Source organism: Danio rerio, chromosome 22 (assembly GCF_049306965.1).
Source record: "Danio rerio strain Tuebingen ecotype United States chromosome 22, GRCz12tu, whole genome shotgun sequence".
Taxonomy (NCBI): Eukaryota; Metazoa; Chordata; class Actinopteri; order Cypriniformes; family Danionidae; genus Danio; species Danio rerio.
In genome coordinates, this window is record NC_133197.1 from 33562186 (window position 1) to 33634274 (window position 72089).

Genomic DNA, 72089 nt, shown 5'->3' on the forward strand with positions numbered 1-72089 from the left:
GCGTTCCCTCTGGTTCAGTCCCAAAAACTGGCTATATTTGGTAACTTATTGCCCACCTCCAGAAAGCTATTTTAGGCTGTGGGAAAAGTTCGTCTTCATTGAGAACTCATGGGAAAGTGTTATTTTGGTGTCCATCTGTCTATTTACGGTTATATTTATACATGATTGGGGAGCAGAACAAATATTTTTGACCAAAATGACCGTTTGACGTGTAAGTGAAATGGGAATTTGTTGTCAGTTGTTGGGCAAGAGTAATAAGATTATTACACAAGACAGTATATTTCCATAATAACAGCCTTCGGTTTCCACAGAAAAAAAAAAAAAAAAAAACATGCAGCGCCTCCTTGTGGAACAAAAGACTGTGTGGTTTAACGTAACATTAGCTCCATCTGTTGATCACTCTTACAGTACACAGAAAAAAAAAAAGATTTCTGCATAATCGTTGTAAACAATTTATAAGAGCTGAATTAAAAAAAATAAAAATAAAAAACTTTTTAAAAACTTTAGTAATGTTTAACGTAATTAGTTTAAATTCAGCTCTAATAAATTGGTTACAACCACTTACCTTTAAAAATGAGTAAATCCAATGAATTATCTTTGCATTTTTTTCAGTCATATTGTACAATAATTAGGAAACTCTGGCATTTTGCTTCCCCAGTTTCCCCTTTCTCATGTATCTTTTATTTCATTACCTTAGAACTTATAAGGTTCCATTTAACATTTTTATCAAAATTGAGTTATTGTTAATTCTTATTAAATGACAACTTATTTACAATATGGTATGTTTTTATAAGTTGTTTACATCTAAGACTTTAAAAAAGAAAAACAAATTACACACATACTGTTTATTATGGAATACAAAAACTCTGAAGCTCAATTTCTCAAAATTATTCAGAACACAGAACTTTCTAACTCCAATGTGACAATTTGCTATATCAATTATTTAAATAGTTTTCTTATTTTGTTTCTTTTACTTTTATTTCTCATGTCGATCTCTCTGCTTTTGAATTATTATCTTCATTTTATTGAAGATACATTAACTGAAACTGTCGTCAACTCATTACTTTTTAATTTTTTCACTTTTTACCTTCTTTCCTTAATCCATCCTTTCTCAAAACACATTTTAAGATGCACATTTCATTCCCATAGGAAATCCCACACCAACAGCTCCCAAAATTACATGCACATTAAATCTCAGTTTGTGCTTTTGTGTTTTCTCCTATTATTTGTAATTTTTTTTCTTCATTATTTCCTTTCTTTCATTGCATGTCCCACATTGTCTTTGTTGAAAAGCAAATAAACTCTGTCTTATGAATTTAATAACCTAAATCTACAGTTCCCAAATATATATAAAACACATACTATGTTTATATTTTCATTCAATAAGGATATCATTTTATTGATTAAATCAACTATAAAAACAATATTTATATTTCAAAGAAATGCACAGCTTGTTTAACTTAAAAAGAGAAAAAAAAAGAGGTTACATTTAAAAAATATTAAAAAGTGTATATTAATATGAGTACCAGAAATATTTGGACATATTTGAACAAAAGAAATGTAATACTAGATTTAAGTTATTTAAATTACATTATATATATATATATATATATATATATATATATATATATATATATATATATATATATATATATATATATATATATAAATATATATAAATATATATAAATTATTTCTTGCATTGACAATTTATCCTGCAAGCATGCTATTCTTTCTAAAATATATATATATATATATATATATATATATATATATATATATATATATATATATATATATATATATATATATATATATATATATATATATATAATTTTAATTTAATTTAATTTTTTTAGAATAGCATGCTTGCAGGATAAATTATGTCAATGCATGCAATAATTAATGGCAACTCATTGATTTATTAGTTAGTGATGCAATTATACCCAAGGTGTGCATTTACTACAAATACAACAAACCGGAGTCAATTATTCTGCTTATACTACAGTTGTCTACATATTTTTAGACGTCTGTCAAGTTTTTGTCATTAAACTGCTCCTGTGTGCAGCACTAGTTTCTTACACACCTCATAAACCCTTCTTCTTCGATGCGAATTTTGACTGTTGTAGCTAGGAAATAACTGAAATCAATGAGCGTATGAAACTGTAATTCCCACAAAACCTGCCGGAACTACTACTAGCTGTGTTTACATGAAAATAACAGCACACCTTAGAAAGTTAAATCGGCCAATCAAAATCAAGCATTCAATCAATCAACAGTCTACAATTACCTTTTTTTCCAGAAGTATCGCAATCATAATTGTTGGTGTTGAGGCTCGCAGAACAGTGCTTTACAAAATAACCAAGAAAAAAATAAAAACAGTGAACTCATAAATTGTAGGTTATTGTCCAATTTTGATGTTCACTGGAGTGATGATTTCTGCAAATCAAAATATCTCTATACCGATTACTGATGTGCTTATATTATTAAGCAAAATTAGCAGATGTTTTGTATAAACATTTTCTGACTAACAAATCAAAATGATCACTATGAAATCTAAAAAAAACACAGATTCAAAATTATGCAATTCAAGAATTTTAATGTCAACATATGGTGCAACTTTCTGCCAAAACAGGTTGTCCAAAAATTTTAAACAAAAGGTCTTGTAAAACAAAGATTCACTCTGAGAATCCAAACGAAACAATCCACATAACGGTCCATGAAGAATTTAGAGTCCAAAGCATTATTGTGTTGTTTAGTTGTATACAGGCAACTGAGGTTATCCAACTCGGAGCGGCGGCGCCACCAACACCACTCCATCCCCTCGAACAAACAGCATGGGAATATTTCGCTTCGTCGACTGCAAATGTCAACAAAATTACATTTTATTCACTTTCATATTTTAAGGACAACAATGCACTATTTTTTTATTTTATACACATTAACTATATTTCAATTCACCCATTTTAAAGTGCATTTAGGAAAATGCACAAAAAAATGCTTGATGGAAATGCAACATGCATATAAATTTAAAAAATCCAGAGAGAAAATGTATGTTCGCAACTAAATAGGATCTAAATAGGATAAACTTATCAGATAAAAAGAATGTGTATTAACTAAAATGATAGCATGCAAACCAAATACATTCCAGCATGCACAAAGAAGTCATGCGTTTTTTTTTTGTTTTTTTTTACAGATCATGTGATAGAAAAAAAAAAATGGGTGTGACAGGATGGCATTTATAGACAAACTATTGCAGCCAGCACACTGTAAAACATCTAAAATGTTGTTTTGGTCTTTTTTAACCCCTTCAGACCCTGCGTCCATTACAATGGACATCACATGACATCCCATTTTTCTGAAATTTGGAACATAATTCAGGTCTGAAGGGGTTAAAATCTCTCAGCCAAAGTCTGTCATCAAAGTGGTTCAGTCTTATTATTTCCTGCGCTGTCTTGATTGCCTCCAAGGTTATAACAGTTTTGGATTTTTCATTACTTTTAGTTTCCATTTCGTTTTGACTTTTTGTTTTCAAATTCAGTTAGTTTTAATTAGTTTTAGAGGTAGATTTCTTAGTTTTTATTAGTTTCTATATTTTAAAAATGTCTTAGTTTTAGTTTAGCTTTTATTAGTTTTTAGTATTAGTTTCAGTTTTTTTTCTAAATAAGGATATTTGTTAGGTGCAAGATTCAAAATCAATAGAATATTGTTTAATAAAAACGCAGTCATACATTTTTTAAAACATGTATTCAGAGAACACATCATCTACCACTACCATCTACCCATCCTCAAACCAAACTCAAATACAACAGCCCACAAGATAGCAGTTTTAGATACAATATGTGTGCAAGGCTGCTTCTGAGGTTAGACACAGTAGTGATGGGCAGGGCCGGATTAATCAATGGGCATTATAGGCACAGGGGCCCGTCCGCACTTAGATTTTGCCTACTCTTCATCACAAGGAAGACAAGAGGGAATCATTAATAAGTGTGTGTATTAAGGGGGACTTTGTGTTATCCAAATCATGTGCATTATAAGTTTGTAGATGTTATACATTAAAAATACCCCTAAATATAAATTTTAGTACTACTTCAGTGAACTTGAACAAGTACATTAATATCCATTAACTTCCACTATAGTTGTATTAGTATTTTATTTTTATATAAAGTGTGCTTTAAATGCTGTAAAAAATAAGTTAAATATGTAGAAAAAAAATTGTAAAATTAAAATTTGTAGACTATAAATATATGTAATGTATATCATTTATTATAAAAATGTGGGCAATACATTATAAATTAATTTTATTTAACAAATATTATATTAATCTTATTTTTTAATTCAACTATGGGGTGCGGCTAGGGGGCCAACAAGACATTGTGCCCAGGGGCCTCTGGATTATTAATCCGGGTCTGGTGATGGGAAATTCAGATTTTGAATGCGGATGTTAGGACTAACATTAGTAGTAGTAGTCAGCAATAGTAATTTCAGTCAGTCAAAACATCACCATGATCTGAAAAATGTCTAACCAGTAAAGTTTTGCGACCCAAGTGAATCATGATTCACTTATTTAAATTCTATTACGATTGTCTGTTATGAAATAAACTTACGTTTCACAAGATCCTATCATTTAAGCCTCGGTTTACCCGCGCTGCAGTTGTTCCAGTTCAGTTTAGCCACACAGCAGGCTGTACTGCTTGTGTTTGGTTCACTGAATCACGCATGCGCAGTCTTATCGCTTCACCGATTCTCACTGTAACGTTACTGTTCTAATAACTGGATGAGAGTATACATTGAATTATTTAGAGTCAGAAGGGGGGGGGGGGGGGGGTATTAGGCTTGTTATAAAGTAGTTGGTGGATAAGTGCTTACTGGAGAAGCGAATTGTTTCAAATGATTCAGTTCGATTTGGTGAACTGGTTCAACCGGTTCACTTAGAACAGGGGGGTCACACTCAAATCCTGGAGGGCCGAAGCCCTGCACAGTTTAGTTCCAACCCTGCTCCAACACACTTACCTGTAGGTTTCAAACAAGCCTGAAGGACTCAATTAGTTTGATCAGGTGTGTTTAATTAGGGTTGGAACTAAACTGTGCAGAGCTGCAGCCCTTTTGGAACGGAGTTTGACACCTGTGACTCAGAAGATCCGGTTAAAAAGATTTGTTCGCGATCGCGATACAGAAATAAAACCCATTATTGGGCACAAATATGTTAAAGTAATAGTTTTATGTCTCTTATGCTGTCACCGTGCTGCGGTCATGTCCACTCGTTGTTTTTGTCGCGGGAGCAACAGCGAGGATGACTAGAGAAGAACCGGCTCGATCTGGCCAGTGGCAGCAGGAGACTCTGAGGTGCGAAAGGGTCAAACACAAACACCTGCAGCACGGATCATATTTACTTCTAAAAGGCTTACAGAAAGATTATGTTTTAAATACATTTACAAATACGAAAACGAAGGAGGTTTTTGCTGTAATTTTAGTTAGTTTCAGTTAGTTTTGTATGTAAACAATACAGTTTCAGTTAGTTCTAGTTTTTTAAAAAACTTGTTTTTATTTTTAATTTTAGTTAACAACAATTGTTTTACATTTTAGTTTTATCGTTCGTTTTTGTTAACTATAATAACCTTGATTGCCTCACACTTCCAAAAGACATTTAATTCCTTACGTTTCATCTTCTGAGGCGCAGGTTATTTATTATGTAAGAAAAAAGGCCCACTGTGGCTTCTACTGCAGCAAATGACTTTTTTTAATATAATTGGCACCAGTTTATCAGGAAGTGACTATTTTGTTTTCTTGGACTCATTGGATGAAAACAGTGCTGCATTCACAAATGATTTTATATGATATTCCTGTTTTTTTGCACATACATTTCTTACACACCTTTGGGTAGAAAACTAGGGGTGTAACGATTTATCTTTGTACGATTTATTGCGATGCAAAAATGTCACAATATGCATCGTGGCGTTATGCTGATTTGATTACGAGATGACGTCCGTTTTCCCTTATTAGTTGAGCTGTTTGCACATGAGCTACGTTCCACCTGCTGTCGCACGCGAGTTCAGATTGCAGCAGCAGTAATGTTAGCAGACCAAGATGAGTGGAGCTGAAATAGAGGATGGCTCATCCTCTCAAAATCAGACGTCTGGCAACATTTCGGTTGTACAGTCATTGCTTTAGACTCGTCCGCTTTTTGACACGCATACTGGGTCAAACATCCTAAGTTTTAAAGTCTTCACAGTGATTTACATACTTTGCACAGCTACATGGAAATCTCCTAATGGTGTTGAAAGAGTCACATACTGTATTTATAAGGTACAATTCACCCTAAAATATCATTCTGTCTTCATATAATGTTCCCGCCGCAAAATCACACATGACGTGAGCTGACCGTGAGCTGTTACTACAGAGGGCGGACTTTGATAGACGCGCGCGTATGGCAAGCCGTTTTAGCATTTAAACCTTTGTTCTGACTATCCATAAATATATTTAGAGATATCTCTAATTATATTTTGACTATTCATAATTATAATTCGACTAGTCAGAATGACAATTAGAGATTTCTGCAATTACAATTGTACTAGTACGAAATCAGATTGGAGATATCTGCAAATATATTATGACTAGTCATATTCCTCCATTGACTTCCATTGAAAAATATTTGCAGATATCTCTAAATGAGTTTTGACTAGTCACAATTGTAATTAGAGATATCTCTAAATAAATTTAATTAAATATGAATTAAATACCTGGAAATGTGGATTTTTTTTTTTTTTTTTGCACACAAAAAACGCAAGTGACCAAGCAAAGCCTTAAGCTCTTACTGTTAAATTCAATTAAATAGAAAGCTTTTTTTTTTTTTTGCACCTTTACTTAAATTGTTCCTTAATTTTGTCTTTGTCATTTCAATAATATTTTTAAGAAGTTTAATTGTTTAATTTATTTTCTTAAAGAAGGTTCAGTTTAACAAGTTGAAACAAAAGAAATACATAAAAAATAATTTACTTGGTAAAATTTGCATTTCAGTTGAATTTTCAATTTTTATTCCAAATATCGTGATACATATCGAATCGTGAACATTATATCGTGATACACATCGTATCGTGAGCTGAGTGTATCGTTACACCCCTAGTAGAAACATAGCTTATGCTGCCAAAAAACAACCGATCTAAAAAAACATGCATTTAGGAACACATTTTATGTTAAATTAACATCCAAACGCATAAAAGTTCAGTTTTATTTGAAAATGGTGTCATGTAAACAACTGCTCACTTGCTGCAGTTACAATGTGCTTTAATTAGAAACAGATTCATGATTGATGTTGAATATGTAACCCTAAAAAATTGCTAAAGCATAGGGCTGATTTATTCACTTCTGCAGTTTACAAACAGTTGAAGGCAAATTTTTTTCCAAGTTATGGCAAATATTGTTTTACTTTGAGAAATATGTTGTATAATACTTTTTTTTTAATTTCTTCCAACTCTATATTGATAATAACTGTTGAGCTTGGATAACTAATTGAGTTGACACTGAGTATTCAAATGAACTCCAAATGCACATGAAGTCACTTTGATTAAGTTTTGCCGAAACGTGTAGGTGCATTGAACAATAGTGCTGCTTTTAAAATTAATAGCCATACTAATAAAGTCTTTCTAATATTTTCATTTACTTTGAGTGTTTTGGACTTACGATTTTATTGTTTATCTTTTTAAATCTATTAACCTAAGACCACCAACATATTAATTACCCCTGAAATTTTTTGTTTAATTTTGGATTTCCCAAGTTATGTTTAGGAGAGCAAGGACATTTTACCAATATTTCCCATAATAATTTATTCTAGTAATGGGTCGTTCATGAACGATTCGTTCATTTTGAACGAATCTTCAATATGACTCGGGAACTACGAGTCCTCTCAGGGAGTGATTCGTTCATCCGCGCGTGCGCACATTTGTGCAGGTATCGTTAATTTCAAGTCTTCATCACATTGGCAGAAGCCAATCATACGAGTTTAGAGCCGGAAAAAGAATTGATCCATTCACCTCTCAAGTCCTCTATCGGGTCTGAGTCACTCGTTCATCACGAGCCAATCATACGCGTTTAGAGCAGGAAAAAGAATTGATCTGTTCATCTCTCGAGTCCTCGGGTTTGAGTCATTCTGTCACGTGATGAACGAACGATCATGGCTCCTATCGGCTTAGACTGTGCATTGATTAAGATTGTATGTGACTGTCAGTGTAACGTGAATGAACCCCTGACATTTGAAGACATGAAGAGGTGAGCTGAGCAAAGAGACAACATGCCTTCATAGACAAAAGAGCAGGTAAACATTGAATTATTATTTTCTCCTTCTTATATATATTTATGATTTATTTGTCGTGCAGTCAACCTTTTGGGCTAGTTGTAGATGTGTTTGGAAGCAATTCGTATCATTTTAATAATATTTTGGCAAATTGAACCAAATGAACGGAATGACTCGAAAAAAGATTCGTTCACCTTGATGAATGAGACTCAAAGATCCGAGTCAGTAAAATGATCCGAACTTCCCATCACTAATTTATTCAAGAGAAAGTCCTATTTATTTTAGTTTGGCTAAAATAAATAAATAAATAAGCATTTATTTTCTATTTAATAAAATATGTAAGGAAATCTTTTTTGAAAATAATTAAAATTTCACAGGGGGGCTCCAAATGTAGCCTTAAACTCTATTTGCTTAGTTTTTTTCATCCAAATAATCCATTTCTAATATGCATGCATAATTCTCAAGTGTGAAAAAGTGAGGTTACAGTTAAGGGGTTAAACTAAGAGGAGTCAACTACAGACAGAAACTTTGAGTTACCTTATAAATCTCCTCATATGTCTCCTCGTCGATTTCCACAGTCGTCACTGTCTCTTCAACATCTCCGAGGATCATGTTTAAGTGCTGGTCATAGGCCTAATGAAATAAATCACACTAAAGTTTGATCACACATAATGATCCTCAATTATTTAGAGCCTCTTTTTGCATAAAACAAAAAGGCACCATTTTTGTTTATAATATTATATTAATATTTACAAAAACACAATATCAGTGTTTTAACTATAGACGATGAGGTAAGAAAACGTCATTGATTTTTAAATGGCATCAGTTGCCATGATGAGCAATTCTGTGTAAATGTCAACCTTGCCAAAATAGCAAAACTCTTTCCAAGTTGTTTGTGTAGGCTTGTACTTTACAGTTCAGTATAAATTATCAAAAAATGTCTTCAACGTTTTCAAACAAAATTATTTAATTTACCAAAGTCACACAAGTATCAATCTCATATTGACATCTGTCACATGCTTAAAGCTTTTTCTACATAAATCAGGGCTCGAAATTAACCTTTTTGCTTGGTAGCACCAGTGCTCCAAACTTTAAAAATTTAGGCGCATCAGCCAAAATTTTGTCACACACACCAATTATAAGCACCGTTACTACAAGTTTTACACAAACATATTTATTCATTGTATTTGAAATCAACACTAATCAAACTAACAAGCAAAAAAAAAAAAATATATATATATATATATATATATATATATATATATATGCAAGCGTGAGAAAAACATCTCAACGAAATCCTGTTATCACAAGAAAATACATTTTTATAACATAACTGAGTGACCGAAGCATACACGGAGCGCTCAACGGCCCTGCACACACTGCTTGAATGAATCTGTTAACGGTTTAACTGTGCTGTTCTCACAAGTGCTGTCTTATATTGCACTGATGCTGTTGACATATACTGTACCTTATTATATGCATACATGTTAATAGCAATACCGTTTTTTTTAGGAGTAGCGATGAAGGTTTACTCAGTGTAAGCCCGTTTGCGATGGTGTACGTGGTGTTCAATTTGACATATAGCTGCCACTTTCACGGCGGACAGCATCTGGCGATTATATGAAGGATTAAACAGAAGCTCTCGTGCTAGATGTGGCAAACAGTTACCTGAAAATTACATCCCACAGACTTTTCATAGTGGACTTGAAGCCAATGGAAGTCTTCCACTCTTGGAAAAGTGTAGATGGTGGATTAACATTCAGCACATGATCACTAGTATGATGTGTCATTATTTATAACTTTAGATGCCATGGTTTCTAAAACAAAATCTGTCAGGGTTATCTTTCTCATCTTCAGCGCTTTACAATTTTCGCGGTAGTAGCCCTCTCTGTCGTCCGAAGCCAGAAGGCGACTGAGTGATTAACAGCTGATATTAACCAATCATTCGCATTCAGTGCTAGAGCAGTGGTGGGCCAATAAGAAGAGCGCAAAGGCAGGGCAAGCATTACGGACTTGGATTTGTTTACTGCAACAAGTTGACATGATAACTGTTTTAAACCATTCCCGAGCGCTGCATTTTTGCAGACAAAGAGCAGACAAACTGGTTGCACACAACAATTTTAAGCTCTCGCAGAAATGCTCCCAAATATATTTTAAGGTCGCATAGATAAAATTTCGGGCGCATATGCGACCAAAATAGTCGCAATTTCGAGCCCTGTTAATGCAAATATGGTAAATAAAAGAAAATAAATATTTAAAGAAATGAATATTAAAATAATAAAAGTATATTTATGTCAACATTTATCCTTTTTGGTTGTGCTGTTTAATTCACACAAAGGAAGTTGTATTCAGTACATTTTTGGTCATCCATAAGTTTATTTACCTCTGTAAAATACAAAACATTTACATTTTTCTGATCCCTTATCTCTGTGATTTGTTATTAAAATCAAACAGATTTTTCAATATACTGTTCATATATACATACGTACTGTTAAAATAACACATTAGAACTGCTGTAGACTATTAGTTTAGACTTGTATTTTAGATCTAAATACAATTACAATATAAATATTATTTTAATCCTCTGTATGTTTCCTTTCTTTTACTAAACACTTTACATACTACACTAATGCGTGTAGTCAATTATTAGGATAAAACATTTGATTATTACATTTTAATAGATTTTATCAATTCACTTTTACATGTTTTTATCCTTTATTTTCTCCAAAAAATCCACAGACCAAATTCATGTGACTTTAATAACAGAACATAATACATTTAGAGACATAATTGAACTTGAGTCTGTATAAAATGTAGTATTTTCCCTCAAGGGCAGAATAACTAGAGCAGTGGTTCTCAAACGTTTTTCATCAAGTACCACCTCAGAAAAAAATTGTCTCTCCAAGTACCACCAAAATGAGCAGTATTGAGATACAATAGCCTTGTAGGCCCAGTAAAGCAGCTACAACTCTGCACAGTTAAAAAAACGTGGCAGATTACATGAGAAATATAGGCTATATGTCATATGACATTATATACATCATTTTTATCAATTTTGAAATGTGTGTAGCATGTACATGACATATTTTATTCCTCCACGTACCACTAGAAGGAAGCCTGCGTACCACTAGTGGTACACGTACCACAGTTTGAGAACCACTGAACTAGAGTATATAATATGTACAATGTGGTAGTTTCTCTCATGTGCAGTATAAATAGAGTATATAATAACTACAATGTAGTATTTTCCCTCACATGCAGTATAACTAGAGTATATAATATTTATATAAGTATTTTCCCTCATGTGCAGTTGTAGTTTAATTAGTATATATATATATATATATATATATATATATATATATATATATATATATATATATATATATATATATATAAATAGTATTCCCAGAGATGGGTTGCGGCTGGAAATGCATCTGCTGTCTAAAAACTTGCTGGATAAGTTGGCGGTTCATTCCGCTGTGGCGACCCCGGATTAATAAAGGGACTAAGCCGACTAGAAAATGAATGAATGAACATAAATATAATAATGATAAATATAATATGCCTAATGTTTGCCTCAGGTGCAGGATAACTAGAGTATAATCTGTTTAATTTAGTTTTTTCTCTCAAGCGCAGTCTAACTAGAGCAGGGGTGGCCAATCCTGTTCCTGGAGATCTACCTTTGCTTTGTTTGAAACAATATTTTTTGTCATTATTAGTGCAAACTTATATGAGCGATTATATCATTAAATGTGGAGGGGGGCCTAACAATATTTTCCAGGGAAAAAGGGGGTCTCAGGCAAAAAAAGGTTGGGAACCAGTGAACTAGAGTATATACTAAAGTAGTATTTCTCCCGCACATGCAGTCTAACTATAATATTTAATGTTTAATTTAGAATTTTCCCTCACGTGAAGGCTAACAATATATCTATAAAAGTACTTTACCTCAAGTGCAATTTAATAATGTTTAATGCAGCATTTTCCCTCACATGCAGATTAACTAGAGTCTATAATATGTTTAATGTAGTATTTTCCCTCACGTGCAGTATAACTGTATAATGTTTAATGTAGTATGTTCCCTCACGTGCAGTATAATTAGTGTAACTTATATATACACAATGTAACTTAGTATTTTCTTGCACGTGCAATGTAACTAACTTTATGTAACATTATATAATGGTTAATGTAGTATTTTGAATCAGGTTTAGTATAACGTTATATAATATGCTTAAGGTTGTATTTTTTCCAATAACGTACAGTAGAAACGTGTATTTAATGTAGTATTTTCCCCTCGTATGCAGTATATTATGTGGCATTTCCCTCACGTGCAGTATAACTAACTTAGAGTATGTAATGTAGTATTCCCCTCACATGCAGTCTGCCACGCAGTTCTCTGTCATTCCTCATCTTTACATAGATCCTCTCATCCAGACTGAGCCGAATCAGATCCAGAGGCTCTTCTACGGTGTTGGTGGTCTGTTGCTGTAAAGTAAATTTCAGTGATGTATTTTATTTGAATGAAAATGTCCATGCAAACAATCGTCGTAGTTACAAGCTGCTTTAGCATAGGCTACCCGTGTGTTCAACTAGTTAAAAATAAACACAATTAATACGATTAACCTCCGCGATAATCAAACAGCTAACGAAATATTTATACAAAGCAAAAATTGCAAACCTGCTCAGCGTCGTCCGCCATCTTTCAAATCTACCCAGAATGCATTTTCCGTTTCTCTCGCGAACAAATCATTAGACGGAAAATGCATCTGCTTCCTGTTAGACATAGATATATACGTTAGATGTCGCCTACCCTGTTGTTGTCTATTGGAAGGAATGCGTCAATAGATCCACCATGTTAGTACAGGGAACCGCTCCTTTGAAATGAATGCAAGCTGTGACCATCCAAAGCCAAAGATATACACATAGGCTATGATCGGGAGTTTTCCCGGATGTCACTGTGCAATTATTTATTTATTTATTTTTTTTAAATTACGAAAATTATAATTTTTCATCCCTTTTCTACATTGATGGATCAGTGATCGCACAGACATTCCTGAAAAAAGCTTGTGTTTGTGAGTATGGAAGTACTATTCCCCCTCCCTGTTAGATTTGAAACACATCTCCTCCTGCTTCCTTTAAATTCCGCATTTTCATATCTGGGAAAGCCCATCTCACATTTCCTGCAAAGGAAAATTAGACAATTTAGTTGTATAGTGAAAGTTGTGAGGCTGATCATCTGGATTGCATTGTTATCAAGAGTAGGCTATTTGGTGTTTATTTATATGCAATTTTGCATATGAAATTGCAACTTTATCAATTAGGCAATGTTGGGGTCACATCAGTCCAACCTTTAACAAAACAGTCACAACTGGACTTGATTTGGTTGCTTTATATGTGTAAAAAAAAAAAAGAAAAAAAAAACTTATGGTGTTTGAGGTCAAACTGACCACACTGAAAAAAAATGAGAAAAGTGGAAAAAAAATTAAGATTATTTTTTTTAAATGAATTTTAAACCCATTATAAATTTTAAAAAGTTTAACATTTCTGCAAAGGCCTGGGTCTAGAGCACAAATAAAAATTGGAAACAAAAACTTTCTGAATATTAAAATTTTCTAAATATTTTCTTTTGCATGTCACACAACATGACAGTAAATTATTATAATATTTCTTTAAGAAATAAATAACAAGTTTAGCTTGCTGCACTTGAAATTCAACTAAAAGCAAATGCTGAGAATGTGTGACAGTCAGTTAAATATATATATATATATATATATATATATATATATATATATATATATATATATATATATATATATATATATATATATATATATATTAAAAAATAGATGCAGTAACCTGTGCCTGTGTTGCTATTCAGTTATGTAGATCGACTGTGTAAGCTGAGAAAATATTTTATAGCCTACCATTCCTTCTAACGCTGAAGGACTACTGAGACATTCAAGCATGGGATGGGTCCTAAAGCATCAAGAAGTAAAAGCTGAAATGAATAGATGCATAAGGACCCCTGCTGGATATATGTGGAAACTGCAGCTTTTTCCCTCGTAACCTCAGATGACATCATTTTATTTCTAAAGTATAAAACAATATGCAGAAACCTTTTATATTAAATTTAGGACAGACTTTTATTGATTTTTAAATGAAAAGTTGATTTTTCATAAATCTAACAATGGCTTAATTTAATGCTTGAAATAATTAAACCGCTTCAATATGGTGTATTTATAATACAGGTTTAAGTAACATACATTAAGATGCATGTTTAATTAATTAGCAATAATTCGAGCACACTTCAATACAATTCTCACAGTTAATAAACCTTTAATGACTTTTTCCTTCAATTAACTCTCAATTTGCTGCGTGTTTACCCAGAATAATCAGTTGTTTTTCTTTATTCAAATAGATGTATCCCAAAAAAAAAAACATTTATTGTGATTTGTTTTAATTATCAGGTAGTCTAAATGTTACATTCACCAATGCAAATGAGTAATCTAAAAACAAACAGCTCTGGACATTTTTAAACAGCTCTTAAAGTTTATTTTGAGCCTATAAAGATTTTTTTATATATATATATAAAAACAGAAGAGTATAGTATATTATCAATTATATAATATTTGTTTTCATTCTTTTATAAATTGTCAATATGTCACAGTAATCTGACACTGACAATTCTGTCAAAAACATACTGATTTGTAATTTTTGATATTTTGTACTCGAGTAATAATTTTGTATGTTTGGAAATTAATTTTTAATTATTCTCCGCGAACTGTAAAGCCCGCCTTCTTTGATTTGATTGGCTGACATTGAAGAGCTGTTATTTCTGATGCAGACTAGGACAGGGGCTGTTGTCTATTGATTACGGCCCGGTTTCAGATATAAAATCAGTCCTGGCTCGGTAATATTGAGTCATTTCTGTGTTGTGTTGAGCTTTGAACAAAAATCTGAACTTTTGAAAATAAACACGCCTAGAGACGCCATTCCCAATGTTCCATAAGTGACGCCACTCGGCAAACCGATCTTCAGTTCAGTGATTATCAAGCTAGTGAAAGGATTGTCATTTGAGCGCGTTTACAGAGTTTCGATGAATTTACCGATTTACCAATCATCTGTCGACTTAAAACACTCGATAAGTGAACTACAACACTTTATGAGTAAAAACACGATGCCTGTATTTGGCCACGCGATGGCAGCAACAGCATCTGTGTGTAGTGGAATGGAGAAAGCAGAGGCGGGTTTGTGGCAGGACACAAACGGCTTTTGCGACGACTTCTGTCCCTGGATTGACCAGGTGGACGGGACTGTGGTTTCAGAGGCCGCTACAGCACTTCACAAGCCCTCTACTGCTAATACAGTGGAGGGAAATGCAACCGGTGAGATTATCAGCAAACACTCAACATTTATTCAATTTAATTCAGCTTTATTCGTATAGCGCTTGACACAACAATGTAGATTGTGTCAAAGCAGCTTCACATAAATGGTAATAGTAATTGGAAGAGTAGTTCAGTTTTAAGTGTTTAAGTTCAGTTCAGTTTAGCTATTTATTATGTGTTAAAATCATTTAAAAACCAAGGGTAGAGAAATATGCAAACATTGAGGATTTAAATAATGGTATAAATGAAAAAAGACACATTACATATGAAACAATAATGAGAAATGATCAATAATGGGTTTTAAATAGACTTTGACATGAAAAAAGTTGTACTGTGAGGTAAATTGTGACACTGTTTTTCACTGGGCCTAGCCAAAACAATAAATACACGTCCAATACTATTTTAAAACCCTCAGCATGTGTCCTATTAGTTATTGCAGATAACACACACACACACACACATATATATACACACACATAGCCAGTTGAATTATTAGCCCCCGTTTATTTTTTCCCCCATTTTCTGTTTGACGGAAAGATTTCTTCAACACATATCTCAACATAATACTTTTAATAACTCATTTCTAATAACTGATTTATTTTTATCTTTGCCATGATGACAGTAAATAATAATATACTAGATATTTTTTTCAAGAAACTTCTATACAGTTTAAAGTGACACTCAAAGGCTTAACTAGGCTAATTAGGTTAACTAGGCAGGTCAGGGTAATCAGGCAAGCCAATGCATAACAGTGGTTTGTTCTGTAGACTATCGAAAAATAAATAGCTTAAAGGGGCAAATAACATTGACCTTAAAAAGGTGTTTGAAAAATTAAAAACTGCTTTTATTCTAGCAGAAATAAAACAAATATAAATATATAAAAATAAATGTTTAGAAAAAGCCAAAAATACATTATATGAGTCAAAATTAATGATTTTCCCTTCATGCCAGCAATCTTTAGTTTATTAAGTAATAGTTTATCATTTTTCAAGATATTTGGTTATGAATAGTTCAGAAAGTTTCTGAAAACTGACCCTCATGACTGATTTTGTTTTTCAGGGTCATCTTTGGAGACCATCAGCTTCTGCAGTAACTTCTGTCCCTGGCTGGACGAGGAGGACTGGACTGTGGTTTCGGATGCCGGTGAACCCGCTACGGATAATAATGTGGAGAAAAACACAACCGGTGAGTCTGTAAGCAGCCACTAGATTTAAGCTTGACAAAAACAATATTAAACAAAAATGAGAAATGATCAGTAATGGGTTTTACACAGACTTCGAGAGGAGAAAATGTTGTCTTGTGAAGTAAATTGTCCTAAATGCTCAGCTGGACGGCCATATAATAACTGTTTTACTGTATAAAATACATTACGCCTGTGTAAAGGCCTTATAAACCACCTATTTTAATGTGTGTGGGGTAAATGTTGCAAAAAACAGAAATGTGCGCACATCTAGAAAATCTTGAAGGCAGGTGCTCGATCAAAAAATAAACATTAGTAGAAAAAGATCCAAAGAAAACTGGCAAACTGCCGCTTTAGCTTTAAAAAAATCTTTAATGTCATTGTCACAACGTTATATATATATATATATATATATATATATATATATATATATATATATATATATATATATATATATATAGTCATCAGACTATTAAGTAAAGTTTATAATTTTCAATGAATATATTTTATTAATATATTTTACTTTCTGTAAACTGAGCATTATGAATAATTTTGTTGTCCAGGGCCATCTTTGGAGACCATCAGCTTCTGCAGTAACTTCTGTCCCTGGCTGGACGAGGAGGACTGGACTGTGGTTTCAGATGCCGGTACACTTGATGAACCATCTACTGATAATAACGAGGAGAAAAACACAACAGGTAAGCTTTCGTAAATTTAAACCATTTTTAAAACTGGGCGAAGAGATATATGAGTGTACTGGAGGACTAAAATAAATGTATAAATAAAATGAAACACATTATATATGAAACAAAAATGAGAAATAAAAAATAATGTGATTTTAAAGTAGTCATTTACCCAGTTGTGTCATTTTAAATGCAACAGTGACATGGTTTGAGTTGTCATGACAAATTGACTTTACCAAGACAACACAGCTTGTCATAAATCCGTCATAAACATGATTGCCATGAGGCTATTATAATTGTGTCATGCATATTTTTCTTTCTAATTAGAAGTGTTGTTGAATAATTTCATAACAGTGTCATTAATATTTAATGGCTTGTAATATTTAATCTGTCATGTTTATGACAGATTTATGACATGTTATTTTGTCTTGGTAATTTTAAGTAGTCATGACAACAACAGGTTATGATGTATTTGTTTATGTCACGTTACAGTTGATAAAAGTAACAAAGGCACACAAGTGATTGTTGTAACAATCCCATCTCAAACACTGTTATTTAAACTGAAATAACTGAGCGAATGGCACTTAACAACAGTCAAAAGCATGCATAAAATCTCATTCATATTTATGAAACAGTATCATGATGTGTCCAGCAGAATGTTTCTATGAATCTCAGTTTCTCAAAATTTACGATTATGACTGATTTTGTCATCCAGGCTCACTTTTGGAGATCATCAGCTTCTGCAGCCACTTTTGTCCGTGGCTGGAAGAGGACTGGACGATGCATTCTGATGACAGTACAGCACCTTATGAGTCCTCTCCTGATAACAATGTGGAGGAAAACACAACCGGTGAGACCGTCTGCAACCACAAAAAAAAGAAATGAAAGACATTAAGCTGCTCTTAGTACAAGTATTTTGAGAAAATCATCAGCTCAAAAGTCCCAGACAAAGGGCAAAATCTGTTTAAAGATGGATAACTGAAAATCATCAGATAAAGAATGTAATATTATAGTTTTAATGCACTTATTATAGACATGAAGCAACTATTCTCATAGGCCTATGACTCAATATATTTATACTCCTTAAAGGTCCTGTGAAATTAAAATAATGTATTTTACATGTTAGCATTAGTATGTTAGACTTAAGGATATCTATAAATGGTACAAAACAGTGGCAAAATTCACATTTAAAAGATAAAAACATGTAAAGCCTGCAGTTTGTCACTTCTGCCTAAATCATCAAATCTTCTGACCAATCAAATGCTTTCTAGTATTTGACATACCCCACCCCCTTCTTCTCATTGGCTTCTCATTTAAGGGCTTGAGCTCAACCACTCTCAGTGGCAGAGCTGTGATGAAAAACTAAACGCTATTGGCTGTTTTTAAAAAGGGGAGGGGCTATTCTACACCTCACTCTTTCTTCATGTTTTAGTTTAGATTGCGTCAAACATTAAATAGTAAATGCACATCTCGAAGCACTTCATATACTGTTTATCAAAACTCATAGAGGTTTTTCACAGAAGATGCTTTTTATTTTAGGATTGCTCCACTCATATATGAAGGGAGGTGTGATTTTGATCCCACAGCACCACAGCTTTGTATAACTCATATTTTCACTGGCATTGATGGGTTTATGAAGGAGTGACAAACACTAGACCATAGGTGTCCCACTTTAGGACAATTCAGCCTATATCAAAATTATTATTCATATTTTACTTGCATATATTCTTAATAGCCTATACAATAGCTGACTGTCATGTTTCTAATCTTTTCTTTGTTGTTTTCCCTCAATAAAGAAATCCAAACCCAAGGCAGCAGGAGGAATAAAATCCATGCTTTCTTCAGGAGGGTGTGGAAGCTCATGAAGAAGCCTTTCCTCCGCAGAAGACGAAACAAAGTGGACCCTGATTCTGATCCAGATCAAGAGCCAGATCCTGATTCAGAGCGCATTCCAGATCGGGAGCCTGAGCCAGATCAAGAGCCAGATCAAGAGCCAGATCCAGAGCCTGATCCTGATTCAGAGCACATACCAGATTATGAGCCGGGTCCAGATCGAGAGCCAGATCAAGAGCCTGATCAAGAGCCTGATCTGGTTTCAGAGCCTGATCCAGATCAAGAGCCAGGTCCAGATCAAGAGCCTGATGCAGATAAAGAGTATGATGAAGACCCAGAGCCAGATCCAGATCGAGAGCCAGATCCGGGTGAAGCGCCAGATCCGGGTGAAGATCCAGATCAAGAGCCAGATCCAGGTGAAGATCCAGATCGAGAGCCAGATCCGGGTGAAGATCCAGATCGAGAGCCAGACCCGGGTGAAGAGCCAGATCCAGATCGAGAGCCAGATCCGGGTGAAGCGCCAGATCCGGGTGAAGATCCAGATCAAGAGCCAGATCCAGGTGAAGATCCAGATCGAGAGCCAGATCCGGATAAAGAGCCAGATCCAGATAAAGAGCCAGATCCGGATAAAGAGTCAGATCCGGATGAAGAGCCTGATCCGGATGAAGAGCCTGATCCAGATGAAGAGCCTGATCCAGATGAAGAGCCTGATCCAGATGAAAAGCCTGATCCGGATGAAGAGCCTGATCTGGATAAAGAGCCTGATCCGGATGAAGAGCCTGTTCCTGGGCCATCTGGGATCCAGAAGACTGAACAATCTCATCCAGATCCAGAGCCTGTCCCTGGACCATCTGGGCACCAGGGCTTGCCTTCAGGAGCCTATGATGATCAGGGTCAGTACTATTATATATGCTAATGCAAGATATATTTGTTAATGTAAGATAATATCAGTTTGATAGACCTGAAAGCACTTAACCAACCTCTTTTTTTTTCAGGATCTTTGGAAAGATTCTACAAGCTGGGAGATATTTTGGGAAGCGGGGCCTTTGGCACAGTACGCAAAGCGATTCGTAAATCTGATTGCATGGAGGTAAAACTCTCTTACTACACATTTTCCTCCCTTTGTCAATTGTCTAATTGAACATCTATGTTGATTAAATGAATTAGAGTCTGAAAAATATGTGAGATAAAATAATAATTGTATTTTCTGTTTGCAGGTTGCCATCAAGCAGATTGAGAAGACAAGCGATGATATCTTTATAGTAAGTTGAAGAAAACTATCTCAATATTTAATTCTTTGATGGTTTGGACACATTTACTGTTGCGTAGTTTCACTGTTTCACTCATGGTCAAGTTGAAGAAAGTAATTTTGCTGTTCTTCATCCATCGCTAAACTACTGTAAAATTGACCTTTTTGCCCAAATATTTTGGTTAAATCTGATTAATGTAAACTGTCACTGTAGTTTGCCACTGCACTATAACAGAAATGAGCTGGAAAGCCCTGCACTATTATAGATTATATATACAAAAATACTCAAGCAAAGTAACAAGCATTTAAACATTGGTTCACCCAAAAATAGGAATTCGGTTTCGATCACTCATCCCCGAGACCTGCGTTTATCATCAGAACACAAATGAAGATGTTTTAGATGAAATCTGAGAGCTCCCTCATCCTTCATTGGCAACAAGGCTCCCGAAATGTTAGGAAAATACCAGAAACATTGTCAAAACAGTCCATGTGTCTCCAGTGGTTTACCTGAACAAACTAAGATCCGAAATCTGGCAACACAGACGAGTAAAGATGTAGTTAATTACTGTGCACATTCAGAAGAAAGATCTCTCATGTGCATTAAATATGTCACTAATGACACTTTGCTCTGCAATTTTTGCAAATGCAGTTTCCTCTAATTCATTAGCCGATTCCAAATATGGCAAATGAAGCCCCGCCTTCTTAGAACAGCGGCCAATCAGTGATCAATATAGATTTACTATAGTGAATTTTTGCAGATTTTGTGTGATTCAAACGTTTAGAAATAAATCTAAAGAGACAGTTGCTGTTTACTTTTATTCTTGATTCCTACTATGACATTTGTTGTAAGCTTGGAAAGCAATTTTGGAAAATTTGATGTTTCCCCATTCAAACAGAATGTTCGAAAGGCGTTTTAGAGAAGTTTTTTTATGAGCATAAACCTTTTCTAAAAAATATGAAAACATTTTTGCTTGAACTAATCCTTTAAATAAAGTCTTCCTTCAGATCTGCATCAACTAACCCTTGTTTTTTTCTCATTAGCCTGGCTGTTCCAAACCGATGATTAAAGAAGTGGAGATCATGCTCATGCTGAAGCGTCCGCCATTGTGCAAATATGTGATCGAAATGTACGAGTGGTTTAATGAACCTGGAAACACTTCAATGGTCATGGAGTACCCCAAGCCTTGTGAAGTCCTGGAGGACTACATAAGAAAGCAACCCAGGGTGGCCGAACCTGTGGCACGTAGCCTCTTGCGACAGATAGTCCTGGCAGTTCAGCATTGCTTTAAAAAAGGCATTGCGCACAACGACCTGCATTCCGGCAACATCCTGGTCAACACGAAGACTTTGCAGATCAAGCTGATCGACTTCGGCTGCGCTTACAAAGTGGAAAAACGAGACTACGATAACGCCATCTTGTCTAGCACAAGGGCTTTAGGCTACCTGCTGTGTCACATGGTGACCGGAAACTTGCCGATTTACTTCGCTCAAGCCAAGCGGAGTATTTCGCTTACGCCCAGCTTAACCAGTGGTGAGTGAACAGACACTAGCTGTGTTTCAATGAAAAAGATTTAAACTTTATTTTTTAAGTTAAACCTACATATTTTTATGCAAATTTTGATGATTTATACACATCTTGGCAAATACAGCACTATTAAAGCCTGGTTTATACTTCTGCGTCAGGTGACCGGCGCAACTCACGGCGCAGGCAACGCACGTGGCTGTGCATTTATACTTCTGCGCGCTGTCTCCGTTGGTCTGCATTAACACTTCCGAAACGCTAGTGGGCAGTGAGGTGTAAATGTTCCTCTGTGTTGAGTTTCTTCGCTTCTGTTTTGCTATTCTGAACACTTCCTGGATGTACAAGTGACTCAAACTCGCTCATTTTGAGGCAGGAACCGGCGGACGTGCAACAACTTTAACCATGAGGTAAACACAGAACAAAACTTTCCATCTGGAGCTCCTTCACGGGACTTGCAAACAATCGCTCGCGCCATTCGCGAGGCTCTCGGTCCCGCCCAGACACGTCGGCGCTAGCAAGCCGACCAATCACAAAGCTTGCGCTACGCGTTGTTGCAACGTGTAGTTACAATTTTTGAGAGGTGCACGTCAGTGACGGCGACGGCCACGGCGAAGGGCTATGCGTCAGCGCCGTTGCCTACGCCGGTGTTTGACGCAGAAGTATAAATCAGCCTTAAGGGTATAGGGGGTAGTTTAGGATACAACCATTGGTAGTTTTTTAATCACAACTTTCATCTTGATAAATGTCAGCTTTAGTGTATATTATACAGTAAGAGGTAGTCTCATAAGCAGTGTATTAACCATCTTTCCCTTTTTACAGACTGCAGTGATCTGATCAAAAAGTCTTTGAGCCAAAAAATGACACTTGATCAGTTCTTAAAGCATGACTGGATGAAGAGACGCAAGAATGAAGACAAGACATGATACAGATGAAGGTAAATACAACTCAGCCTGAAGGGAACTACATTTATCAGGTTTAGAATCTCACTTTGATGCCAAAACAACATAAGAAAACATGTCCAAATTCCTGATCAATTTAATGTCAGAACCTTGACGTCTATCTGACATCTACACATAGATGTGCTTTTTTTAAATATAATTTTGTTTAATGGATTTTCACCACCACAATAAAGACATAACAAAACATCTTCAAAAGATACACACAAAAAATAAATAACAACACAAAACAAAAAAAAAACTCAGATTACATATAAAACAGCACTATGCCACATTAACCAGATCAGAAAAAAGGATAATAACAAAGCTTGTTTTTCAGATAACGATACAGTTACAATATTCTTTTCAGCATGATAGGGCAAAGACTAGGTACTAAATAGTTTAAATATGGAGTCCAAACTTTGAAAAAATGTACTGTTTTTTTGTGTAAAACATGGGTAAGATATTCTAGAGGAATTACTCTAAAATAATCTTGTGCCAACCTTTAAGTGATGGAGATTTATCACTAACCCAATTAAGTGAAATATTTTTTCTGGCAGCAAAGGTTAATATATTATACAATTTCTTAGTAGTTGATGAAAAAATGCACCCATTAGGTATACCCAAAATCAATGAAACTGGGTCAAAATCCAATGGTATGTTAAAGATCTTTTCCATTTCCCCCAGCACCAAGGACCAGAACCTTTGCAGTTTGTTACATTACCACATACAATGCGTTAAAGTACCTTCGTCAGTTTTAAATTTTAAACATGTAGGTGAATTAGAAGGGTTAAATAAATGTCTGCGGTTAGGGGAGATATGGAGTCTGTATATTATTTTATATTGTATTTTCCTTTTTATGTGTACAAACAGATATTTTCTTAGCATTAGACCAAATATCATCCCATGTTTCCTCATCAATATCAGTAACCAACTCTTCCTCCTATTTGGTTTTACTTCTCTGTATATCAGGGGATGGAATTGAGCATACAGATGCATAAAATCGACCCACAGACATCTTTTCTGATGATAAAAATAATAACCTCTCAATAGAAGATATCTCCCAGTTTTTAACAAATGTTGTGCTGTTAGTAATATAATGTCTCAATTGAAGAAAAAAAAAAAAAAAAAGATTTTTGACTAACTGGTATTTCTGAGCTCATTCCGTGAATGACATTAGTTTGTTGTCTGAGAACATGTCCCCAAACCTTACAATTCCTGAATTCAGAATTCTGCAGAATTTAAGCTGCGTCCCAAATCGCATACTTATGCACTATTCTACGCCATTTTGTAGTATAAATAGTGTAAGTAGTGTGTTCACACTGAAAACTCTAAAAATAATAAGTGCACTTTAATTACCCGGATGATGCACTCATTCAGCCGCTAAAATGAAGTGTGTAATGATGGACAATTCACACACTCAACGACCGCAGGTTTGCTTACGTAGCGGAAGGGGCGGAGCTATTGGACGCACATGTTGAATAACTTTATTTATTTTGGATGGTGAAAGGAAAATTCTTCTACGAGAGTGATTATAGCGCCTCCCGATGGTGAATGCGGCAATACTCATGGCAGGTATTATTTGATAATTCTGTTGTTTATCTCACTGATTTGGCGACCGTCAAACGTCATCAGGGAAACCGTTTGAATTTCCGCTTAGTAAAAAAACATTAGTGGGGACACATTTGGGACACCACTACATACATATACTATCCTGTTGAGTGTGTAAGTGCATAAGTACATAGTGCATGAGCGCATAGTGTATAGTGTGCCATTTGGGACGCAGCTTTAGTCTCAACCCTGATTAAACACACCTGAACCAATTAATAGTACCAAAAGCAGCACTGGATAATTACAAACAGGTGTGTTTGGTCAGGGTTGCAACTGAAATGTGCAGGAAGGTAGCTCTCCAGAAACAGGGTTGGTGACCCCTGCGCTAGACAAACACCAGACATGTATTTAATATTTCTTCTTTTGTTTTTCCTCAGTGTGGACTTCACATAGAAAGCAGCAAGGTCTTCTGCAGAAAAAAAAAAATTATAAAAAAAAAAAACTCATAAAAACCAACATAAACGTCATAAAGAAGCCATTTCTACACTGCAAACGGAATAAAAGAAGAACTCGCATCTGACTGATCCAGAACCAGAGCCTGATCCAGAGTCTGTCCTGGGACCCAAACACTGCAGGATCAGCGTTGTCATCAATCCCAGGAAACTGCCTCTTCTTGTGCAGTCAGAAATGGAAACGAGTGGTGAACTCTGAGGATACGGATGGTTAAATCTGAGTGCATATTGAGGAAGACGTGTTGTTTCTTTAGAGGATTAGGATGAAAAAAACACCAGCACCACAACAATGCATTGGGTCAGGTTTATATGATTTGCAGAAGGTTTAAAAAAATAATGAATTACAGAATTGTTAAATTGTTAAAAAATGAGCATGCATTAATCTGGCAAATTACAGTTACTGATAATAGAAATGATCAAGGAGGAGTAGGGGGTGGTGGAGGGCCTTTTTAAAGTTTTTGTAGTGGATGGAAGTTTACATAAGTAACACTGACCCCTAAAGTAATTGCAGACTTTTATATTTCTAATGTTATTTTTGGAGAGCCCTAGGCTAAAATGAGCGGTGACAAAAAAAAATCTCCTGAACACAAATGAAGATATTTTTAGATGAAATCAGAGAGCTCCCTCATCCTCCATGGACAGCAACAGCCCCAAGTTGCTCAGAAACAAAGTCTAGAACCTACCAAAAAAAAGTGCCTTCAGTGGTTTTATTGTATAACAAAAATTCTAGTATTTTTCTGGACTTTGTGTGTTGAGGGAGTTCTCAGATTTCAGAATTACTGATATCAGAAATGATCTAGGAGGATTAGGGGCTGGTGCAGGGCCTTGTTTTCTTCAGTTTGTATTTGTGAATGGAAGTGTACATTACTAACACTGACCCTAAAGTAATTGTAGACTTTATACAATTGATTTCTAATATATTTCTAAAGTTATTTTTGGACAGCTCTAGGCTGAAATAAACATGTTTTTTTTGTAATTAGTGAAATCCACTGAACACAAATTAAGATATTTTTAGATGAAATCTGAGAGCTCCCTCATCCTTCAAAGACAGCAACAGCCCCAAGTTGCTCAGAAACAAAGTCCAAAAACTGCCACAAGAAAACAATTCTGGTATTTTTCTGGACTTTAAGGGTGATGGAGCTCTCAGAACTTCTGATATAAGAAATGATCTAGGAGGAGTAGGGGGTGGTGGAGGGCCTTTTTCAGTTTGTGTTGTGGATAGAAGTGTACAAAACTAACACTGACCCCTAAAGTAATTGTAGACTTTTATATTTCAAATGTTATTTTTGAACAGCCCTAGACTAAAATGAGCGTGCTTTTTTTTCTTTTTTTGGTGACAAAAAAAATCTCCTGAACACAAGTAAAGATATTTTTAGATGAAATGAGAGAGCTCCCTCATCCTCCATGGACAGCAACAGCCCCAAGTTGCTCATAAACAAAGTCCAGACCTTACCAAAAAAGTGCCTTCAGTGGTTCAATTGTATAACAAAAATTCTAGTATTTTTCTGGACTTTGAGGGTGAGGGAGCTCTCAGAATTACTGATATAAGAAATGATCTAGGAGGAGTAGGAGGTGGTGGAGGGCCTTTTAATAACATTAAATAATAATAATAAAACACACACATAAGCAAGTAAAGAGTGATTAATGATGACAGAATTTTCAGTTTGGGGTGAACTGCCCCTTTAAGCGATAGCATTAGTGCATTTCAGCATGGAAATAAGGTGCTATTTGCAGGGTTAATAAAAAAAATTGTTTTAAATCAATTTTAATACAAAGCTGCTGTCATATCATCAAAGTCAAGGAACAAAAACCCATTTCATGATTTGAAGGCACACATTAGAAACAAGCAAGAACTAAAATAAATGATGTAATGTTTTTGTTTCTCTCATATATCTGACCCAATGCATTGCGACCCAGGCTGGAGTACTGGCGAAATCAGAGACTTTTAGAGAGCCGGTGTTCAACTCTTTCAGGGTGGATTTATTTAAGCATCATCCTCATAATCTCTGGAGAAACAACACATCCTATTCAAATGATCTTACCATCAATATCTTGGGAGTATTAGCATTAAAGATGCAGTTTCCTCTGTCTGAGATTTTTTTCTGAATAAATAAAATGTATTGCACAACCAAAAATGAAAAGTTTGCCATTATTTACTCATTCCTTGACTACTTCAAAACTAGTTTGTTTCTTCTGTTGAACACAAAAGAAGATATTTTGAAGAATACAGCCCTTGACTTTCACAGTATTTGTTTTTCCTACTATGGATTTCAGTGGTCACATGATTCATCAGTATGTCTTTCTTTGTGTTCATTAATTTATTTTCCTTCAATTTAGTCCCTTATTTATCAGGGGTCACCACAGCGGAATGAACTACCAACTATTCCAGTATATTGGAACAGCATATATTGCAGTGTTCCAGCTGCAACTCAGTATTGGGAAACACCCGCACACCCACACTCATATATTATGGCCAATTTAGTTAATTCAGTTCACCTATAGTGCATGTGTTTTGACTTTGGGGGAAACCGGAGACCCACGCCAACACGGGGAGAACATGCAAACTCCACACAGAAATGCCAACTGACCCAGCCAGGACTCAAACCAGCGACCTTCTTACTGTGAGGTGACAGTGCTAACCACAGAAATAAAAAAAAAAGTAAAGAAAGTAGATGAAAGTAGATTTCATGACCATAAAATCGAAAGTAAAGCAGAGTTGTAGCAAATTATCTTTATATTGGCCAAGCCCTTTCACTTTAAAAATTAAATCGGTCAAAATGATGGTCGGGCTTCATGTTTTTTTTTATAAAAAGATCCCAGAATAACATTGGCCTAGGCTATTTTAATATCTAAAAATAAAGCATCACAAACAAAAATTCTATCAGCGCAAACAAATTAAAATATTTTAGAATATCATAAATGTGGGGTGACTGGTGATGTTATTATCTTTATTTCAATATTCAATATTTTAATAATAGAAGCAGCACTAATGAAACTTTCATTGGTGCAATCCAGCAAAACTGAAACACACAAACAACTTTGGTAAATAAGGAGCAACTGGGGTCGAGAGACCTCTGAATGATCTAATATTACTATTCGGCCTACAGATAATATTTTTTGCAGCACAAATTGTGAGCAAACGAAAATAATTTATTCATGCATGAATATAAATATCTGGTGTTTTTTCAACAACACAAACCTGCACAAATCTACAAATTTTTTTGGTTATACTTAAACAAGGAAAACAGATACAGTGTTTATTTAAACGGCACAAACCAGCAAAAATCCAGCACAAACGAATGACCACAGTCTTGTGCGATTTACAGGAAATAATGGGGCGGAAAGTGACGTCGCAGCTCCTGAAGTGTTTTGATTAGACAATATCTAAACAATAAAAATAGATAAAACATTTATTTTAACAGCACAAACCAGCACACACGAATGACACCAGTTTTGTGCGATTTTAGGAGCCAGCTGCGTCGCGTCATAAGCGCATTTGCTATTTACAGGATGTAAAGTAAGTTTACTTTCGCTTTTGCTCTCGTGGATAGGGAAACCATACTGCACAGACATCAATTACTTTAAGCGCAAAGATTTGTTTCAAAACTATTTCTGTCAAATAAGGGTACTTTCTACACTCCAATTCTGCTGCGGGACATTTCACTCTGTCTCTGTTTCATTTTCCCACACTTTCCGCATTTATTGCGCTGAACTTTCTGTCGTTCCTTCCTCTTACCGGTCTCTTTTCATCCCAGTACCTCTGTTTTTCAGGTCGTCTATGTAAAACCTCTTGAACACTGCTCGATGCCCCTTCCTCCTGCTGGCTCACCTGCTGAGCTATGTCTTCCGCCTGTCTCACCGTCAGTACGGCTGTATCTAATGTAAGGTCGGTCATTAACTGTAACCTCCTTGACAGCTCCTTATCTCTGATGCCGACAACAAGCTTATCTCTGATGTTTTCCGTTTTCTGTGGGCCAAAGTCACAACTCTCTGCTAACTCATAGAGTGCACATATGAACATTTCCGCCTTTTCCCCCGGCCTACTCGTTGGTAAAAACATGCCCTTTCATGGATTATATTCTTTTCAGGATGAAGTATTCGTTGTACTTATCCAGAACTATAGCAAAGTCATTTTTCTGTTCGTCTCTTACAAACGTGAATGAGTTGAAGACATTTTCTGCCTCTGGTCTCATGGCAAAGATGAGGGTACTCACTTGCACCTCACCAGATTCTTTTAGCTTCGTGGCTATCCTGTACCTTGTGAAGCGCTGTCGCCATGCGGCCCACTCTTGAGGCCTGTCGAAGATGAAGTTCTGGGGTGGACTAAATTTCGCCATCTTCTATCTTTCCACAACTTCTAACACCATTTCAAATAAGTCTTCTCAGTCCAATTCTATGGTTAAGCACTTATTTATTAACATCCACAAGTTCTGGGGCCTCTTGTACAAAGACTTGCGTGGAAATCATTCTAAAACATTTTACACATTTAAAACATTTACAACTTTGTGCGTACGCAGAAAAAAATTCAGATGTATGAAACCTAATCCCACGCATATTCTTTTGTACATCCGAATGAAAGTGAAACTGAGCGCAACATGCACGAGCACAAAACCCCTCCCTGCCTCCTCTCTTATATATATATATATATATATATATATATATATATATATATATATATATATATATATATATATATATATATATATATATATATATACACATTACAGCTGATTCCCATCTAGAAACCACACTTATGTGTTGAGTTTTTCCCAAACACATGATCATATGTTCTAAAAGAGGACTCTTGAGGTCTTTGAAAGGAACAGTGAGTGCATCACATCTCCGTCACCAATGCGTTCAGGTAAGGTTATGCAATACAGTCAATACTTGACTATACACAGTGTGTTTTGCAGTAAATTACTCTATAAACCTGGAGTTCATTAGTACATACAGTAGATATACAGTACAGTACAGCATTTGCACACAATGTGTCTAATTACTTTTAGAAAGTCATGAAGTTGGAGGTCAGTCAAGTACCACATTGAATTATCTATGTTGACAAGGCTGGGGATGTCGCCGTGGGTGAAACATAGCAGCCCAAAGGGCCACAGTTACCATGTCGGGCCACAGAAGATATCAAGTGTAATGTGGATGAGAACATGTGGCAAAATGCAGAAGACCGGGCAGAATAAAAGATTACTTTGGGTTTTTTATTGTAATCGCGGTGCTTTTTCTTCTTGTATATCTTGCAGTGATGTGCTTTTGCAAATAAAGTCTGTACTGTAGCAATTCTGTGTCTGTATTTTTGTTTACATAAACTGTAAATATTATAAAGCAATTTTTTTCTTCATTTTTGTATTGAATTTTTGCAGAAAGAAAATGGCAAAGAAAATGCCTGCATTTACTAAACCCAACGAAACAAAACTGTAGAGAGGCTTCAAATATAAGAGCAGAGCTGATGCAGTTTGCAGTTTAATGCAGTTTCTGTAATTTTAGCTGATGCTAGTGTTTTTATTGTCAGCGTGTTCTGATTGACTGAATGTTTCTGTAGGAAGAAAACATGTGTTAGTGTTTTGAACAATAATTTCTTTTTGAAACATGTTTGCAGTGTTTTGTTAGACATGGTGTATTGTGTTAGTTTATTATTGTATGTTGAAAAGCAGTTTAGCGGTTTAGTTTACAATGTGTGATTTTGAGCATGAAACTAACTGTTTTGCCAATTGTGTGTTTTAGGTGTGTTGCTGCGTTAAGAACATCATCTGTAACTCAAATGAGAAAAATATTGACATTTTTACCCGTTTGACTGAAGTTGTTGCACAATATGTAGCTAAGATGGTGGAAAGTTAAAATACTATGTGTAAAGCACATCTTACCTTTAAACGGGTTAATTTCCCTTCCCTCAATGAAGGCTTTGTCTTTTCCTGACAATATGGATTCTTGTGTATTGTGTTCAGGTTTTATTATATTTTTTCTTACTATTTTGACTTTAAAAAAGAAGAACATAATTAGAATATGGTCAGACTTTAGTAATATCTCTAAAAAAAATAAATAAATATACATGGCATATGTGTAATACTTTTGTAGAGGGGCAGACTGGCCATAGAGAGCACCGGGACATTTCCTGGTGGCCTGACGATCAATCTGGCTTGCCACCATGACTCTGGCCTACCGCCTCACAACACGCCCCAAACACACACACACACACATTTTCAACATACAATCAATCTAATTTGTTTGTCTACCTGAAGTTGAAACGATGTTGATTTACAGTCAATTGGAACAATGAAGAATCCACACATTTTCAACATATAATCAACCTAATTGGTTTGTCTACCTAATGTAGAATCTAAATGATTTAACGTTGAAATTAACGCTTAAACAACATTTTTAACATTAAACCAATCCATATTGCATCACCATTTTTACAAGAATACATAATCTAATTTATTCTGTATATATGATAAAACACACCACAATCTGTCATAATTTTTTTATTTATACAAATATACAGCTGTAAATATTCGGTAAGAGCATAAATTCATTCAAACCTTCTATACACGCAGTACACAAACACACACAGAGAGAAGATTTAAATTACAGGCTAAAATAGTCTAAACCAATTAATTGAGAAAAATACGTTATGCCTATCACAGAAACTAAAATTCAGATGCAACCATAGAAAAAATGTACACGCTGGATTAGCAGGGTCAATAAATAAATAAAGAAATAAATACAGAACAGCCCAGTGTCGTGTCACCTTTGACATGTGTATAGGCCTATATTATAGTAAGGCCGTGATTGGTTAGTGATCAGTTAAGAAATTAGTGTTTGCACATTTGAGCAGTGTGTGTGAACTAGTGAATAAGTGTTGCATTTTGATTGGTTGTGTTTGGAAAAGGAAAACAAGTAGCTTCCTGATAGATTTTTGTGCTTTAGGTAGAGCATTGTGTGTAGTGTTTTAAAAAAAAAAGTGTTTTAATTTTCCGGCTGCACATCCATTGAGGTGAATCTCCTGTTCCATCACATCCCAAATGTGCTCTATTGGATTGAGCTCTGGTGATCGTAGAGGCCATTTGAAACAGTGAACTCTTTGTCATGCTCAAGAAACCAGTCTGAGATGGTTCACGGTTCACTACATGGAGCGTTATCCTGCTGGAAGTAGCCATCAGAGTACACTGTGGTCATAAAGGGATGGACATGGTCAGCAACAATACTCAGGTAGGCAGTGGTGTTGTTGACATGATGTTCAATTGGTACTAATGGACCCAAGTGTGCCAAGAAAATATCCCCCACACCATTACACCACTATCAGCCTGAACTATTGATACAAGGCTGAATGGATCCATGTTTTTTATGTTGTTGACGCCTAATTCTGACCCTACTGTCTAAATGTCAAAGCAGAAATGGAAACTCATCAGACCAGGCAATGTTTCTCCAATCTTCTATAGTCTAGTTTTGGTGAGCCTGTGTGAATTGTAGCCTCAGTTTCCTGTTCTTAGCTGACAGGAGTGGCACCCGGTGTGGTCTTCTGCTGCTGTAGCCCATCCGCCTCAAGGTTGGACATGCTGTGCGTTCAGAGATGCTCTTCTGCAGACCTCACTTATAACGAGTGCTTATTTGAGTTACTGTTGCTCTTCGATCAGCTGGAACCAGTCTGGCCATTCTCCTCTGACCTCTGTCATCAACAAGGCATTTCCGCATACGGAATTGAGGCTCACTGGATATTTTCTTGTTTTTGGACCATTCTCTGTAAACCCTAAAGACGGTTGTGCTTGAAAATCCCAGTAGATTAGCAGTTTCTGAAATACTCAGACCAGCCCATCTGGCACCAACAACCATGCCACGTTCATTCACATTGCTCAATTTGAATTGCAGAAGATTGTCTTGACCATGTCTGACATTGACTTGCTGCCATGCGATTGGCTGATTAGAAATTTGCTTTAACGAACAGTTGGATGGGTGTAATAGAGTGGCTGGTGAGTGTGTGTGTGTGTGTATATATATATGTATATATATATATATATATATATATATATATATATATATGTATATATGTGTGTGTGTGTGTGTGTGCGCATGTTATGCTTCCCATGTTTTCTCTCATTTGTGTTCTGTTGAATGTCAATGAAAGTGTTTCTGCAGACTGTTTTTGTCAAGTCTGATTAAAAAAAAACAACAATTAATTAATGTTTACCATCAGAGTCATTCATTCATTTTTTCAGCTTAGTCCCTTTATTAATCAGGGGTCGCCACAGTGGAATGAACTTCCAACCTATTCAACATATGTTTTATGGTGATGCATTATAAATATTGTGATTCGTCTGTTTCCTCTTCAGGTGAAAGAAATCAAGTATTTTGAAATATATGAGTTGTGTTATTGTTATAATGAGTTATTATTGTTATTATTGTTATATGAGTTGGAGCTGTCTGACTACAAATACTTTAAATATATAGTGAAATTAAATAAATAAAAAGTTATTAAATTATAATCCGTTTTGTGTGTCAATTCTACAACATTTCAGATCAACTTCACATCTCATGAATACGTTTGAATTTGAAAGTCATTGAAAGACAGATTGCTGATCAAATATGTTTAAAGTTGATGTTATCATATTGATCAAAAGGTGTTTAGAGTAAAAATGTGATTATTTACTCCATCTGCAGGGCTAGTTGTAACAGACAGAGGGTTTGTTGTAACACTTGCTGGATTTAAATTCAGTTTAGATTATAAAGTATATGTCCTCAGTACTTAACTCCACATTTTAAGTTAACATAGCACAATATGTTATATGTCTATATATTTATTAACCCTTAATTGGCCCACAGGGTCAGAGCTTCCTATTTTTATATACTGTAAATGTTCCCTTTATCTTAGGAGCATGAAGCTCTCCAACTACCCTAATAAAATCTTCAAACACATAAAAACTGAAGTTGATTTGGTTGTTTTAAAGGTGTGTAAATTTTTTTTTTAAATCACCGTCAACCTGACCCCACATTGAAAACGAATGAGAATTTTTTAAGATTATTGTATCCAAAAAGAAATGTGAAACCCATTATAATTCTGGAATGTCTTAGATTTCTGCGCACAGGCACAAACACACTAGTATGACTGCAATAGAGAACATTTTTATAAAAATTGGCAAAAACAAATCTAATAAAAATCTGAAAAATGTTCAAAAATGAAGGACTAACTAATACTAAAGCAAAATCAACAAAAATACAATAATAAAAATAGTAAAAATGTAAAAACAACAACAACCAAAAGTACAAAAAGCTGAATTTTAATGTATTTGTAGAATGATAAAGTCCATCTGGTGAATATAGATCATCAGTTTAAGGAAATAATTTCTAAAGCGTCAAGAAATATAAACTGAAATGAATAGGTGTCTGAGGACCCCTGCTGGATATATGTGGAAATTGCAACTTTTTTCCTCCTCAGATGGCGGCATTTTATTTGTAAAATACAAACCAACATCCAAAAACCTTGTATATTAAATTAAGAATTTTAGAGATTTTTAAGATGAAAAATAAATAAAAACTATGGTTTATTTGAATGCTATAAACCTCTTCATTGACACTGGTGTATTTATAAAACACGTACGTGTATGTAACACACATCCCAGCACTAAGAACCTAGTTTTCTAATTAACAAGCAATAATTTGATCACAGTTCAATGCAATTCATACAATTAGTGAACTATTAATTATGATTTTTACCTCATTATTGTCAATTTGCTGTGTGTTCGCCTTTATTAGTCAGCTTTATTTAATTCAAATGGATGTATTTTGAAAATAAACGCGCCTAGAGACGCCATTTCTAATGTTCCATAAGTGACGCCACTCGGCAAACCGATCTTCAGTTCAGTGATTATCAAGCTAGTGAAAGGATTGTCATTTGAGCGCGTTTACAGAGTTTCGATGAATTTACCGATTTACAAATTATCTGTCGACTTAAAACACTCGATGAGTGAACTACAACACTTTATGAGTAAAAACACGATGTCTGTATTTGACCACGCGATGGCAGTAACAGCATCTGCGAGTAGTGGAATGGAGAAAGCAGAGACGGGTTTGTGGCTGGACACAAACGGCTTTTGCGACGACTTCTGTCCCTGGATTGACCAGGTGGACGGGACTGTGGTTTCAGAGGCCGCTACAGCACTTCACAAGCCCTCTACTGCTAATAAAGTGGAGGGAAATGCAACCGGTGAGATTATCAGCAAACACTCAACATTTATAATCTGTTAAAATCATTTAAAAACCAAGGATAGAGATATATGCAAATATTGAGGCATTAAAATAAATGTATAAATGAAAAAAGACACATTACATGAAACAATAATGAGAAATGATCAATAATGGGTTTTAAATAGACTTTGGGATTAGAAACAGTTGTCCTGTGAGGTAAATTGTCAAAAAGTGAGAGTTGTTTTTCACTGGGCTTAGCCAAAACAATGAATCCACATCCAATACTATTTTAAAACGCACAGGATGTGTCCTATTAGAAAATGCAGATAACATTTTATATCATATCATTTCCCATCAAGATATTTTATTTTGAATAGTTCAGAAAGTTTCTGAAAACTGACCCTCATGACTGATTTTGTTTTTTAGGGTCATTTTTGGAGACCATCAGCTTCTGCAGTAACTTCTGTCCCTGGCTGGACGAGGAGGACTGGACTGTGGTTTCAGATGCCGGTGAACCCGCTACTGATAATAATGTGGAGAAAAACACAACCGGTGAGTCCGTCAGCAGCCACTAGACATAAGCTTTAATTCATTTAATTGTCTAGTCGGCTTAGTCCCTTTATTAATCCGGGGTCGCCACAGCAGAATGACCCGCCAACTTATCCAGCAAGTTTGTACGCAGCGGATACCCTTCCAGCCGCAACCCATCTCTGGGAAAAGACTTAAGCTTGAAAAAAGACAAAAACATTATTAAACAAAAATGAGAAATTATCAATAATGGGTTTACACAGACTTTGACAAGAGAAAACGTTGTTTTGTAAGGTAAATTGTCCTCAATGGGCAGCTGGGGGCCATGTAATATCTGTTTTATTGTATAAAATAAACTACGCCTATGTAAAGTCCCTATGAACCACCTACATTAATGTTTCTGTGGTAAATGTGTAGAAATAGCCAAAATGACACTTATATGAGTCAAAAATATGGATTTTTCTTCCATGCCAACAGTCATTAGACTATTAAGTAAAGTTTATCATTTTCCATGAAGATATTTTATGAACATTTTTCATTTTCTGAGCATTATGACTGATTTTGTTATCCACGACCATCTTTGGAGACCATCAGCTTCTGCAGTAAGCTTTTTTAGATTTAAACCATTTTAAAAACTGGGCAAAAAGGTACTTTATATGAGTGTATCGGAGGATTAAAAGAGATGTATAAATGAAATTAGACACATTATATATGAAACAAAATGAGAAATAATGTGATTTTAAATTAAAAACTCATTCACTCTGTTGTGTCGTTTTAAATGCAAAGTTGACACTGTTTGAGATGTTTTTGTCAAGACAACCTGACATTACCAAGACAACACAACATGTCATAAATCCGTCATAAACATGACTGTCATGAGGCCCTTAAAATTGTGTCATGAATATTTTTCTGATCACTTTTTTTAGTGGAACCAGATGAATTTGTCATTACAAGTTCTCATTAGAAGTGTCAGTGTGTTGTTGAAGAATTTTATAACAGCATCATTATTTAATGGATTTTAAATTATAAATTAAATTTGTTCCACTGAAGTTGAGGTCAGGAAAAATGAACGACACTGTTATGAAATTCAAGACACAATTACAGTGGCCTTAAGACAAAATTATGACATGTTATGTTGCCTTGGTAATAGACAGGGGCCGGTATAAGATTCTGACAGTATGATAACCAGTATTGTGAGTACTGCTCTAACATATGCTCTTTTAAAATGTCTGGGTAAAAAACTAATATTTTCCCTTTGAACACAATATAGTTTATTTTGAGAAACCTTGATAATATTTTGGAGCGGTAAACATGTCAGGCCAAACAGGGCTCAACAATAAGGACTGCCCGGTGGCCCAGGGCCAGCGTGAGAGACACTTGGGACAGTAGACCGGATCATTATGGCCCGATTGGGACAGTTCTGCCTTGTCACTAACATTTAATTTGTCTGTGACTATTTGTCAATTGCGTGCATTTTAAGTTTGTGCTTTTAAATCTTTAAATGCTACCTTCTCTGTAATGTCGTAAACAACATATTGCTTTCCGATTCGTCTTATCTGATTGATTTGACCATGCTATTTTTTTTTTTGTAACCTGGTAACAACCAGTACAGCGTAGAAACAGCAACATGGCGGCATCATCAAATTAAAAGGCTAAACGAAAATGTCTGTCTCTAACGTGTTGGAAGTAGACATTTACTTGGAAACAACACGACAAAATAAAAATGAAGTGATGTTATGCATAGTTTGCCGTCAGTTTGACAAGTCAGCCACCTTTTGTTAAATAATTTCAAACTGCAATAAAATGCCTCCACATTTTCCATACTGCTCTTTTTGTTTGCATAACACTTATATTTACAATTGTTTTGTAAGTATTGAAATTCTACATTTACAGACTTTATTTTTGACACATTATTTAAAATATGTGGTTAAAAAATAGCTATTAACTTTCCTTTTTTTTTTTTGGTGGGGCCAGTGAAAATTTTGGCAGGGCAAGTAAAAATCTAAACCACTTGCCCGATCGGACCAGTAGAAAAAATCCTTAGCGTTGAACCCTGCCAAATAATTCAAATGTCTTCCTTAGTTTTAAAAAACACAGATTTCTTTACAACTTTGGACATCTTTTTTGCTGGATACACTGTTGTCTTAAAATACGTAAATGAAAAAATCGTACATATACCGTAGGAAAGGTTGAGATGAAAATTTTGCAGTTTTAAAGCCTTGACTTTTCCAAACCGCAGTATACCTTAAAAACGGTTACCGTCCCATGCCTACTTGGTTGTGTCAAGTTGTCATGACAGACAGGCTGTGCATTTGTTACAGTATTTGTTTATGTCAAGTTACAGCTGAAACAAAGGCACACAAGTGATTTCTGTAACAAAGGAATCTCAAACAATGTTATTTAAACTGACATAACTGAGGAAATGACACCTAATGACAGTCATAAACATAAACTCTCATTCATATTCACGACATGTGTTATATCATGATCATAAAAGTGTCATGATGAGTCCAGTAAAATGTTTCCATGAATCTCAGTTTTTGAAAATTGACCATTATGACTGATTTTGTCATCCAGGCTCACTTTTGGAGATCATCAGCTTCTGCAGCGACTTCTGTCCTTGGTTGGATGAGGACTGGACGATGCATTCTGATGACACTACAGCAACCTATAAGTCTCCTCCCGATAACAGTGTGGAGGAAAACACAACCGGTGAGACCGTCTGAAACTACAAAAAAAGACATTTAGCTGCTCTTAGTACAAGTATTTTGAGATCTGCTTCTTCATAATTTGGGACACTCAAAAGAATAAAAAAACTGAACATCGTCAGATAAAACATTACAAAGAGATAGTTTTAATGCACATATTGTAGACATGAAGCAACTTTTCCCATAACACTATGTCTAGAAATTAATTTATGCTCCTTAAAAGCCCTGTGAAATTAGGATAATGTATTTTTTTACACATTAGCATCAGTATCTTAGACTTAAGGACATCAATTGACCTTATTCTAAAATGCGGAAGTGCGCCTGTTTTCGCGATTGTCTTAGAAGTTCCGATTCAGTCGCCTATGGGAGAAATGACTAGGAATAATAAACGGCAGAAAATGGCCAAACTACTTGCTCAACAAACAAATGTTTGCATGACTACACAGACCAAGTAGCATAATATAATAAGAAAATATTAAATTGCAACTTCAAGCAGCGTAACGAGCAGTTGTTAACGTCAAAAAATGAATGGAAGTGAATGTGACTGGAAGTCGCGAGACAAAAAGATTCAAATTGCAGCACCCACTCGTCAGCTGAGAATAAGGTGAATAAGCTAGTGTGGAACAAAAAAGTAACACAATTCACAATTCACAGACTGACATGCCCCACCCTTATTTTTACATTGGGTGTTCATTTGATGTGCTTGAGCTCAACCACTCTTACTGGCAGAGCTGTGAGAAAAACTAAACGCTACTGGCTGTTTTTAACAAAGGAGGCTCTATGCTCCGCCACTTTCTTCATGTTTTAGTTGAGATTATGTCAAACATTAAAAAGTAAATGCAAATCTCAAAACACTTCATATCATGTTACTCAAAACTATTCAACAACAGGTTTTTCATGGAAGATGATTTTTATTTCAGGATTGCTCCACTTACATATGATGAGAGGTGTGATTTTGATCCCACAGCACCTCAGCTTTGTATAACTTATGTTTTTACTGGCATTTATGAGTCTATGAAGGAGTGGCAAACACACGACCATAGGTGTCCAACTTTAAGACAATTTAGCCTATATCTAATTTATTAGCCTATAAAATATTTGACTGTCATGCTTCTAATATTTTCTTTCTTATTTTTTTATCATCTAAGAAATCCAAACACAAGGGAGCAGGAGGAATAAAATCCATGCTTTCTTCAGGAGGGTGTGGAAGGTCATGAAGAAGCCTTTTCTCCGCAAAAATCGAAACAAAGTGGACCCTGATTCTGATCCAGATCAAGAGCCAGATCGAGAGCCTGATCCTGATTCAGAGCACAATCCAGATCAAGAGCCGGGTCCAGATCAAGAGCCAGATCCAGATCGAGCACCTGATCCTGATTCAGAGCACAATCCAGATCATGAGCCAGTTCAAGAGTATAATGAAGATCCAGACCCTGATCAAGAGCCTGATCTGGTTTCAGAGCCTGATTCAGATCAAGAGCGCGGTCCAGATCAAGAGCCAGATCCAGATCAAGAATATGATGAAGATCCAGAGCCAGATCGAGAGCCTGAATCAGATCCAGAGTCAGATCCTGGTGAAGAGCCAGATCCGGGTGAAGCGCGAGATCCGGGTGAAGATCCAGATCGAGAGCCAGACCCGGGTGAAGAGCCAGATCCGGGTGAAGATCCAGATCGAGAGCCAGACCCGGGTGAAGAGCCAGATCCAGATCGAGAGCCAGACCCGGGTGAAGAGCCCGATCCAGATCGAGAGCCAGATCCAGATGAAGAGCCAGATCCGGATGAAGAGCCAAATCCAGATGAAGAGCCAGATCCAGATCAAAAGCCAGATCCAGATGAAGAGCCAGATCCGGATGAAGAGCCAGATTCGGATGAAGAGCCAAGTCCAGGTGAAGAGCCAGATCCAGACCGAGAGCCAGATCCAGATCAAGAGCCAGACCTGGGTAAACAGCCAGACCCGGTTGAAGAGCCAGATCCAGATCAAGAGCCAGATCCGGATGAAGAGCCTGTCCCTGGAACATCTGGGATCCACAACACTGATAAACCTCATCCAGTTCCAAAGCCTGTCCCTAGACCATCTAGGCCCCAGATCTTGGCGTCAAGAGCCTATGATGATCAGGGTCAGTATTATAATATATGCTAATACAACGTAAATGTGTTAATGTAAGATAATATCAGTATGAGAGACCTGAAAGCACTTTAACAACCTCTTCTTTTTTTCAGGATCTTTGGCAAGTTTCTATGAGCTGGGAGATATTCTGGGAAGCGGGGCCTTTGGCACAGTACGCAAAGCGCTCCGTAAATCTGATAACAAGGAGGTAATATCTCGTCTTATACTATACATGTTGCTCTCTTTGTGAATTGTCTAATTGAGCAGCTGTGTTGCTCAAATTAAATCAATTTGAGACTGAAGAATATGGTGGAAAAAATTATAATTGTATTTCCTCCTTGCAGGTTGCCATCAAACAGATTGAGAATGACCGTTACGTGGTAAGTTGGAAAAAATAAATCACTTCTTTAATGGTTTGGACACATTTACTGTTGTGCAATCCAGTCATTTGAACCTGTATGAAAATTTCACTCATGATCTAGTTGAAGAAAGTCATTTTGCTGTTGTTCATCTATTGCTACGCTACTGTAAAATAGACCTTATTTTGCCCAAATATTTTGGTGAAATCTGATTAAAGTGAAGAGTTACTGCAGTTTGTTGCTGCACTATATCAACTGTACAACGTAATGTGCATTTAAACACTTGTTTACTCAAAAATGGAAATTCTGTTATTAATCACTCATCCCCGAAACCTCCGTTCATCTTCAGAACACAAATGAAGATTTTTTAACTGAAATCTGAGAGCTCCCTCATCCTCCATAGACAACAAGGGACCCAAAATGTCCATGTGGAAAAATACCTGAAACATTGTCAAAACAGTTCATGTGTCTCCAGTGGTACAACTGTAATCAAACGACGTTTCAAGAACACCTTTGTACACAAAAAAATAAATAAAATGTCTTTGTTGGCATCAGATCAATATGCATGTTTACTATAGTCAATACTACAGTCAGTATGTATATTACTACTATTAGAGTCAGCAGAGCAACAGGCAAGAGTTGTATTGACCGCAGTAAACACACACCCTGATTTGATGCAGAAGACAAACGCAAACAAAGCCATTTTACAGTATTTTGCTGCACAAAAGTGTTCATGGAGCTTTGTTTGTTTACAGTTGAACTTGGGCTGCATGATATTGGAAAATTCTTTTGCTTTTTTTTAAATATTTATTGCGACAATATTTACAGTTTCACCAGATGGCTTCAATAGCTCTATTTGTAAGTAATTTATATATTTAGCCTGATCGGGATGATTCTGTAGGGGAGTAAATCATGCATCAAATATAATAAAAAACAATATGCGAGCATAAATAAGCGGAATAGAGCAAAACATACATCAAGTAGATTTTTTGGAGGGTTTTCTGAGGAGTCTATTAATATTTAGTTACAGCAATTGAATAATCAATCCAGACTCAACATTGCATATACTGCAGTGTGACTATTGCTGATGTGCACACTGTGATATCAATGCTGAAACATTACATTATGCAGCCCAAGGTAAACCTGTGAACTCTTGCTGTTATTCAAAGACTATTGAATACACAAGACATGTCATTTGTATAGTTTTGAATGGGCAAAAGTGCAACAGTCAATATGGTGAATGAAGCCCTGAGTGAATGAATCAGAGATTACCAGATCAGGGTGTCAAACTCAGTACCTGGAGCGCCACAACCCGTCATAGTTTAGTTCCAACCTGGCTTCAACAGACTTACCGGTAGGTTTCAAACAAGCCTGAAGGACTGGATTAGTCTGATAAGTTGTGTATAATTAGGGTTGGACCTAAACTGTGCAGAGCTGCGGCCCTCCAGGAACTGAGTTTGACACATTTTGCTGTTTCCCCATTCAAACAGAATGCCTGAGAGGCGTTTTTTTTAAGAGAATAAACTTTTTCTGAAAATTTTAAAACATTTTTGCATGAAGTATTCTTCCATCAGATCTGCATCTACTAACCCTTGTTCTCTTTTTCTCTTTAGCCTGGCTGTTCCAAACCGATGATTAAAGAAGTAGAGTTTATGCTTATGATGAAGCGTCCACCATTGTGCAAATACGTGATCGAAATGTACGAGTGGTTTAATGAACCTGGATACATTTCAATTGTCCTGGAGTACCCAAAGCATTCTGAAGACCTGAGGAACTATGTACGCAATTGTGGCAAGCTGGACGAACATTTGGCAAAATGCCTCTTGCGACAGATCATTCTGGCAGTCAAGCATTGCTTTGGCAAAGGCATTGCGCACAACGACCTGCATTTAGGCAACATCCTGGTCAACACGATGACTTTGGAGATCAAGCTGATCGACTTCGGCTGCGCTTACAAAGTGTGTGCACAGGACTGCGATAGGGCTGAATTGGCCAGCACCAGGGCTATATGCTGCCTGCTGGTTTACATGGTGACCGGAAACATGAAGACTTACTTCGCTGCTAAAGTCAGTTGCAGTTTTCCACTTGCAGCCAGCTTAACCAGTGGTGAGTAAACAGACACTAGCTGTGTTTCCATTAAAATATTTAAACTTTATTTTTTAAGTTAAACCTTCATTTTTTATGCACATTTTGAAGATTTATGCATATCTTGTCAAATACTGCACTATTAATGGTATAGGGGGCGGTTTAGGATACAGCCATTGGTAGTACAAATTTCAGAAGGTATCTTGATAAATGTCAGCTTTAGTGTATATGATACAGTCTTATAAGAAAGATGTGATCTTATAAGCAGTGTATTAACCATCTTTCTCCTTGTACAGACTGCCGTGACCTGATCGATAAGTGTCTGAGACAAAGCCTGACACTTGATGAGTTGTTACAACATGACTGGATGAAGTGACACTTGAATGAAGACAAGACTCAATGCAGATAAAGGTAAACACAACTCAGCCTGAAGGAAACTACATTTACTAGACACACAACGCTGATGATCGGCCAGTGTCAGATATGCGCTTTATTAATCGGTTTTGACATTAAAAAAAGCATTACCAAAATGCTGAATGATTTGATGTCAAAACCTTGAAGACTATTTGACATCCACACGTTGATGTTACTTCTGTAATAAACACTCATAAACTCTCATAAACATGATTGTTGGAGCTTTAAGAAGTCATTCACAGACTACAAGAAGCCATTCATAGACATGTTTTTTTCCATTGTGCTGCTTCTCATGTTATATTAATATGCACTAGTCAGATTCCAGACATGCATTTAATATTTCCTCTTTTGTTTTTCCTCAGTATGGACTTCACATAGAAAGCAGCAAGGTCTTCTACAAAAAAATCCTCTCATCTTAAAAAAGAAAAAAAAATCAAGGTTTTCCATAAAAAAAACTCATGAAACCCAACACAAACATCATAAAGAAGCCATTTTTTCACTGCAAATGGAAAAAAAGAAGAAGCCACATCTAACTGATCCAGAACCAGAGACTGAGCCAAAGTTTGCAGGATCAGCATCATCATCTTTCCCAGGAAACTGCCTCTTCTGTGCAGTAGGAAATGGAAACTAGTGGTGGACTGTAAGGATGTGCATGGTTAAATCTGACTGCATATTGAGGAGGAAGAGTTGTTTCTCTTGAGGATAATGATGATCAAGAAACACCAGCGCCAGTATAATGCATTGGGTCAGGTTTCTATGATAAGCAGAAGGTTTAAAAAATATAGATTTTAGGACAGCCCTAGGCTAAAATGAGCATATATTTTATTATTTATAGGCTAAAAATCCCCTGAACCCAACTGAAAATTTTAGATGAAATCAGAGAACTCCCTCATCCTCCATTTACAGCAACAGCCCCAAGTTGCTCAGAAACAAAAGTCCAGAAACTACCAGAAAATCTTTTTTTTGGCATTTTTCTGGACTTTGAGGGTGAGGGAGTTCTCAGATTTTAGAGTTACTGATATCAGAAACGATCTAGGAGGAGTAGAGGGTGGTGGAGGGCCTTTTTTTCTTCAGTTTGTGTTGTGACTGTAAGTGTACATTACTAACACTGACTCCTAAAGTAATTGTAGACTTCTATATTTCTAATTTTATTTTTGGACAACTCTAGGCTAAAACGAGCGTGCTCTTTTTAATTGGTGAAAAAAATCTCCTGAACTCAAATGAAGATATTTTTAGATGAAATCAGAGTGCTTCCTCATCCTCCATGGACAGCAACAGCCCCAAGTTGCTCAGAAACAAAGTTCAGAAACTACTGAACAAAAGTGCCGTCAGTGGTTCAATTGTATAACAAAAATCATAGAACAAAAATTCTGGTATTTTTCTGGACTTTAAGTGGTGAGGGAGTTCTCAGATTTCAGAATTACTGATATCAGAAATGATCTAGGAGGAGTAGAGGGTGGTGGAGGGCCTTTCTTCAGTTTGTGTTGTGGGTGAAAGTGTACATTACTAACACTGACCCTAAAGTAATTGAAGACTTCTATATTTCTAATTTTAATCTTGGACTGTCCTAGATTAAAATGAGCGTGCTTTTCTTTTTGGCAAAAAAATGTTTTGGACACAAATTAAGATATTTTAAGATGAAACCTGAGTGTTCCCTCATCCTCCATAGACAGCAACAGCCCCAAGTTACTCAGAAACAAAGTCGAGGATGAGGGAGCTCTCAGACATACCACTATACGAAATGAGCTAGGAGGAGTAAGGTGGTGGTGGAGGGCCTTTTAATAACAATAAATAATAAAAGTATTGATAGATGTTAACAAGTAAAGAGTGTTTAATGAAGAATAAAGAATTTTCAGTTTTGGGTGAACTGCCCCTTTAAGCGGTAGCATTAGTACATTTCATCATGGTTATAAAGTGAGGATAAAGTGAAAGTCTGAATATTTTAAATCAATTTTAATACAAAGTCAGTTAAAATTATGTCTGCATCAAATCTTCAAAGTCAAGGAACAAAAACCTTTTTCATGATTTGGAGCCACACAATACAACATGCAGGAACTGAAATAAATGATGTACAGGTTTTGCTTATCGTATATATCTGACCCAATGCATCGCGACTGGCTGAAGTACAGGTGAAATCGGAGACGTTGAGGGTGTTCAACTATTTCAGGGTGGATTTATTTAATCGTCATCCTCTTAATCTCTGGAGAAACAACACATCTTCTTTAGATGATGCTTCCATCGATATCGAGTATCAGCATTAAAGAGGCAATTTGAACTTTTTTTCTGAATGAATAAAGTTGATTGTACATCCAAAAATGAAGTTTGTCATTATTTATTCATTTCAGACTTGTTCAAAACTAGTTTGAGTTTGTTTCTTGTTGAAGACAAAAAAAGATATTTTAAATAATATAGCCATTGACTTTTACAGTATTTGTTTTTTCTACTATGGATGTCAATGGTCATGGGTTTGCAACATTCAGTACATCTTCCTTTCAACAGAAGAAAATGATCACAGAATTTTCATTTTTGGGTGAACTATCCAACACAATCTCAAGGAAATTCGTAATTCGTTAATTTAATCTTTTAGATTTAGTGGCTAATTCGTAGGAATTTGTACAATCTAAATCTTACAATTTAGTACGATTTGCTCTTCACCCAATGACGGTTGGATTTAGGGGTGGGGTTAGGTGCTTTTTAAAATCATAAAATTTCATATGACTGAACTTGTACGAATTAGCCACTAAACTGGCAAAACGTAAAATACTTACGTTTTCTTATGAGATCAGGCCGGAACTATCCCTTTAAATGGTCTCTCATCCAGATAATGGCGCCTAAATACTGCTAATCTTACCCTAGAGCCTCTGATTATGAGCTGAATAACGGTGAATTTGGTGTCAGTTCTGTTTTATTTCTCATTTTTTAATCATTTAAGCACTGACTCTGTTATGCTAATGTCAGCAAACTTTGCTAACTATTTTCAGTATTGTAGCATACAACCAATGACTTTTATATTGACATTATATAAAGAGGTTTTGCATTAATTAAATTGATTTATTTTATTCTGTTTTGATACAGCCAGTGATTTAATGTATGATACAGTTGAAGTCTGAATTATTAGCCCTCCTGTAGATTTTTTTCTTCAAATTCTTTTTTAACGGAGAGAAGATTTTTTAGCACATTTCTAAACATAATAGTTTTAATAACTCATTTCTAATAACTAATATTTTATTTTATATTTGCCATGATGACAGTACATAATATTTGACTGAATTCAAGAGACTAGTATTCAGCTTAAAGTGACATTCATTCATTATTTTCTCTTCAGCTTAGTCCCTTTAGTAATCTGTGGTCACCACAGCGGATTGAACCGCCAATTTATACAGCATATGTTTTACGCAGCGGATGCGCTTCCAGCCACAACCCATCACTGGGAAACACCCATAGAATCTCATTCACACATACACTACAGACAATTTAGCTTACTCAGTTCAACTGTACCACATGTTTGTTTTTGTTTTTTTGGACTTTCGGGGGAAACCAGAGCACCCAGAGTATTGCAGACAGTTTCACACTGAGTGATAAACAAAAAACACATTTGTAAAAAAACATTTTAGGAAAATGTGCTAGATTTTAGGGCAGACATTGTTTTGTAAGGGATCATTTCGATGACAAAACAAAATAATGACAAACCCACAACATTCTTCATGATTAGTTTGAGATATAGGGAGAATGTACACAAATAGGCCTACTATAAACATATCAAGCACTGAACAACACTGATGCTGCAGACTGAATATTTCAAGTATTTATTTCAATTCAAGAAATACAGTATTTCTGCTGAGATATTGTTGAACTCTTTGTCCAGCTTCCATCAGTGTCAGTCCATGGTCAATAAGTGTTGCACAGATTTCTTAAGTCAAATTTGGGCGTCTTCTGTGTTCAGGTTCTATCAACTCTTCAAGTCCTTCTGTACCTCTTCCTCTACCTCCTCTTCCTCTACCTCATTCTTCTCCTCTTTGAGCTCCCCCTCTCATTCTCACTCTTCTTCTAGCTCCTTCTATTTTTGATGAATACAGGTGAACTCACCTGCTGCCTTTTATAGCACACCTGAGTGCTGCGTTTTCAAATTAGCATATGTGTGCTTCCACACCTTGTGGGTGTGATTATCCAATTAGTTCATTAGCGTGGTCATTGGCAATCCAGGCTTTGTAATGACAAGGAAGTAACCTCACAATCCTTATCTGTCTAATGGCTCGATTCCACTGACAGTACGGTACAGTATGGTCCGGTTTGGGTCGGTACGGGTCACCATTATCAGGCTTGCATTTCCACTACCAGGGGTACCCTTTTGGTGGGCGTGGTGTATGACAGAAAGTTACAGTCGCATCATTCTTGCTCGAGGAAATGTCTACAATAAAGCTGTACGGGTTACACACATAAATACTTCTGTATAAATGCTTATTACTAACTTTTCTATAGACAGGATTATAACTGCAGATCAATGACAGCGCGAAATAGCCTACTGTAATTATCTTAATGATATTAAATAATCATATAATAATATATTTGTAATTATTTAAATAAATAAATAAATAAATAAATGAACATATATGAACACAATCAGCCCCTTACAGTCTCCGAAATGTTACCAACCACAGAAAAACTACACACAGCAGACATTTTCAGATTTTGCTCTACTCCATGGCTTTGTGGCTGTTCATCAAGGTGACGACAAGGTTTGTTTGATTTTTTGTTTTCGTTATGGCTTGTTGCATATGCGAATGAAGGATCTCTGTAAACCAATAGCGTTCAGCTGCGCGTCTATCTCCGTCTATTGATACTCTTTCTCGTGTTTGGTTCCCTTTCGAAAGGGTGCCAAAAAAGTGGTACGGTACGGTTCGGTACACCTTTTGACAGTGGAAACGACCATAAAAGTGTACCAAATCAACAAATCAAACCGTACCATACCACTCAGTGAAAACGGGCCATAAGGTGTCAAAATGTGTGTAGAGTTTTTCAAATCACTGTGTAATGTTTTGCAAAAAGAATGAAGCAGACATTGTGTGTAATGTTGTGCAAATCTGTGGTGGTGTTTTGCTCCTTGGAACAGAATTTTGGAAATTGTGTGGAATTTTTTACTTTAGAGTGTAAACAATCGTAAAAAAAACTGTAAAAGCAATGTCACAGTAAGAGGAAGCACGAAAGGTAGAAAGATTGGCAAACAGGAGAAGGGGAAGAATTAATTTTTGATATTAAAATGTACAGTATACATCAAGAGAACGCTTAATAAATACGCTTTACATTGTAGTATGTGTCACAGCGCATGGGCAACTTCTCAATAATGACGTCATGCTTTTGCTTCGCTAGTGAATGAGCTCGTGTTGGTTTTGCTGTATTAACAAGACTAATGTTGGTTGCATTAAAATATTTTTATTATATTTTGTAATTGTAATTTTTGCACGCAGTCTTTAATTGTTTTATTGTTAATGTGTGCGTGTTCTCTCGTGTTTCTTTCAAACAAGCCTTGTCGAAAAAACAGCACTGCAAAATTAGTGTCTCTCGTTGTTTTAGGTAACTCACGACGATGTTTGTAATGTTTAAAATTGCATAGGCTATTCATGTAAATACTTGTCACTTATCTGCATATGAAAACATATGGGAACAGATTTTCTGTAAGCCAGGGAAGTTTTTTGGATTAAAAAAACAAAACAACAATACAATGATGTCTTTTTAATGTCATAATTGTATCTAACAGTTTTCATCTGCAGAAAGGGTATTTATACTAAAATTATGGATACAGCACAGAATACAATTAAAAGAGAGTCAAATGTTTTTATTAACTTTTAAAAACTTCTTTACTATGTATAAAGGGGTCTTAACATTGAAAAGACATGAGAAATTCATTTACATGGCTCAAAGAATTGTTTCCCCACTACATATTACATATTTAGAATACAAAACAAACCACAGTAGCTCTGGTCATGTTTTTAAAATAATAATTATGTCCAATGACTAGGAATGCACGATATATCGGCGGCCATATAGTTATCGGCCAATAAATGCTATTATTATATTGAAGATTATCGTTATCGATCCGATTTCTAAATTAGGCCGATATCTTTAAGCCGAAAATTTATATATATATGTACAGACCTGCCTGCCACGTACGAGTGGGCGGAATGTTCAGACTAGTTCAGTGCACTATAATGGATCTCTTCTCACACTGTTTATTCCTTCAAAGTCTGTCCTTTCTTCATGTGGTATTGCTGTGCGTTAATAACTCGGTAAGTAACCATGTTTCTTATCATTGTAGATGTGTTTGATTGAATGTCATTGTGTATTTTGCTTTGAATCGCCTCAGGATAAATATTACATGTGTAAACCTTTCCTGCTCTGTCTCTTTGTTGTGTTAGAGATAGCAGGGGAGATTCCCTTATTACTCCTGGGCCGAATAATATTACTTTCAGAAGTAACTCCCTTCTCTTTTAGTTGCAGTCAGTGAATGAACGAGGACACATGTAAATTGGCCCAATCACCAAAGAGGGGTCATCGTCTCATTGCGAAAAAATGCTCCTCTTTTCTGTCTTTCCCCTTTTCGCCTCACACACAAAAACATACCAAACTGACCTGCACAAATGACGTGCTAAACAAAAACTTGTTGGGCTGTTTGTAATCTAATATGATTATTTGTTATTATCAACGCGTTGCTTGCCATGTGTTGTTGATGTAAGATTGTATTCAGTTTGATTGGAATATTTATATTGATTATAACGAACACGCGTAAGAGCTGTCACCTCACGCACGCACACACACATCGATCTGACAGCCTTGAGCCTTCACAGATCAACAGGGGAGAGCCAAGGTGAATCACTCAATCACGGGCTCTCTTTCTGTCTTTATATTCTGCTCTGTGTTTGTCATGAAGTCATCTGAGCTCAGGTTTGTATCAAAATCTGACTCCGAGGGCAAATATGCGCCCTCACAGCGGTTTATCATAAACTTTTCATCGATCATTTTCCCCTCGATTGACAGCAAGAACGAACAGAAGCGTTGATGCTAGATGTGTTCAAAAGAATCTAAAATGCCAAACAGGATGAATTTATGCCACATTTTCCAAAACAATACATTCTGTATTCAGCTTTTCACTTGTACAGTGGCTCAAAACGGTTAAAACATCTCTAAAAAAAAGGCTTTTTCGGACATTACATTTTTGGGTAACGCTTTCTTTTACAACCCGCAAAGTACCGCGCAAGTACAGTGAAATTACCGTGTACTTTTCTGTATGTATTGTATAAGTATAATGGACGTATGTGTAGGTATAAGGGAACAAACCGTAATGCTTGGGTGATAAGGGGGTAACAACCAGATATTCAACACAAAAACTACCGCGTAAGTACTGTAAAATAACGGGGTACTTTTCTTTAAATTGCAAAAGAACAAACCATAATGTATGCATAATAGGGGGGTAACATTTATCATGCAAAGAACCGCGCAAGTATATTTCGTTTACGTTGTACTTTTCTTCAAGTATTGTATACATATGAAGAATTATGCAAGGGTGGTGACAACCTAATGCAACCTGCAAATGTACTGTACATGCACCTGCGTGAGTACATTAGTACTCTTATTCAGTGCTTGGGTTTAATATGGGGTGTTTAATGAATAAAAGGTTTACAACCTGTGAAATTATGAACCCCTATTGTATACTGTATGTATTTTAAATCTGCAATTCAATATAAAATATATTTCCATACACTAGTTACCTAATGAATGTTCACTCGTCGATCTCACCACAGGCATCAATGTCTCCATAACTCACTATCAACAAATAGCTTTGCACGATGTAGTCTACCGTCAGGGTTCAATGTAGATTAAAACAGGCTCGCATATCTTTACTGCTGTTTGCACAGGGGGGCTAACTGTTGCATTTCAGTGAACGTATAGCTGATGCTTTATAGAAAAAAAAATGTAGTAATTTGGTCTTCAATCAATAAAAAATGCTGCTGTAGTTTTCTCTGTCTTAGTGTTCAAGTATACGACTAGTGTGTTGAAGATCAGCTTCTTCCCTCTTTGTTTCCTGTAGTTAAAGGGTAAAAATAAAGTATTTGTTCCCCCGTTGTTCCCTGTATTTAAAGGGTAAATACCACATTTGAGGGTTGTAAATTAAAGTGAAGCATTGCTCCACCCTTGTTCCCTGTACTTAAATGGTAAATACCACATTTGAGGGTTGTATATTAAAGTGAAGCATTGTTCCTCCCTTGTTCCCTGTGCTTAAAGGGTAAATACCCCATTTGAGGGTTGTAAATTAAAGTGAAGCATTGTTCCTCCCTTGTTCCCCCCTTGTTCCCTGTACTTAAAGGGTAAATACCCCATTTGAGGGTTGTAAATTAAAGTGAAGCATTGTTGCTCCCTTGTTCCCCCCTTGTTACCTTATACTTAAAGGGTAAATACCACATTTGAGGGTTGTAAATTAAAGTGAAGCATTGTTCCCTCCTTGCTCCCTGTAGTTAAAGGGTAAATACAACATTTGTTCCCCCCTTGTTTCTTTTAGTTTACAATGTAAAATCTTGAAGGCAGTGAAATAAATATACAAACACACAATATATTTCTTCTTTACTTTGTAACCTTTATTTCAATAAATAAGCATTTTAAAACACTTCATCTTAACCAAACATTGTCTTGTCTATCATTGCCTTTACTCATTAATTCATTCATTTTCTTTTCGGCTTTGTTCCTTTGTAAATCTGGGGTCGCCACAGTGGAATGAACCACCAACTTATCCAGCATATGTTTTACGCAGTGGATGCCCTTCCAGCAGCAACCGATCTCTGGGAAACATTCATACACACCCATTCACACACATACACTACGGACAGTTTAGTCTACCGAATTCACGCATGTCTTTGGACTGTGAGGGAAACCGGAGCAGGGAGAACTCCACGCAGAAACGCCAACTGACCCAGCCGAGGCTCGAGCCAGCAACCTTCTTGCTGTGAGGTGACAGCACTACCTACTGTGCCACTGTGTTGCCACCCAGCTGCAACCCATCACTGAGAAACATCCATACACACTCATTCACATACACACGCTACGGACAATTTTAGCTTACCCAATGTCAACACACTTGTGGGGGAAACCGAAGCACCGGAAAACCCACGCTAACATGGGGAGAACATGCAAACTGCACACAGAACTGCCAACTGACCCAGCCGAGGCTCGAACAGCGACCTTCTTGCTGTGAGGCTACTATGGTACCTACTGCGCCACTGTGTTGCCCTCCCTATACTCAAACAGCAAAATAACACATTATTTCCTTCCCCCTTTTTCTGGCATCTTTTGCTGTGCTTTCTCTTTTTTCTGCTCTTCTTCTTCATAACCTCCATTGGAATCCCATGGGTCTTGCTGCTCTGCATTTTATATAAAAAACACAGTATGAATAGACATAAAGGCTTTTAGCAAGCTATAGACATGATTATTTTGCTGTTAAATATGTGTGTGCGTTGGTTGTTGAACAATTCCAAACACTAAACATTTACAGATACCATAAAGACTCTATACATTTCTATCAAACAAAACTACTATCATCAGATCACATGGGCGATTGTGATCATTTATAGTGATAATGGCGAAAGTGCAAAGGGAAAATTTAAATATACAGTAGGCTACTGAGCAAAAGTCTTACGCTACAAGTAATTTACATTTCCAAATGTTATTTTTGTCATTAGCTGTAATTAACATATACAGGGAGAAACACACAGAGTTCATTGAGGTGAAGTTGGTTTTATATTCGCACATTAGTTCAGGGACAGCTCCATACATTGTTTACCATAGTACTTTGAATAGCCGGCAATGGTTAGAAGGTTCGTCAGTACCTTTTGTGGTCTGGACCGACCACCGAAATTTAACCTACATCCGTTTGGCTCAGCGTCTCAATTCAAGACAAGCTCGTTGGCTACTTTTCTTTAGCCGTTTTGACTTCACAATCTCCTACAGACCCGATAGCAAGAACTTCAAACCGGACGCGTTGTCACGTCAATTTAATTCCACGGAAGACGAGCTTTTACCCGAAACCATTCTTCCCGAGGGGAGAGTGATAGGTGCAGTTACTTGGTATATAGAGCACCAGGTTAAGAGAGCTCTCACTCATGTGGCTATTCCCTGCGGATGCCCAGAGGGGAGATTATTCCTTCCTAAGTCAGTGCGTCCAGCGGTCCTGCGTTGGACTCATTCATCCAAACTAGTAGCCCATCCCGGTATAAAAGGCACTCTAGTAATTGCCACGCAATGTTTTTGGTGGCCATCCATGGCTCACGACGTTCGTCAATGTATAGCGTTAGATTTTGTCACTGGGTTACCACCATCCGCCAGTAATACCATTATTCTCACAGTGGTCGATCGCTTTTCTAAATCCGCGGACTTCATCCCCTTGCCCAAACTGTTGTCGGCTAAAGAGACAGCCCAAATTGTTTCCGATAACGTATTCAAGAATCACGGCTTACCTTCCGACATAGTATCGGATCGCAGACCTCAGTTTGAATCACAATTCTGGAAGGAATTTTGTCAGCAGATTAGGGCCATGGTTAGCTTATCATTCGGGTTTCATCCCCAAACTAACGGGCAAGCTGAACGCGTTAACCAGATCCTTCGCACTTTAGTCGCTCACAATCCAACCTCCTGGTGCGAGCAGTTGAGCTGGGCCGAATACGCTTACAATTCACTGCCCACATCAGCAACTGGTCTCTCTCCCTTCTACTGTTGCTTAGGCTACCAACTTCACTTATTCCCCTCGCAAGAACCTGAAGCCTCCGTACCCTCCGTGCAGGCGTTCATCAGACGTTGCCGACGTACTTGGCTTAGAGTTCGCAGTGCCAACCGGCATCGTAAGAAAGCCCCCCATTATGTCTGCGGCCAGAAAGTCTGGCTATCTATGCGTAATCTTCCTCTGCAGACTCCTTCTCGTAAACTCACCCAAAGATTTATTGGACCCTTTTCCATCTCAAAATCAGTAACCGCGTTGCTGTTCGCCTCCGTTTACCCTGCTCTATGCAGCGCGTTCATCCCGTGTTTCACGTTTCTTGTATCAAGCCCGTTATTCGCGCTTCCTCGAGACCTTCCCCCTCCTCCCATCCCGCTCTTGTCAATGACGCTCCTATTTTAACTGTTAAGAAGATTCTTGTCTCACATCCCCGTGGCAGGGGTTTTCAGTATCTTGTCGATTGGGAAGGATACAGTCCGGTAGAGAAGAGTTGGGTGACGGCCCGGGACATTTTGGACCACTTGCTGATCGAGGACTTCTCACGCTTTCGACAGTGTCTCTCTCTGGGGATGCCAGGGGGCATCCCTCAGGAGAGGGGCACTGTCACGAGCCAGGTTTGAGCTAAACTTCTATGTTGTTAACCTCCGCTGTTTCTCCTCTCAATCAGCGATGAGGCGCTAGCATTACTCACCTGTTTCCATTTGAGTCTGTTGGTCCCTCCTTAAATACCTGTTCCCTCTTGTTACTCTTTGTCGGATTATTGTGTGTTACTCGATGCTCATGTACCTACTCTCGCTTGCTAGTAAACTATACTGCAACCCAATCTAGTCTAGTCCAGTACAATTTATTATCCACTTATCTTTTGCTTACCTGTGATCTGCGCAGTCTCCTCGTCACTGACATCCTTCTCCACTCCTGTGCTCGCCAGCTACAGCCTTTGATCCGCTCCGAGGGGGCCGAGGCGGATTATCAACTTCTCACTCACCTGTCTGCGTTCTCCCACAGGGGGTGGAAGAGCGGCAGCTGCCTTGTTTTATCTGTTTTGCCTAAATAAACTCCTGATTTCGAACTCATTCCTCTCTGTTTTCTGTCTGAGATTGACAATAAATCACTGTAAATACACTTTTCTGAACATATAAGAGTTTAGATAAAGAGTTTATATAAAGAGTTTTATATATACCATTAAAAAAAATGTCACCCGCATCAGTGTAATGTCCTTTAAATCCACAAAAGGTAACACTTCCTTGAGCCTCGCAAAATAATCTGTCCCTCGTTGTTTTAGTGTAAAGAAAAGGTTCTTTAAATGATAGTCCTTAGACATAATTATTATTTTAAAAACATGACCAGCACTACTGTATTTTGTTTTGTATTCTAAATATGTAATATGTAGTGGGGAAACAATTCTTTGAGCCATGTAAACGAATTTCCCATGTCTTTTCAATGTTAAGACCCCTTTATACATAGTAAAGAAGTTTTTAAAAGTTAATAAAAACATTTGACTCTCTTTTAATTGTATTCTGTGCTGTATCCATAATTTTAGTTTAAATACCCTTTCTGCAGATGAAAACTGTTAGATACAATTATGACATTATTATGACAAAAAAGACGTCATATTATTATTATGACAAAAAAGACGTCATTGTATTGTTGTTTTGTTTTTTTAATCCAAAAAAATTCCCTGGCTTACAGAAAATCTTTTCCCATGTGTTTTCATGTGCAGATAAGTGACAAGTATTTACATGAATAGCCTATGCAATTTTAAACATTACAAGCATCATCGTGAGTTACCTAAAACAACAAGAGACACTAATTTTGCAGTGCTATTTTTCCGACAAGGCTTGTTTGAAAGAAACACGAGAGAACACGTGCAAAAATTGTGCGTGCAAAAATTACAATTACAAAATATAATAAAAATAGTTTAATGCAACCAACATTAGGCTTGTTAATACAGCAAAACCAACACGAGCTCATTCACTAGTGAAGCGAAAGCATGACGTCATTATTGAGAAGTTGCCCATGCGCTGTGACACATATAAAATTGTAAAGCATATTTATTTAGCATTCTCTTGATGTATATATTTCAACATCAAAAATAAATTCTTCCCCATATCCTGTTTGCCAATCTTTTTCCCTTTCGATTTCCAAAATTCTGCTCCAAGGAGCAAAACACCACCACAGATTTGCACAACATTACACACAATGTCTGCTTCATTCTTTTTGCATCACATTACACAGTGATTTGTAAAACTCTACACACATTTCAACACCTTATAACCGTTATGTGCTGTAAGTGGTATGGTACTGTAGGGTTTGATTTGGTACGCTTTTATGGCCGTTTCCACTGTCAAAAAGTGTAGCGTACCAAACCGTATACCACTTTTTCGGCACCCTTTCGAAAGGGAACCAAACACGTGAAAGGGTACCAAAAGGCAGAGCCAGACCTGCAGCTGAACGCTATTGGTTTACAGAGATCTTTCATTCGCTTATGCAACAAGCCAGCATGAAAACAAAAAACCCGCCATGTTTGAAATACACAGCCGAGAGATTACAATTACAGCGGAATTATATATACATATAATAATAAGCCATGGTCGACCCGGGCTCAAACAAACCTTGTCGTCATCTTGATGAACAGCCACAAAGCCATGGAGTAGAGCAAAATCTGAAAATGTCTGCTGTGTGTAGTTTTTCTGTAGTTGGTAACATGTCGGAGACTGTAAGGGGCTGATTGTGTTCATATATGTTCATTTATTTATTTAATATAATTACAGACATTACAGTAGGCTATTTCGCGCTGTCATTGATCTGCAGTTATAATCCTGTCTATAGAAAAGTTAGTAATAAACATTTATACAGAAGTATTTATGTGTGTAACCTGTACAGCTTTCTTGTAGACATTTCCTCAGCCGAGAATGATGCGATTGAAACTTTCTGTCACACACCACGCCCACCAAAAGGGTACCCTTTGTAGTGGAAACACAAGCCTGATAAAGGTGACCCGTACCGACCCAAACCAGACCGTATTGTACTGTACTGTCAGTGGAATCAAGCCATTAGACCAGTGGTCACCAAACTTGTTCCTGGAGGGCCGGTGTCCTGCAGATTTTAGCTCCAACCCTAATCAAACACACCTAAACAAGCTAATCAAGGTCTTACTAGGTATACTTGAAACATCCAGGCAGGTGTGTTGAGGCAAGCTGGAGCTAAACCCTGCAGGGACACCGGCCCTCCAGGACCAGGATTGGTGACCCCTGCATTAGACAGATAAGGATTGTGAGGTTACTTCCTTGTCATTACAAAGCCTGGATTGCCAATGACCCCGCTAATGAACTAATTCGGTAATCACACCCACAAGGTGTAGAGGCACACATGTGCTAATTTGAAAACGCAGCACTCAGGTGTGCTATAAAAGGCAGCAGGTGAGTTCACCTGTATTCATCAAAAATAGAAGGAGCTAGAAGAAGAGTGAGAATGAGAGGGGGAGCTCAAAGAGGAGAAGAATGAGGTAGAGAAAGAGGAGGTAGAGGAAGAGGTACAGAAGGACTTGATAGAACCTGAACACAGAAGACGCCCAAATTTGACTTAAGAAATCTGTGCAACACTTATTGACCATGGACTGACACTGATGGAAGCTGGACAAAGAGTTCAACAATATCTCAGCAGAAATACTGTATTTCTTGAATTGAAATAAATACTTATGTAAGGCTTGAAGCTTACGCTGCTATTCTGAACCAATAATCGGAAACAGGAAGCAGTTGAAGGATGGCGTGTTTAAATCCATTATTTATCTGACTCCATTGTAATTATTTTGACTCCATTAAAGTTGTTATCATCATTGATAAAGAGAAAGAATCTCTACGTCTTAAAGCAGGCAAAGTTGTTTGTTAAGTTACATGTTTAAATATACAGACATTAGAATGAAACAAACTAACATACTGTATAAAGAAATTAGCTGTAACATATGCACTGCTGAGCAACAAAGACAGTGAAACTGCCTTTGTTAGCATATGAGGCTACGCACTGGTGTGCGGCAGATGCAGAGTAAAAGCCATTCTCCCAGATCAACAGTTACCTTTCCCTATTATACCCTGAGCAAAGCATTGTCAAACATGAGTGAAAACCAACCCCCAAAACCAGCTGAACATGAGAACAAAGTTGAAGAGATGAAGTGGGGGAGAAGTACATTAACATACTCTCCTCAGGCCATGACCCAACAATAGTAAATATATTGTAGATTGAAACACAATTAATTGATGTCTCTGTTGATTTCATCACTACAACACTGAAGTCCTAAACTGTCAAATGACACCAAACATGACAAAGTTATCTGAAAGAAGAACACAAGCAGATGAATTGTGTATGGTGAAGAGCACATGGTTAATGTAAGCAAATGGCAGAGATGTGTATCGGAGCTGTGAGGAACTCTGCCTCACCAGGAGGACCCATCCCATGCTTGGAATGTCTCAGTAGTCCTTCATTAGCATAGAAGGAAATATATATCATATTTTCTCAGCTTACACTTGAAATATTCAGTCTGCAGCATCAGTGTTGTTCAGTGCTTGATATGTTTATAGTAGGCCTATTTGTGTACATTCTCCCTATATCTCAAACTAATTATGAAGAATGTTGTGGGTTTGTCAGTATTTTGTTTTGTCATCGAAATGATCCCTTACAAAACAATGTCTGCCCTAAAATCTAGCACATGCTATTTCCTAAAATTAGTTTTTTTACAAATGTGTTTTTTGTTTATCACAGCAGTGTGAAACTGTCTGCAATATTCTGAGTGCTCCGGTTTCTCCCCGAAAGTCCAAAAGAACAAAAAACCAACGTGTGGTACAGTTGAAGTGGGTAAGCTAAATTGTCTGTAGTGTATGTGTGAATGAGAGTGTATGGGTGTTTCCAAGTGATGGGTTGTGGCTGGAAGGGCAACCGCTGTGTAAAACATATGCTGTATAAGTTGGCAGTTCAATCCGCTGTGGCGACCACAGATTAATAAAGAGACTAAGCCGAAAAGGAAATAATGAATGAATGTCAACTTAAGCTGAATACTAGTCTCTTGAATTCAGTCAAATATTATGTACTGTCATTATGGCAAATATAAAATAAAATATTAGTTATTAGAAATTAGTTATTAAAACTATTATGATTAGAAATGTGCTAAAAAATCTTCTCTCCGATAATAAGAAAATGGGGAAAAAATCTACAGGAGGGCTAATAATTCAGACTTCAACTGTATCATACAAAAAAGCACTGGCTGTATCAAAACAGAATAAAATAAATTAATTTAATTAATGCAAAACCTCTTTTTATAATCTCAATATACAAGTTATTGGTTGTATGCTACAATACTGAAAATAGTTAGCAGTAAGGTTTGCTGACATCAGCATAACAGAGTCAGTGCTTAAATGATTAAAAAATGAGAAATAAAACAGAACTGCCAGCAAATTCACCGTTATTCAGCTCATAATCAGAGGCTCTAGGGAAAGATTAGCAGTATTTAGGAGCCATTATCTGGATGAGAGACCATTTAAAGGAATATTTCCAGCCTGATCTCATGAGAAAACAAAAGTATTTTACGTTTTGCCAGTTTAGTGGCTAATTCGTACAAGTTCAGTCATATGAAATTTAATGATTTTAAAAAGCATCTAACCCCACCCCTAAACCCAACCGTCATTGGATGAAGAGCAAATCGTACTAAATTGTACGAATTAGATCGTATGAATTCATACGAATTAGCCACTAAATCAAAAAGATTAAATTAACGAATTACGAATTGCCTTGAGATTGTGTTGGATAGTTCACCCAAAAATGAAAATTCTGTGATCATTTTCTTCTGTTGAACACAAAGGAAGATGTACTGAATGTTGCAAACCCATGACCATTGACATCCATAGTAGAAAAAACAAATACTGTAAAAGTCAATGGCTATATTCTTCAAAATATCTTCTTTTGTCTTCAACAAGAAACAAACTCAAACTAGTTTTGAACAAGTCTGAAATGAATAAATAATGACAAACTTTTCATTTTTGGATGTACAATCAACTTTATTCATTCAGAAAAAATGTTCAAATTGCCTCTTTAATGCTGATACTCGATATCGATGGAAGCATCATCTGAAGAAGATGTGTCGTTTCTCCAGAGATTAAGAGGATGAAGATTAAATAAATCCACCATGAAAGAGTTGAACAACCTCAACGTCTCCGATTTCACCTGTACTTCAGCCAGTCGCGATGCATTGGGTCAGATATATACGATAAGCAAAACCTGTACATCATTTATTTTAGTTCCTGCATGTTGTATTGTGTGGCTCCAAATCATGAAACAGGTTTTTGTTCCTTGACTTTGAAGATATGATGCAGACATAATTATAATAACTATACTTACAGTATACAGTTATTATAATAACTGACTTTGTATTAAAATTGATTTAAAATATTCAGACTTTCATTCATCAAGCCTCACTTTATAAGCATGATGAAATGTACTAATGCTACCGCTTAAAGGGGCAGTTCACCCAAAACTGAAAATTCTTTATTCTTCATTAAACACTCTTTACTTGTTAACATCTATCAATACTTTTATTATTTACTGTTATTAAAAGGCCCTCCACCACCACCTTACTCCTCCTAGATCATTTCTGATATCAGTAATTCTGAAATCTGAGAACTCCCTCACCCTCAAAGTCCAGAAAAATACCAGAAATTTTGTTCTATGATTTTTGTTATACAATTGAACCACTGACGGCACTTTTGTTCAGTAGTTTCTGAACTTTGTTTCTGAGCAACTTGGGGCTGTTGCTGTCCATGGAGGATGAGGAAGCACTCTGATTTCATCTAAAAATATCTTCATTTGAGTTCAGGAGATTTTTTAATTTAAAAAAGCCTAGAACTGTCTAAAAATAACAACAGAAATACATAAGTCTACAATTACTTTAGGGATCAGTGTAAGTAATGTACACTTCCATCCACAACACAAATTGAAAAAAGGCCCTCCACCACCCTCTACTCCTCCTAGATCGTTTCTGATATCAGTAACTCTAAAATCTGAGAACTCCCTCACCCTCAAAGTCCAGAACAATACCAAAAAAAAAGATTTTCTGGTAGTTTCTGGACTTTTGTTTCTGAGCAACTTGGGGCTGTTGCTGTAAATGGAGGATGAGGGAGTTCTCTGATTTCATCTAAAATTTTCAGTTGTGTTCAGGGGATTTTTAGCCAATAAATAATAAAATATATGCTCATTTTAGCCTAGGGCTGTCCTAAAATCTATATTTTTTAAACCTTCTGCTTATCATAGAAACCTGACCCAATGCATTGTACTGGCGCTGGTGTTTCTTGATCATCATTATCCTCAAGAGAAACAACTCTTCCTCCTCAATATGCAGTCAGATTTAACCATCCACATCCTTACAGTCCACCACTAGTTTCCATTTCCTACTGCAGAGAAGAGGCAGTTTCCTGGGAAATATGATGATGCTGATCCTGCAAACTTTGGCTCAGGCTCTGGTTCTGGATCAGTTAGATGTGGCTTCTTCTTTTTTTCCATTTGCAGTGAAGAAATGGCTTCTTTATGATGTTTGTGTTGGGTTTCATGAGTTTTTTTTTATGGAAAACCTTGATTTTTTTTTTCTTTTTTAAGATGAGAGGATTTTTTGTAGAAGACCTTGCTGCTTTCTATGTGAAGTCCATACTGAGGAAAAACAAAAGAGGAAATATTAAATGCATGTCTGGAATTTGACTAGTGCATATTAATATAACATGAGAAGCAGCACAATGGAAAAAAACATGTCTATGAATGGCTTCTTGTAGTCTGTGAATGACTTCTTAAAGCTCCAACAATCATGTTTATGAGAGTCTATGAGTGTTTATTACAGAAGTAACATCAACGTGTGGATGTCAAATAGACTTCAAGGTTTTGACATCAAATCATTCAGCATTTTGGAAATGCATTTTTTAATGTCAAAACCGATTAATAAAGCGCATATCTGACACTGGCCGATCATCAGCGTTGTGTGTCTAGTAAATGTAGTTTCCTTCAGGCTGAGTTGTGTTTACCTTTATCTGCATTGAGTCTTGTCTTCATTCAAGTGTCACTTCATCCAGTCATGTTGTAAGAACCCATCAAGTATCAGGCTATGTCTCAGACACTTATCGATCAGGTCACGGCAGTCTGTACAAGGAGAAAGAGGGTTAATACACTGCTTATAAGATCACATATTACATATAAGACTGTATCATATACACTAAAGCTGACATTTATCAAGATACCTTCTGAAATTTGTATTACCAATGGCTGTATCCTAAACCGCCCCCTATACCAGTAATAGTGCAGTATTTGCCAGGATATGAATAAATCTTCAAAATGTGCATAAAAAATGAAGGTTTAACTTAAAAATAAAGTTTAAATATTTGAATGGAAACACAGCTAGTGTCTGTTTACTCACCACTGGTTAAGCTGGCTGCAAGTGAAAATCTGCAATTGAATTTAGCAGCGAAGTAAGTCTTTATGTTTCCGGTCACCATGTAAATCAGCAGGCAGCCTATATCCCTGGTGCTGTCCAAGTTGGCACTATATATGTCCTGTGAACACACTTTGTAAGCGCAGCCGAAGTCGATCAGCTTGATCTCCTTAGTCATCGTGTTGACCAGGATGTTGCTTGAATGCAGGTCGTTGTGCACAATGCCTTTGCCAAAGCAATGCTTGACTGCCAGAATGATCTGTCGCGAGAGGCATTTTGCCAAATGTTCGTCCAGCTTGCCACAATTGCGTACATAGTTCTTCAGGTCTTCAGAATGCTTTGGGTACTCCAGGACCATTGAAATGTATCCAGGTTCATTAAACCACTCGTACATTTCGATCACGTATTTGCACAATGGCGGACGCTTCATCATAAGCATTAACTCTACTTCTTTAATCATCGGTTTGGAACAGCCAGGCTAAAGAGAAAAAGAGAACAAGGGTTAGTAGATGCAGATCTGAAGGAAGAATACTTCATGCAAAAATGTTTTAAATATTTCAGAAAAAGTTCATGCTCTTAAAAAAAAACACCTCTCAGGCATTCTGTTTGAATGGGGAAACAGCAAAATGTGTCAAACTCAGTTCCTGGAGGGCCGCAGCTCTGCACTGTTTAGGTCCAACCCTAATTATACACAACTGATCAGACTAATCCAGTCCTTCAGGCTTGTTTGAAACCTACAGGTAAGTCTGATGAAGCCAGGTTGGAACTAAACTATGACGGGTTGTGGCGCTCCAGGTACTGAGTTTGACACCCCTGATCTATATGGTAATCTCTGATTCATTCACTCAGGGCTTAATTCGCCATATTGACTGTTGCACTTTTGCCCATTCAAAACTATACAAATGACATGTCTTGTGTATTCAATAGTCTTTGATTAACAGCAAGGGTTCACAGGTTTACCTTAGGCTGCATAATGTAATGTTTCAGCATTGATATCACAGTGTGCACATCCGCAATAGTCACACTGCAGTATATGCAATGTTGAGTCTGGATTGATTATTCAATTGCTGTAACTAAATATTAATGGACTCCTCAGAAAACCCTCCAAAAAAATCTACTTGATGTATGTTTTGCTCTATTCCGCTTATTTATGCTCGCATATTGTTTTTTATTATATTTGATGCATGATTTACTCCCCTACAGAATCATCACGATCAGGCTAAATATATAAATTACTTACAAATAGAGCTATTGAAGCCATCTGGTGAAACTGTAAATATTGTCGCAATAAATATTAAAAAAAGCAAAACAATTTTCCAATATCATGCAGCCCTAGTTCAACTGTAAACAAACAAAGCTCCATGAACACTTTTGTGCAGCAAAATACTGTAAAATGGCTTTGTTTGCGTTTGTCTTCTGCATCAGATCAGGGTGTGTGTTTACTGCGGTCAATACAACTCTTGCCTGTTGCTCTGCTGACTCTAATAGTAGTAATATACATACTGACTGTAGTATTGACTATAGTGAACATGCATATTGATCTGATGCCAACGAAGCCATTTTATTTATTTTTTAGTGTACAAAGGTGTTCTTGAAACTTCGTTTGATTACAGTTGTACCACTGGAGACACATGAACTGTTTTGACAATGTTTCTGGTATTTTTCCACATGGACATTTTGGGTCCCTTGTTGTCTATGGAGGATGAGGGAGCTCTCAGATTTCAGTTAAAAAATCTTCATTTGTGTTCTAAAGATGAACGGAGGTTTCGGGGATGAGTGATTAATAACAGAATTTCCATTTTGGAGTTAACAAGTGTTTAAATGCACATTACGTTGTACAGTTAATATAGTGACAACAAACTACAGTGACTCTTCACTTTAATCAGATTTTACCAAAATATTTGGGCAAAATAAGGTCTATGTTACAGTAGCGTAGCAATAGATGAACAACAGCAAAATGACTTTCTTCAACTAGATCATGAGTGAAATTTTCATACAGGTTCAAATGACTGGATTGCACAACAGTAAATGTGTCCAAACCATTAAAGAAGTGATTGAGTGATTTATTTTTTCCAACTTACCACGTAACGGCCATTCTCAATCTGTTTGATGGCAACCTGCAAGAAGAAAATACAATTATAATTTTTTCCACCATATTCTTCAGTCTCAAATTGATTTAATTTGAGCAACACAGCTGCTCAATTAGACAATTCACAAAGAGAGCAACATGTATAGTATAAGACGAGATATTACCTCCTTGTTATCAGATTTACGGAGCGCTTTGCGTACTGTGCCAAAGGCCCCGCTTCCCAGAATATCTCCCAGCTCATAGAAACTTGCCAAAGATCCTGAAAAAAAGAAGAGGTTGTTAAAGTGCTTTCAGGTCTCTCACACTGATATTATCTTACATTAACACATAAACGTTGTATTAGCTTTTATTATAATACTGACTCTGATTGTCATAGGCTCTTGACGCCAAGATCTTGGGCCTAGATGGTCTAGGGACAGGCTTTGGAACTGGATGAGGTTTATCAGTGTTGTGGATCCCAGATGGTCCAGGGACAGGCTTTGGATCTGAATGAGGTTTATCAGTGTTGTGGATCCCAGATGGTCCAGGAACAGGCTCTTTATCCTGATCTGGTTCTGGCTCTTTACCAGGATCTGGCACTGGATCTGACTCAGGCTCTCGATCTGGCTCTGGATCTTCATCAAATTCTTGATCTGGATCTGGCTTTTGATCTGGACCGCGCTCTTGATCTGAAACAGGCTCTGAAACCAGATCAGGCTCTTGATCAGGGTGTAGATCTTCATCATACTCTTGAACTGGCTCATGATCTGGATTGTGCTCTGAATCAGGATCAGGCGCTTGATCTGGATCTGGCTCTTGATCTTGACCCGGCTCATGATCTAAATTGTGCTCTGAATCAGGATCAGGCTCTGGATCTGACTCTGGCTCTTGATCTGGATCAGAATCAGGGTCCACTTTGTTTCGTCTTCTGCGGAGGAAAGGCGTCTTCATGACCTTCCACACCCTCCTGAAGAAAGCATGGATTTTGTTCCTCCTGCAGCCTTGTGTTTGGATTTCTTAGATGAAGAAAAATAACAAAGAAAATATTAGAAGCATGACAGTCAAATATGAATATAAAATGTTTTTGATTAGTTTTGAGTAACATGATATGAAGTGTTTTGAGATGTGCATTTACTAATTAATGTTTGTCATAATCTCAACTAAAACATGAAGAAAGGGGCGGAGCATAGAGCCTCCTTTGTTAAAAACAGCCAGTAGCGTTTAGTTTTTCTCAAAGCTCTTTACCCAGGCCTGGCTCTTGATCTGGATCTGGCTCTCGGTCTGGATCTGGCTCTTCACCCGGGTCTGGCTCTCGATCTGGATCTTCACCCGGATCTGGCGCTTCACCCGGATCTGGCTCTCGGTCTGGATCTGGCTCTTCACCCGGGTCTGGCTCTCGATCTGGATCTTCACCCCGATCTGGCGCTTCACCCGGATCTGGCTCTCGGTCTGGATCTGGCTCTTCACCAGGATCTGGCTCTGGATCTGATTCAGGCTCTCGATCTGGCTCTGGATCTTCATCATATTCTTGTTCTGGATCTGGCTCTTGATCTGGACCGTGCTCTGAATCAGGATCAGGCTCATTACCTGAATTGTGCTCTGAATCAGGATCAGGCTCTGGATCTGGCTTTGGATCTGGCTCTTGATCTGGATCAGGGCCCACTTTGTTTCGTCTTCTGCGGAGGAAAGGCGTCTTCATGACCTTCCACACCCTCCTGAAGAAAGCATGGATTTTGTTCCTCCTGCAGCCTTGTGTTTGGATTTCTTAGATGAAGAAAAATAACAAAGAAAATATTAGAAGCATGACAGTCAAAAATGAATATAAAATGTTTTTGATTAGTTTTTTTTTGAGTAACATGATATGAAGTGTTTTGAGATGTGCATTTGCTATTTAATGTTTGTCATAATCTCAACTAAAACATGAAGAAAGGGGCGGAGCATAGAGCCTCCTTTGTTAAAAACAGCCAGTAGCGTTTAGTTTTTCTCACAGCTCTGCCAGTACGAGTGGTTGAGCTCAAGCACATCAAATGAACACCAAATGTAAAAATGAGGGCGGGACATGTCAGATACTAGAAAGCCGTTGATTGATCAGAAAATTTGATGATTTATGCTGAAGTGACAAACTGCAAGCTTTACATGTTTTTATCTTGTAAATGTGAATTGTGTTACTTTTTTGTTCCACACTAGCTTATAGATATCCTTAAGTCTAGCATACTGATGCTAATGTGTTAAAAATACATTATCCAAATTTCACGGGACCTTTTAAGGAGCATAAATTAATTTCTAGACATAGTGTTATGGGAAAAGTTGCATCATGTCTATAATAAATGCATTAAAACTATCTCATTGTAATGTTTTATCTGACAATGTTCAGTTTTTTTTATTCTTTTGAGTGTCCCAAATTATGAAGAAGCGGATTTTCTCAAAATACTTGTACTAAGAGCAGCTAAATGTCTTTTTCAGTGTCAATGTGGATTCATTGTTTTGGCTAAGCCCAGTGAAAAACAACTCTCACTTTTTGACAATTTACCTCACAGGGCAACTGTTTCTAATCCCAAAGTCTATTTAAAACCCATTATTGATCATTTCTCATTATTGTTTCATGTAATGTGTCTTTTTTCATTTATACATTTATTTTAAAGCCTCAATATTTGCATATATCTCTATCCTTGATTTTTAAATGATTTTAACAGATTATAAATGTTGAGTGTTTGCTTATAATCTCACCGGTTGCATTTCCCTCCACTTTATTAGCAGTAGAGGGCTTGTGAAGTGCTGTAGCGGCCTCTGAAACCACAGTCCCGTCCACCTGGTCAATCCAGGGACAGAAGTCGTCGCAAAAGCCGTTTGTGTCCTGCCACAAACCCGTCTCTGCTTTCTCCATTTCACTACACACAGATGCTGTTACTGCCATCGCGTGGTCAAATACAGGCATCGTGTTTTTACTCATAAAGTGTTGTAGTTCACTCATCGAGTGTTTTAAGTCGACAGATGATTGGTAAATCGGTAAATTCATCGAAACTCTGTAAACGCGCTCAAATGACAATCCTTTCACTAGCTTGATAATCACTGAACTGAAGATCGGTTTGCCGAGTGGCGTCACTTATGGAACATTTAGAATGGCGTCTCTAGGCGTGTTTATTTTCAAAATACATACATTTGAATTAAATAAAGCTGACTAATAAAGGCGAACACACAGCAAATTGAAAGTTTATTAAAGTAAAAAAAGTCACAGTTAATAGTTCACTAATAGTATGAATTGCATTGAAATGTAATTAATTTATTGCTTGTTAATTAGAAAACTAGGTTCTTAGTGCTGGGATGACCTACGTGTTTTATAAATACACGTGTCAATGAGGAGGTTTATAGCCATTCCAAGGCATTCAAATAAACCATAGTTTTCGTTTAATTTTCATGTTAAAATTACTAAAACTCTTACCTTAATTTAATATACAAGGTTTCTGAATGTTGGTTTGTATTTTACAAATAAAATACCGCCATCTATAAGGCTAGAGGAAAAAAGTTGCAATTTCCACATATATCCAGCAGACACCTCAGACACCTATTCATTTCAGTTTACATTTCTTGACGCTTTAGAAATTATTTCCTTAAACTGATGATATATATTTACCAAATGGACTTTATCATTCTACAAATACATTAAAATTCAGCTTTTTGTACTTATGGTTATTGTTGCTGATATATTTTTAATTGTTTGCTCTTTACAAACAACAGCCAATTTCAATGTGCCAAAATAAAAGTCTCAGATAACTCTGTGAGTGTGTGTGTGTGTGTGTGTGTGTGTGTGTGTGTGTGTGTGTGTGTGTGTGTGTGTGTGTGTGTGTGTGTGTGTGTGTGTGACACACACTCCATGTTGATTTTTTTGCTTTAGTATTAGTTAGTCTTTCATTTATAAACATTTTTCAGATTTTTATTAGATTTGTTTTTGCCAATTTTTATAAAAATGTTCTCTGTTGCAGTCATACTAGTGTGTGTTTGTGCCTGTGTGCAGAAATGTAAGACATTCCAGATTTATAATGGGTTTCACATTTCTACCTAACAGTGATTTAAATTTTTCTTACACACCTTTAAAACAACCAAATCAACTTCAGTTTTTTTTTGTGTTTGGAGATTTGTTTAGGGTAGTTGGAGAGCTTCATGCTCCTAAGATAAAGGGAACATTTACAGTAAACAAAAATAGGAAGCTCTGACCCTGTGGGCCAATTAAGGGTTAATAAATATATAGACATATAGCATATTGTGCTATGTTAACTTAAAATGTAGAGTTAAGTACTGAGGACATATACTTCATAATCTAAACTAAATTTAAATCCAGCAAGTGTTACAACAAACCCTCTGTCTGTTACAACTAGCCCTGCAGATGGAGTAAATAATCACATTTTTACTTTTAACACCTTTGATCGATATGAAAACATCAACTTTAAACATATTTGATCAGCAATCTGTCTTTCAATGACTTTCAAAAGTCAAACGTATTCATGAGATGTGAAGTTGATCTGAATTGTTGTAGAATTGACACACAAAACGGATTATAATTTAATAACTTTTTTTTATTTAATTTCACTATATATTTAAAGTATTTGTAGTCAAACAGCTCCAACTCATATAACAATAATAACAATATTAACTCATAATAACAATAACACAACTCATATATTTCAAAATACTTGATTTCTTTCACCTGAAGAGGAAACAGACGAATCACAATATTTATAATACATCACCGTAAAACATATGTTGAATAAGTTGGTAATTCATTCCACTGTGGCGACCCCTGAATAATATCTAAGCTGAAAAAAAAAAATGAATGAATGAATCTGATGGTAAACATGAATTAATTGTTGTTTTTTTTAATCAGACTTGACAAAAACAGTCTGCAGAAACACTTTCATTGACATTCAACAGAACACAAATGAGAGAAAACATGGGAAGCATAACACACACACACACACACACACACACACATTCATACACACTCACCGGCCACTTTATTAGGTACACCCGTCCAACTGTTTGTTAAAGCAAATTTCTAATCAGCCAATCGCATGGCAGCAAATCAATGCATTTAGGCATAAAGACATGGTCAAGACAATCTTCTGCAATTCAACAGAGCAATGTGAATGAACGTGGCGTGGTTGTTAGTGCCAGATGGGCTGGTCTGAGTATTTCAGAACTGCTGATCTACTGGGATTTCCAAGCAAAACCGTCTTTAGGGTTTACAGAGAATGGTGCAAAAACAAGAAAATATCCAGTAAGTGGCAGTTCCGTGGGCGCAAATGCCTTGTTGATGCCAGAGGTCAGAGGAGAATGGCCAGACTGGTTCCAGCTGATAGAAAGGCAACAGTAACTCAAATAAGCACTCGTTACAGGCGAGATCTGCAGAAGAGCATCTCTGAACGCACAGCATGTCCAACCTTGAGGCGGATGGGCTACAGCAGCAGAAGACCACATCAGGTGCCACTCCTGTCAGCTAAGAACAGGAAACTGAGGCTACAATTCACACAGGCTCACCAAAATTGGACAATAGAAGATTGGAGAATGTAGTTTGCAGTATGCAGTGACCATTTTTTGGAGGATGATTACACTGAGAAGATCTTTGAGTCAGAAAAATTAGTCAGTCGTTGCACCAACAGACTGACACCTAAGGCTGCTACGTCTGTTTTCAATTTCTCAGGCTATAACGCGAGCTCAATGGACCTCGCAACTTTCTCTGCAAAGTGACACTTCAGTCCGTCGAAGGGAAAGAGCTCTAAAATGTGCCAGCCAGGTAATGAAGAGACCAGTGTGTCCTTAAAAAATATAAATATATAATATTTAATATATAATAATTATGATGTAATATAAAATATAAATGTTTAAACATGGCATATAGATTATTAGTAGAATGTTCTCACATATAACATTGTTTCATGGTTTGGTAGCACAACACTAAGAAGAAGAAATTATTGCTAATTATCAATCAGGCAAATTTGATAACAAACAACATTGGCTGCAGAATTGATTTGACTCCTCCATGAAAAAAGGTAATTGCGATTAACACATATCCTTCAACCATCATTTGAAATGTTACCATCGAAAAATCCCGGAGAAATGCTTATAAAAAGTCATTTACACCAGTTGTCGTATGAAATCAAATTACTGTTTAATGTGAATGGTACGGTTGTTAACAATACAGTAATATGCATGGGGCTAATATGTTTTTAAGTTTTTAATACATGCGGTTATCTTGAGTGTTGCCAATACATGATTGCTGTATGGTTGTATGTCACCAGTGTTAAAGACAAATTTTACTTCAGTGCCAAGCAGAACAGACAAGGTTTAAACAAACATTGTCACCTCTTTGTCAATCTTGATATCTGAAAACTTGCTCCACTTTCTTTTTTTTCTATTGTTTTCTAAGTTGACTACTGCTGCCATTTTGGGATTGTACCTGTGTGAATCATAGGAGTAGAGAATCTTAGAAACATTCATGTTCATGAAACTTGAAATCAAATCAAATCACTTTTATTGTCACATCAGCAGCAGCACGTGTGCTATGATGAGTGAAAAGCTTAGGTGCTGGCCAGGCCCGGATTGGCTAATCGGGAGGACCGGGAGAATTCCCGGTGGGCCGGTCCGTTTTTTGGCCGCGAGGGCCGGTGTCCCTAGCTCCAGAATCTGTTGCTCTCAGCAGTCACACTTTTTAAATTAATTATTTATTTTTTTTACTTCTTATTGATTATTTTACTGCAACTCTGCTCTTTTTATCTATTTTCTCGCAGCCTGGTTAATGATGATAAAAGTTAGACGAGCCACCACTTATTGCACAGCTGTTGTGGTCCAATGGTTAGCACGTTAGGTTACGACACTGCGGACCTGGCTTTGATCCTCATTTAAGTAGTTTTTTTATTTTTTATTTTTATTGTTAAGACATAATACTGTTAGGGTTGTTGAACATTTGAAGTTCTAAAGCAGCTGTTTTCTTAAAAAAAGATGTGATAGTGTAATTAGAAACTGAATTGGAAATGTCCTTATTTTAAAGAGCCCATATTATACATGAAATAGGGTCATGTTTTGGTTGTAAGGGTCTCCAACAACAGTTTAATATGCATATGTAACGAAGTTGAAAAGATAAGATGATATAATTCATCAGAGTGAATGACATGAAATTAGGCATTATACATAAGATGGTGTTTGAGTGCCCCCTTGTGGTAAATAAATTGCAGGAGAATATTGTCCCTTTGTGCTTACCGTAGGTTCACAGAGATCGGTGTGACTGTGAAAGGT

General features: G+C 36.6%; 4 protein-coding genes across 12 annotated transcripts; 2 read left to right on the forward strand and 2 right to left on the reverse strand.

Moving 5' to 3' along the window:
- Positions 1-2574: 2574 nt before the first annotated feature.
- Positions 2575-13049, reverse strand: lsm3 (LSM3 homolog, U6 small nuclear RNA and mRNA degradation associated). The gene is made up of 4 exons (NM_001386830.1): positions 12966-13049; positions 12662-12772; positions 8828-8923; positions 2575-2860 (listed from the first exon to the last, which is right to left on the reverse strand). Exons 1-4 carry the CDS (start codon positions 12984-12986, stop codon positions 2780-2782), a joined length of 309 nt encoding a protein of 102 aa, NP_001373759.1. The 5' UTR covers positions 12987-13049; the 3' UTR covers positions 2575-2779.
- A 1311-nt stretch (positions 13050-14360) lies between these two features.
- Positions 14361-27267, forward strand: LOC137488981 (uncharacterized). 3 transcript variants are annotated; one of them, XM_073937531.1, is made up of 11 exons: positions 14361-15672; positions 16732-16857; positions 17416-17550; positions 18251-18385; positions 19332-19898; positions 19929-20261; positions 20364-20458; positions 20586-20630; positions 21659-22148; positions 22959-23073; positions 25063-27267. In XM_073937531.1, the coding sequence occupies exons 1-10, from the start codon at positions 15384-15386 to the stop codon at positions 23060-23062; spliced, it is 2319 nt and encodes a 772-aa protein (XP_073793632.1). In that variant the 5' UTR covers positions 14361-15383; the 3' UTR covers positions 23063-23073; positions 25063-27267. The 3 variants fall into 3 exon arrangements, 2 of the variants coding, with proteins under 2 accessions (XP_073793632.1, XP_073793631.1); XM_073937530.1 differs by having other exon boundaries at positions 19332-20261; XR_012397887.1 differs by having other exon boundaries at positions 15102-15672; positions 19332-20261; positions 21659-22276; positions 22817-23073.
- A 7276-nt stretch (positions 27268-34543) lies between these two features.
- Positions 34544-45835, forward strand: LOC141380224 (serine/threonine-protein kinase pim-2-like). 7 transcript variants are annotated; one of them, XM_073937534.1, is made up of 10 exons: positions 34982-35344; positions 35752-35877; positions 38431-38565; positions 39710-40198; positions 40445-40675; positions 40779-40873; positions 41010-41045; positions 42638-43130; positions 43406-43520; positions 43886-45835. In XM_073937534.1, the coding sequence occupies exons 1-9, from the start codon at positions 35056-35058 to the stop codon at positions 43483-43485; spliced, it is 1974 nt and encodes a 657-aa protein (XP_073793635.1). In that variant the 5' UTR covers positions 34982-35055; the 3' UTR covers positions 43486-43520; positions 43886-45835. The 7 variants fall into 7 exon arrangements, with proteins under 7 accessions (XP_073793638.1, XP_073793633.1, XP_073793637.1 ...); XM_073937539.1 differs by having other exon boundaries at positions 34996-35344; positions 40445-40679; XM_073937537.1 differs by having other exon boundaries at positions 34544-35344; positions 38431-38876; positions 39141-40679.
- Positions 45836-60065: 14230 nt separating this feature from the next.
- On the reverse strand, positions 60066-68605 carry LOC137488982 (uncharacterized). The gene is made up of 8 exons (XM_068216499.2): positions 67530-68605; positions 66048-66566; positions 65186-65818; positions 64988-65082; positions 64816-64851; positions 62720-63212; positions 62331-62445; positions 60066-61965 (listed from the first exon to the last, which is right to left on the reverse strand). Exons 1-7 carry the CDS (start codon positions 67816-67818, stop codon positions 62366-62368), a joined length of 2145 nt encoding a protein of 714 aa, XP_068072600.1. The 5' UTR covers positions 67819-68605; the 3' UTR covers positions 60066-61965; positions 62331-62365.
- Positions 68606-72089: the final 3484 nt, after the last annotated feature.

Coding starts and splice junctions, on each gene's coding strand:
- lsm3 (NM_001386830.1), bottom strand. CDS start 12,986: ATGGCGGACGACGCTGAGCAG. Junction 12,773..12,965: donor TGGCGGACGACGCTGAGCAG/GTTTGCAATTTT, acceptor TTTACTTTACAG/CAACAGACCACCAACACCGT. Junction 8,924..12,661: donor AACTGCGTGGCAGACTGCAT/GTGAGGGGAATA, acceptor TTATTTCATTAG/GCCTATGACCAGCACTTAAA.
- LOC137488981 (XM_073937530.1), top strand. CDS start 15,384: ATGAATTTACCGATTTACCAATCATCTGTCGACTTAAAACACTCGATA. Junction 17,551..18,250: donor CGAGGAGAAAAACACAACAG/GTAAGCTTTCGT, acceptor TTTGTCATCCAG/GCTCACTTTTGGAGATCATC. Junction 18,386..19,331: donor TGTGGAGGAAAACACAACCG/GTGAGACCGTCT, acceptor CCCTCAATAAAG/AAATCCAAACCCAAGGCAGC.
- LOC141380224 (XM_073937532.1), top strand. CDS start 35,056: ATGAATTTACCGATTTACAAATTATCTGTCGACTTAAAACACTCGATG. Junction 35,878..38,430: donor TGTGGAGAAAAACACAACCG/GTGAGTCCGTCA, acceptor TTTGTCATCCAG/GCTCACTTTTGGAGATCATC. Junction 40,874..41,009: donor GTAAATCTGATAACAAGGAG/GTAATATCTCGT, acceptor TCCTCCTTGCAG/GTTGCCATCAAACAGATTGA.
- LOC137488982 (XM_068216499.2), bottom strand. CDS start 67,818: ATGAATTTACCGATTTACCAATCATCTGTCGACTTAAAACACTCGATG. Junction 66,567..67,529: donor AGTGGAGGGAAATGCAACCG/GTGAGATTATAA, acceptor TCTTCATCTAAG/AAATCCAAACACAAGGCTGC. Junction 62,446..62,719: donor TGCAGCCAGCTTAACCAGTG/GTGAGTAAACAG, acceptor CTCCTTGTACAG/ACTGCCGTGACCTGATCGAT.